Raw genomic sequence first — 71,643 nt, 5'->3', positions numbered from 1 at the left:
GAGTGAGAGAGAGAGACCGAGAGAGCAATGTCACATTTGTCAACAGACTCACTTTAAGACTCAAGCTGTTCATTGAAAAGTAAGCTTCCCACTACAGATTTTATACTCATTGATTTTTCCTAGAAAAAAAAAAACAATTTGTCAAAATTATTTTGATGGTTTCATTCTACATTTGGTGGAAGAAAATAAAATCCAATGCCAAATCAGGCCAGATGGATTTAGCAGTCTTTTTTTTTTTAAATAAAGATATTATATTAAATGGTAGTAAAATCACAGTACAAAGTGAAGTGCGTTCCCCCAGACACTCCGGTCCACGCTCTTCCTGGAAGTGAGCACCTAGCTTTTCTAAGTGCCCAGTGTTCTGCTCTCTTGCGGGTGGCGCTCAGAACGGACCTTTGATGGAAGGCTGAGGTATTCAGAGGTGAAGTGGTAACATTTTTGAAACATAATGTAAAATGGCTTTGTGAGCTACGTGTCTCCACTACGTGTTCTCTCTCCCATAAAGGGTCACAAAAAAGCAACAACAGCAAATGCTTTGGTGATTTTTGAGGGCAGAGATGCTCCGGCCATTTGGTGGTTCCTGGGTATCTTCCTGGGGTTACAGCGCAGCAAGACTACCTTCCCCTTCTTGGCATGAGTGAGCAGCAGAGACCCCAGCGAAAGCCCCAGCCCGGCCCAGGCACCCACCTCTGCTGTCCCAGCCCCTGAATCACACATGGGGAAGTGCCCTGCTCTGTGAGTCACCCATCTCTGCAAGGCTGGGAGGGACAGAAATGACACAAACCTACCAGTTGTAGGCTTCAGGAGTCTTCTGAAGAATGACCTCTGTTCAACCTTGCAGGCTTGGGGCTCATACTACAACACCAGTGGGTTCCAGCTTGTCTAGTGCATCTCCATTTTACACTGCTACTTCCTCCTCAACTCTGGTCCTGAGATCACGGAGCTGCAGTACCAGATACAAGGCACTCAGGCCTGCAAGTGGTTCTGTTCCTCCTACTGAACTGGGACACACAAGCCTAGCCACACACGTAGATGCCTATAAACTGACGTAGGCCCCCATCTACTATGTGTGAAGATAGGTGTTTGTGTGCATATACGCCTATGTACAAGTGTAATGGTGGAAAAAATAAATGTAAGGGCTGAGGGTGCATGCCTGTCATTCCAGCTAAGTGGAAAACAGAGGCTGAACACTCTCCATCTGAAGTCAGTCCAGGGCAAAGAAAGACTACAGCAGAAAGAGCTGGGGATATGTGGCTCAAGTGGTAGAATATCTTCCTAGCCAGCCATGAGGACCTGAGTTCAAACTCAAGTACCACGGGGGGGGGGGGGGGGAGGGAAAGAGAGAGAGAGAGGGAGAGAGAAGGGGAAGAGAGAGAGAGGGAGAGAAACAAAATAAATTCTTAACAATAATTGATTCTAAGCAATGAACATATGAATATTTTACGATTAGTATTCATCTAATTTTGTGTATTCTTAAACTTTACTAGATAAATAATTTAGGGAAAGAAAGAGAGACTTTTAGTTATGAGTATGCTTTGAGTTTTGCAGTTCAAAGGACTAGGAAATAATGCCTCAGCAGTATTTCTTCAGTGAAATGTATTCCCTCAGTGACTGTCAAAAGTGAGCTCTAAATTCCAGCTATCTGTTGTCCCAGGTGGTGAGCAAGGCTGAGGCAGTTCCTGTCATCCTAGTGTCTACAGCTTACTCTTTTCTCCAGGCCCCCACAATGCCTGGCAGGTTTTGTGTTTTATCCCCTTCTGGCTACTCCCAGTGTCAGATGGGAACTGACAGTTTAGATGAACCCTGCTCTCTGAAACTGCAGTTAACTGACCCTTGTTGTATGTGTGTGTGTGCTAGTACTTGAACTCAGGGCCTGGGCACTGTCCCCTAGCTTTTTTACTTAAGGCTTATGTTCTACTACTTGTGCCACAACTCTACTTCTGGCTTTTTAGTGGTTCATTGGAGATAAGAGTCTCACGGACTTTCCTTCCCAGGCTGGTTTTGAACTAAGATCCTCAGATCTCAGCCTTCTGCATAGCCAGGATTCTAGGTATGAGCCCCAGTGCCTGGCTGACCTTTTGTTTCCAGTTAAATTTGATCACATTTGGCTGATCCAGGACTAAGTTGTTGACAACTATTCTGGGTTATGGCGCAGTCATGCATAGAGAGTAAAACAGACCTGAGCAAAGAGCCCGTTGGCTTCCTCAGGCGCCTTTCAGGTGGGGCGTTGGAGGCAGTGTGTGCAGGGAGGATGTTGAGGAATGACACTCGATCCTCGAGAGGGGCATGGTCTTCACAGGTTGGGACCAGCCTCTGCTAATAGACCATGCTCTTTTTTGATGGAAGGTTTCAATGCCTTAGGTGTCAATGTTTGGGGATTGTGCCTTTTGGTTTTGGAGAAAGCCAACGTAGGAAGAAAAAAGACCTTGCTAGTTTTGTAAGTGAAAGACTAAACTTTCAGTTTGGTTAAAAAAAAAAAAAAAAAAAAGAACTCAACACGAGTGGAGGTGCCAGTCACGTTGCCTTGTTCGCTGGGCCGTCACCTCCAGGTCAGCACCGTCCCGTGCGTGATGACGTCTCTCAGCTGCTGCTGCCCGCCGGGGCGCCTCTGAATCCCCATGGGCTTCTCAGTAGGAAACTCTCAGATGATATGCATGAGGAAGTATGCATAATGATTGCATATCCACATTGATTAACATTCCTCAGCAAGAAACTTCAAATGATATGGGTGCAAAAATACGTATAGCGATTGTATGTGCACATCAATTAACATTCTTCAGCAAATTCAGATATATCTATCTATCTATCTATCTATCTATATATAATGTAAACATTGACCAGAAGAAAGTTGGACCAGTTATGCTGATATCAGACTGTGTAATTTTCATAAAAATATTTAAAAGTATGAAGCAGAAGGATTTTAAAATAAGTGAGCTAATCCCTTAATAAGATATAACAATCTATTATAAACAGAAAATGAACTGAAATATGAAGAGATGAACAAATCCACCATGATGGCCTGAAATTTCAATCCTACTCTCTCAGTACACAGACAAAAGTCAGCAAGCTATTGAACAAGAGATGGAGAATGTGTGCAATACCTTCTGTGACCCCGCCTCAGAAGCCACAGCCTGTCGCTTGGCTAGGTTCTTTGGGAACAGAGCCAGCACTGATGTGGTGTGTAGAGTAGACTCAGTAGCTTAAGAACAAGAAGATGTGAGTCACAGGTGACCATCTGAGATGCAGCCTGTTGCAGAATGACAGTCATGGTGAGACTGCCATATCTTAATCCAATGCTGTGCTGTGCCATTATTTTGTAGGTGTGATTACAGTCCATATTCAGGTGGCTTTAACAGAATAAAATTATCCTAGATAAATTGCATGGAACTTATTCAATCAGCTGATGCATCTCATGAGCTAAGTTAAAGTGTTTCTGATGAAGAAGAAATCCTGCTAAAAGCAGTACCAGCCATACCCTAAGGATTCCAGTTGTCCTTGCTGGTGATCTGACCATGATTTGAGACTTTCCTAGCCAGCACCTTACAATATGTTTCCTCCTCCCTCCTCCTCCTCCTCCTCCTCCTCCTCCTCCTCCTCCTCCTCCTCCTCCTCCTCCTCCTCCTCCTCCTCCTCCTCCTCCTCCTCCTCCTCTTTCTTTTTCTCCTTCTCTTTCTCCTTCTCCTTCTTCGGCTCCAGTCCTGCGGCTTGAACTCAGGGTCTGAACACTGTCCCAGAGCTTCTTTTGCTTAAGGCTGGCACTCTACCACTTGAGCCACAGCCATTTCTGGCATTTTCTGTGTATATGGTGCTGAGGAATTGAACCCAGGGCTTTGTGCATGCTAGGCAAGCACTCTACCACTAAGCCACATTCTCAGCCCCACAATACATTTCTTGACACATAATCTTCCACGGGGTCTAGCTCTTCACTTGAATTCCAATTTATATACTCTGAACAATTGAAACAACAAAGTCCAGCTGTATGTTATTTACAATAGACTCATTTAAAATATTGTCGCATATAAGACTACAAAATTCTCTATAGTAATTTGCTCTTTAGGACAATGAACAGATTGATTACTTTTATGGCAGTTGCTTTTTTACTTTTTACTGTTTACTTTTGATATTTGTGTTTTCTCTAGTTATCTTTTTGTTAATGAAATTGCAAAAATGTTGCTTTTTGGACAACATTTCTGTAGCTAAAATTTTTATGGGAAATGTGAATTATGAGATGGTCTCCTATTCTTCTACTGCAGTAAAAAATGTTAATGTGTGTGATCATCTAGAATCATGATCTCAGCATGGCATTGCAATCTCCATGATTCTGTCATAACCAACTTCTGATGTGGTTCATGGTTCATGGTTCTCATCTCCTCTGTGTCTATCTTTCTGGAGTCCTCACCTACATGGAACCAGTGTCGGCCTTTTGTGCTCAGTAGAACATGGCAGAAGGGACAGTGCATAGCTGCTGAGTATGGGCCTGAAACGGAATTTCTGCTTCTACCGCGGTGTCTTGGATCATGCTGTCTGGAGGAAGCTCATACCACCAAAAGCAGAAAGAGCTCGCTAGACCGGGCTGCCAGGAGTATGAGCTGCTGCCTGGGAGCAGATGCCCTGTCCCCGTCAGGCCTCCTCAGAAACTCAGGACCTCCTACCCAAAGTGCTCTGGACTTCTGACCCACACAGCCCACAAAAGGCTCAAGAGTCACTGTCATTGTTGTACATCACTGTGTTGTGTGATGATCGTTTAGCTGGCAAAAGTAAACTTGTAGATGTGTAAATGATTTGTTTGGAGACTTATTATTATTATTTTTACTGACATCAAATTGAGCTCATTTTTAGAACTCTCTTCCATTGTTGAGCCTTGTTTTAATCATGTCACAAAAGCTCTTCCCTCTGGAAAACAAAAACCCAACCAGGGCCATCACAGGATTTTAACTTCTAACTTGTTTCGTAGGGGTAGCTTAAAATGTATTAGCCATAAGTTCATTTTAAAAAATATACTCCAAAATTATTAGTATTCCAGTTAACGGTCAGACATTTTATTTCTCCATGTAGAAAGTCCTTGTGTCATAAGTGGATTTGTTACACAATTGATTTTCTTATTGTCATGGCATCTGACGTGAGTAAATGTTAAGATGGTACAACCCTAGAAACTATAGGCAAAGTACTTAAAATCTGAAATTCAAGGCTCTTTGTCATCTTATGATTGGCCTGAAATTGTTCTGTGTATTCTGAAAAGAGATTGTGATGGTTACCCACAGCCTAAATACCCTCTTCCCCGTGTGCTCTGGTCTATGCTCTGGCTTTACCTCCTATAGATCCACTTCTGGATTGGCAGACCCTTTGCTTTGTCCCACTAGGCAGATCCCCAGCCTCCAGGTGATGCTTCTAGATTGCCTGGGCTGGAGGGCTGCTCTTTCCAATCTACTCTGGGCCTAGCGATGGAAGGAAGATAGCTCTCAATAGCAAGAAATCTGTAATTCTTTGGCTTTACAGGCAAAGATGTTTAAAGGCTGAGTGGCTTCTATAAAGTCACGTTCACTGTACAGATGAATAGGAGCCAAGGGAGAGCTTTGTCCTTCCTACTTCTTTTCCCAGGAAGCACCTGGAGTTCTAAATGAGGAAGAAGAGAAGGAAGCGTGAACACTGTCTGGCATTTTCTTCACCATGGAAACATGCTGTCTGCAAACAGGAGCACAGCTGAGCGTATGACCTTAGCCTTAGCGATCTGCTTCCCAGGGAAGAGGAGGCTTGCGACCAGGTAACAGTGGCTGTCTACCTGAGTTCACACCTCCTATCTCTTGAGTTGGGTATAGTTAGTTCTCTATTGACCAGCTATGTATCCCAACTCATTATATCTTTGAATTTTCATCCAGATGATCAGGAAAATAAAATATCTTTAAAGAGTTTTAGGATTCAATGAGAGAGGAAGCCCAGTCCTTTGTTCCAGGCCAGATGGATGTTGGAATGATGAGACCGATTTGGGCCCAGACCCAGAATTCAAGCTCCACGACTGACAGAGAATAAAAGTACACATGTATCCATGTCAAGTTGTGGGACTGAACATATCCATACTCTGACCACTTGTTCTGGAGTAGGAGACAGCCCTCGGGCAGCCATCCTTTAGAGACCAGCCCTTCGAGGTGTAGGAACATCAATATTACAGAGACATCGGGATCTCATAGAAGGTGAAGGTATCATTGAATCCTAGAAATGGGCCTGGAATCACTGGAGCAAAGGAGAGAGAACAAAGCAGGGAGAAGGAAAATTGGAAGTCAAGGGGGCTGGCACGGGAGGGACTCATGCTGGTCCACAATGGAGAGGCTTGAGTGGGGCAGGAAACCCGTGATTACAATCTTCCTGTCGCAATCTTGCATGATTTGGTTGTTTATATCAGATGACGAAGAGCAAGACATGAGAGCTTGGAAAAGCTTAATGCAGAGAAGGAAGCATTTTTCAGACCTCTCTGAGTTCTCTTCTCATTTCATACTTTCAGTTTTTTGATTGAGAGAAGTTGACTTCTGGAGCCAAATCTAAGGCATTCAAAAAAGCCTACAAAGAAATATATTTCAACTTATTGAATTGTATATTTTTATTTACACGTCTGGCCTTCTAGGAAAGAATTCCTCACTTCCTGTGACTTGTTAAACACATATTTACTGAGGAGCCATGATCCTTTGGGTAAAAAATGGAGAGGAGTAAAGGCAGCCTTTCTCAGCCTATTAGGAGGGTGAAGGAAAAGGTAAGATATTGATAATCATAATAGTGCAAAGACTTTTTCTTTTTCTTTTTCTTTTTCTTTTTTTTTTTTTTTTTGGTCCTGTCGTGGGGCCTGAACTCTGGGCCTGGGCGCTGTCCCTCAGCTCTTCAGCTCAAGGCGAGCGCTCTACCACTTGAGCCACAGTGCCATTTCCGGTTTTTTTCTTTTTGTTTATATGGTGCTGAGGAATCGAACCCAGGGCCTCATGTGTGCAAGGCAAGCGCTCTACCACTGAGCCACCTTCCCAGCCCTGCAAAGGCTTTAAATAATAGTATGAGTTACGTTCTATGCAGCAGTGGTTATCAGACACCAGAACTGATGGTTCCATCCTTGAAGGCCCATCACTCATGAGTCAGGAGGCCACAGATCTTAGCATGACTCCCCAGGTGCTGCCTTCCAAAGGCAAGAAGGCCACTCCGAGGATCACTTGTGTCCTGAGCTGTCACCTCTCTGGGTAGCAGGCCCATACTCATTCCTCTCATTTGAGTCCATGGTAAGAGGAGGGTGGTCTCTATTGGGCTCACCCCGCTGCTGTCTGCAGAGCTCCGGGAGGGTGTCGGCCCTCTGCTGTGCCCCTGTGCCAGGAGCAGGGGCTCTGGGGCTCCCCGTGTTCTCTTGGCTACTGTCCTTGCTATTGACTCATGGCCGGCCTCTGTGGGAGGTCAGACCAGCTCTTCTGGTGGATTTTCCTAATGGTTTTGTCTTATTTGTTTTTGTGGTGCCGTGTATAGTCTAGAAACAAAGTAGTATCCTCTGTTTATGCAGTTAAAAGAATGTATAATAAATACGGCTCAAGTCAACTCCTTCAGAGGAAGTTGCATTGATGGAAAATGGAGAGATGCTGTGTTTTCTAAAATAGTTATGATAGAAACAAAACAAATGATTTTATAGATTAGATAAAAATGGGTTCAGGGAGTCCATGCTGTGTTCCAAGTAACCTGCTCTCTGGCTTCTGAGTCAAAATCTGGTTCTCTTTGTACCTAGAGTGTGAGCATTCCTCCGGGCATATTCTGTGTGGATACCTCAAACTAGGATCTCAGGGTGTGCGTTAGAGGGAGGCAGGCAATGAGTCTAGGGAGGACCCAGTGTAGCACAAGGACCACTGGGCAGGTGGCCCAGGAATGAAGGAGGCAGGTGCAGGGCCCAGGCCAAGGGCAGGGAGGAAGCGGGGTGTGTATCAGGACAAGCCCTGGGCCCTTCCTGAATAGGAAAATGGAGCCTAGAGCCCAGGTCTCAGGGGATAAATATGCAAATTAAGTGGAGTCAAAACAGCAGCTCCTGAGAGAGTCTAGAGATTTATGCTAATGACGGCATCCAGACTGGCAGGGAAAGGTCTTTGTCCTCATCAGGGAAAGTCATCTCCAGATAGCAATCAATTGATTCCTGGATATTATGTGTGGCAGAAATAAATAAATAAATGGGCCAGAAATGAAATGCTAATAGACTTGGTGGGAAGTAATTTGAGAGCGGATCTTTTCTGCTGCTTAGAATGCAAATAGTGTCTCTGGGAGAGATCCTGAGTATCTCTGACATGTTTTCTAATTATGAATGTTAATTACATGCATCATCATTTGCATACTGCCATGAGGCAGAAGCTAGTGAGAGTTTATTTATTTATTTATTTTTTATTTATTTATTTTTTACTGTCTCCCGTTCATTCAGGAAATGTAGGAAGTTCCACACAGGCTAAGCATTTGCCAGCAGATATCAGGACAGGTAGTTAGACTGAGAGATGGAGAGACAGACGGAGATATTTGCGTAGCAGAGCTCCATGGCTAATTTGCAACATGTTGCAGCCATTTCTGACCCTGGGAAGACTCAGGGCCCAGTGGTGGAAAGCCCAGCCTCTAACTCAGCCAGGTACCAGCTCCGGGGTCTGCAGAGCAGGACGGGTGCTGGGACGTTCCTTTCTGCCTATGATGAAGACCGGCATCTCCTGCTCATTCCAAGGCCTTCAGAGAGTGACAGTCTGATTGGTGGAGTGCAGGGACTAGCCAATGGTAGAGGCTGGGGGTGGGGGAGAGGGGTCTAGACCTATTCCTGACCAATTCCCCTCAGCCAAGAGAATTGTCTGCATGACCAGTGGGCCACTCTGCATTATGGCTGCTTTTGTTGTTGTTGTTGTGGGGTTTTTTTTGGGGGGGGGGGAGGAGTGTGAAGAACCACGTTTTGTTGTTGTTTTAAGTCTAGAGCAGTGGGTATGCTTTGAGTCTGTTACATGGTTTATTTACACATTATTAGCATGCCAGAAAATTTCACCTTGCAATTGACCTCTGGCTTTTCTTCTCCTTATTCAACTATCATCTTTATGAATTTTTTAAAATGAGAAGTGGGATAAAATACAGTGAGTCTGTATTTGTTATTCTTACATCTAAGCTTCCCATGTTATTTCCTTTGCATTACAAATATCTTAAAAATATTCCACAAATTGAGATCTTTGGAGATCTTAAAAAGCTTTTCTATGTGTCCTGTATTATAGCCATCTGAATACACCTTTCTTTGCTCTTGTCTTCTACCTCTAGATACCTTTGGTGTCTTTCCCGTGTGGTCTTGAGTGGCAAGCTGCCTGTAGGATCCGTGAGTGGATTTGTTTTGTCCTTGTCCTCTCTGCCTCCTCTGTGAGCCAAACCCGACTAACTCTCTCATCAAAGGACACGGAACAGCTCCAAAAGAAAACAACAAGGAAACTTCTAGTTCTAAAATACATACCAACTCTAATGATTAATATTTTAAAACTAGTGTTTGAGATGTGAGCCAGACAATTTTATTAACAAATTAGAGAATCAAGTATCTTCGTAGCTTAGTAAGTTATGACCTGTGCACTAATGTCTGAGGGAGACAATATGCACTGGAGGCTTGTCAAGGGTCCCAGAGTGAGCACGCTGAATTTAATTAGATGTTGTGCAATGAATTAGATGTTTCTAATTCCTTTGTCCTGCAGGTATAGGAATAGTTTTTGCATTTGTGGAATATATTTAGGCATACATAAACATTAATAACTCTATGAATCACATGTACTTTAATATTGGGTGTCACTTTGTATTCATTTCCTTCGTTACCTATCAAACTTAACAAATGACAAACTTACGATGACACACAGTTGTCCTTTAGACTAAGGGTCGGGGGTCTGGCAGGGTCTGGCACGCTGGGATTTCTACTCAGGGTCTTGCAAGGCTCCAATCAAGGTGCTGACTGGGCTGTGTTCTCATCTGAGACCCTGACTAGAGAAGAATCAGTCTCCAACCTTTCTCCCAGTTGGTGGGCTGTGGCTTCCGCCTTCTCTCTGGCTGCCAGCAGGAGGCACTCTCAGGAATTCCAAGTGGCACTCTGGGTCTCCTAGAGTATGGCTTTTTCCACAGACACATTACAACATGGTGGTCTGCCTCTTAGAGGCCAGCAGGAAAATCACTTTTCTCCAGACAGCTAAAATGGAGTCTTAAATAGTGTAATCAAATCAAGAAGTGACCTTCCTTCTCCCATACCTTTGCCACATTCTAGACAGAAGCCAGTCTCAGGTCCTGCTGGTGCCAGGAGAGGGGGCTCCTCAGGCGGGGAACATCAGAGTTGGGGGTGTCTTGGGGCTGTCTTAGAATTCTGTGTGACACTGGCCAATTTGTGATGACCATCCATTGCCTTTGAATGTCTAAAGTGGTTACGTACTTGTGCTTATGGAAAGGGGGACATTTTTATCTCGGCTTAGAGACTCAGAAATTTCAGTGCTTGCTTGCTTAAGTATTCATGTATTCTGGATGGGGCAGAATCTGCCAGATTCTCGTCACTTACTGAATAGGTAAATTTAATTTAAATTTAATTGCTGACTTACACAGAGAGGACTGATCTACTTGTCTGCCTCCAGGTAGGACACATCTATGATGCATTTCATATTCCAGAAACACACACACACACACACACATACACACACACACACACACACACACACACACACACACACACACACACACACACCCCTCCATGGATTTAGTCAGATAAAACTGACCTCTATTTGAGGTCACATTCTCGTGGAGTTTCTTCTTGATCCAACATCCAAATGCATCTCTTGGCCCTCAGTCCCTGGTTGAGATGTCCGCCTTGTTTCACAGGAGCTGTTCAGCTCCCTAGCCTGGCTATTACCTACCCAGGTTTGGTACCAGACAAGTCCAACTTTGTTTCCTGACTCTGCCAGGTGCTAACGTTTATTCTTCTTTCTTGGTCTCTCTAAATCTTAGTTTAGGAAAATGAACATAAGGATTGAAAAGAACGGGTATCCAAAGTACTCAGCCTGGAATTTTTTTTAGCTGTTTTATTTTTCAGTTTTCTAAAAGAAAATGATGTACCGAATCTAAGGTATACGCTACGCCTTACAGGAAGAGATGCCTGCAAGTTGTCAGCCCGCCCATCTGAAATGCTCCCCACGCTCTCCAGGCCGCGCTTGGATTTGCTTTGATATGTGTGGCAGTAGTTCCCATCGGGCCACAGCCTGTTTCCCAGCGCTGCTCCTGGGCCGTGGCCTTCCCACAGCAAGGCTGTCGGTGTTTACTAAGCAGCAAGAGCCAGAAGTGCAAGGCCAGCTTCCCTCGATGGGGAGCCCCCGCACACTCATCAGCAGCTGGCTGGCCTTTGTCTGTCAAGCGCATCAGATGATTTCAGTTTCTTCCAATCACGTGGCTTCCCCCTGCCCAGCAGTGGCTGAAAGCATAGGCCAAGTAATCTCCTTCATTACTATGAGTATGTGGGGGGGGGGGTGGGAAGATTGGCAGGAGAGAAGTAATGTAAATACTTAGCTAGTAGACTTTACTTTATCCATATTCCACTATGACTAACCGTATCACTCAGGGTGAAGATGTTTTACATCGGGCAGTGAGAAGCATTAGACTGTTTTAAACAGAGAAATTACATGATTGGATTTGCATTTCTGACCTCTGGCTCCAGCATGGAGAATGGATGGAGGACAGGGCAGGGACAGCCACCTTCAACTGCTGCTGTTACCACAAAGGTGCCTCAGATCAGCGTAGCCGCTGTAGGGTGGATAGAAGGAGGTAGAAAGCATTGTAGAGATGATTGAGCAGCAGGGCGGATGGAAGTCAAGAACTGATTGCACTGAGGAGGAGAGGCATCGGGGATGAAGCTCTGGGTGGTGATGGATGTGTTGGGAGGGAGGAGAGGCATCGGGGATGGAGCTCTGGGGGGCTGTGGGACAGGGAATGGTTCAGAAACAGGGAACATGATGGTGGAAATAGACTTGGGCATGAGATTAAGTCTGGAGGAAGTGGCGCTTTAGCTCAAGTGGTAGAGCGCTTGCCTTGAGCTGAAGAGCTGAGGGACAGAGCTCAGGCCCAGAGTTCAAGCCCCATGACTGACCAAAAAAAAATAAAAAAAGAGAGATTAAGTCTGGACTGGCCGTGCTGAGCTGAGATGCCAGTGACATTCAAGCAGGGATGTCTGGTAGACAGCTGGCCATGAAGGGGCAGAGACAAGAGGCTCCCAGCAGCAGTGTGGAGCCAGGATTGGGGGAGTCAGAGCGTGGTCAGACTCCATTAGGAGACTTTGAGGAGCTCTCCCCTTGAGGGCATCTAGACGCTGGTTTTAAGACAAGGAATGGAAACGGAACAATTGGTGCATGTCATGACAATGTAGTGCTTTTATAAACCGCTATTATCCACAAGGATCTTTTTCCTTCCTCAGAGAACACGTAGATGTTGGGGTGGGGAACAGAAGGAGGGAGGAATGAATCAGGAGATGAGACTTGATAGACTGAGATGTAGAGAAGGTCTTCTAGCTCAAGGATGACCAAGAAACTGGGGGCAAGGCATGGGGTGTATTTCCCCGCGAGAGTTCTGCAGCGGGAAGGCTCTGGCATATGGGGTGGGGGTGGGGCTCTAGGACATAACTAGCAATGCATTTTTGCAGTTCATTTTCTGTTTTTCAGTTTCTCAACTCCCTTACCCAGTAGACATCAAGTTGCATGCCCCTGCTCTGCCCACGGTGTTCAGAGCTAAACTGTGTGCCCTCAAATTCACATGGGAATCTCCATCCCCTCCTGTCCTTCAGACTATGCCTGTGGAGATGGGGCTGTAAAGACGGGGTTCAGTTAGTCACCAGGCGGGCCCCAATCCAGCACCACTGGTGTCCTTTGAGAATGGGAAGTTAGGACACAGATACCCACAGGAAGAAATCCGCAGAGACAGCAGGGGAAGACGCCCCGTGCAGGCAGCAGAGCCTCAGAGGTGCCCGCCCCTGGCCTGGGATCTCACACTGCCGGCTTTTTATGCGTGCGTGCGCTTTTTGCTCTAGGGCAGATAAACAGAAACAGACTGCTAGATCATAAGTGTACCCTTAACATTTTAGGAAACTGTTGAACTGTTTCCAAACGTGGCTAGCCTGCCGGATGCCAGTGGCTCATGCCTGCCATCCAAACTACGAGAGAGGCTGAGATCTGAGAATCGTGGGTCAAAGCCAGCCCCCCAGCACAGGAGACGTTTATCTCCAAGGAACCACCAAAAAGCTGAACGTAGAGGTATGGCTCAAGGGGTAAAGTGCCAGTCTTGAGCAAAAAAGGGTAAGGAACAGCACTTAAGCCCAGTAACCCCCCACACATGAAAGAAAAAAATACCTGTGCGAACTTTAACTTCTAAATACAAAAGGCGAGGTGGCATTTACTTTCCCCCAGGTCCCCTGGGCACTAGCTCTCTCTTCCTGCGTTTGCAGGCTGCCCGAGTCTGGGTGATGGGTTCACAGGTACACACACTCCTCCGTACAGACCTGCCAGGTGCACATGGCTTCTTTCCCCCGTGGAGCAAGGGTGGCCAGGTGGGGTTTGGTGCTGCATTCGAGCACGTGCCCAGAGTGATTGGTTTGGTGTCTGGTGCGTTCTGTCTGAAGAGTGTCTGGGTCACGAGCTCCTCCAAATCCAGTTGGCTCTTCCTGTGACCGTGCTGGGAACACGGAACAAAGGTGGAGGGGATACAGACAGAGTGTGTGCATTGGGAGCATGCACATTCTTCTTCTTTACTGATACATTTATTCATTGATGCTTGCTCATCCTTCTTTGTGGACTGAGGAGATTCCTGTCTGTGTGCAGCCTGTCTGATGCTGAAGGAACTCTGCTTCACTGACTCCTCTGGAGGCCCAGGGAGGAGACAACGATGAGATTTGCAGTGGGAAAGAGACTAGCCCAGGCTCTGGTCTGGGCACATGGTCAAGGAACATCGTTAAGGGGTCAAGACATAGAAAAGGACGGAGAGGGAAGTTCAGGGGCCAGGGAGGATCCTGGATAACCTGGCCTAGCAGGATTTTTGCTAAGGACAGGCCAGGGTGGCCAAGAGTCCACTGATGGATGGGGAAGCATGCAGAACCTGATCAGAGGCTCAACGTGGTCAGCCCTGCCCTGCAGGTAGCTCATCATGCAGGGGCTTTGCTAAATATGAATTTGATAATGAAACTCTCAGAAGGGTCTGGGAGAATGGTGGAAGTCTGAATCTTCCTTCTCTTCGTTTCCTTCTTCCTGCGCTCTCCCCTCCCCCTCCCTTGCTTTTTTCCTTCCTTCCTTCCTTCCTTCCTTCCCTTCCTTCCCCCTCCCTACCTCCCTCTTTCCTTCCTTCCTTCTTTCCTTCCTTCCTTTTTTCCTTCCTTCCTTTCTTCCTTCCCTCCTTCCTTCCTTCCTTCCTTGCCCCCCATCTTCTTTCTGCTTCTCCTATGTGCCAGTACTGGGATTTGAACTCAGGGCCTTCACTCTTACTTGGTTTTTTTTTTCTTTTTTCGCTTGTAGCTGGCATGCTACCACTTGGTCCACATACTACGAGTTCTGGTTTTTTACCAGTTAATTGGAGATAGGTCTCATGGAGTTGTCACCTTGCTTCTCAAAGTTCAGCCTCCTAAATAGCAAGGATTATAGGCCTGAACTACGAGCCCCCAGCAACCAAACAATCTTTCTCATTCTAAGCTTGAAAGCGGTAAGATCCAAAGCCTCAAAGAACACAACCACGTTGGTGGGAGATGCCTGCTCAGAAGGGTAGGGGATCTCTTCTGGATCCCCTAAAGCACCCGGCCAGGGTGCTGGGGAAAGTGGGTATGAAGAGCATTGGCAACCTCCCTCCACAGCTCTGGGCAGTCCACAAGGGCCCTGCTGTGGCCAGGCTTCGTGAGAAAGCCTTTTGCCTGTGGGAAGGACACAGCTTGGCCTGTAGCCCCTCCACTGGGGTCCCGTGATGCTGACTCCCAATGGCAGGGTGGTGAGCACACACAGTACGAGTGAGAGGGCCAGCTGGGCGGGCTCCTGCATTGGACCTTCTTTGGAGCTGGCTGACTCAAGCCAAAGGGAGCATGGACCAGAGCTGGCTTAACGAAGCAAGGCACAGCTTTGCTTTTATTAATGTTCTGGGGGTGGGGTGGGGTAAACTTTGGTAATCGTCCATTAATTGCGCACAATTTCTAAAAGTGTGTTATATGTTTTATATGCTGTGCGTGGTATGCATGTGTGTTACGTGCCATGTATATGATGTGTGGCATATGCACGTTTTATCTGTTGTGTACAGGATGTGTGCTATGTGTGTATATGGTGTGTGTTGTGTGTACTTTGTGTACATGGGGTATGTGTGTTGTGTATATGTGTGTGTTGTGTGTTGCATTGGTTTTGTGTATAGTGTGTATTGTGTGTTGTGTGCGTGTGTGCTGCGTTTGTTTTGTGTATGGTGTGTGTGTGTGTGTGTGTGTGTGTGTGTGTGTGTGTGTGTGTGTGTGCACATGCACGCATACTCGCATGGGCATGCGCAAGCCCCCTGGCTGTGCACTGGTGCTGTGAGGCAGTCTCTGAGCCCAGGACCTGCCGCATCCCTCCTGTAGCCGGCATCCACGTCTTGGCCTTGTGTAGGGCTGAAGGACTTTCAGAGCCAAGTGTCGAGAAAGCACAGGACAGGTAGAAGAAGACCGTGTCCTCTCCATCGGACCAGAGGCCAGGCTTGCCCTGGGATAGTCTGCGATAAAGCATTTCTCAAACAGTAGACCTGTCCACGTGAGGCACTGAGGGGCATGCGACTCTCACACGGACACAGCCCAGGGGCCTGAGACGAAGATGCCACCCGCCCTCCCCCCACATCAACCTTCCAGCAGAGAGCTACAGGTCCGAGTCGAGAGTCACTGCTTTCAGTCCAAGCAGCTCCGAAGTTTCTATAAGACAACGCTGGCGAGTGTTGGCACCCTCCTCACGCACGAGGGATGGTGGGTACCGAGTCAGCGAGAACTTGTGCACTGCCAGCTGTGCATTGGTGAGTTTCGTGTCAACCCAACACTAGTGACCTTTGGTTCCTCCATGCCAGCTTCCCCTTGCTTCTGTGAGACGTGAGTGTGGCTATTCCCAGGCCCACCCGTTTTAACCTGGTCAGGTCCTGGGGCCTTCTAGCCTCTCAATACCCTGGCCTTGCGGTCTTATGTGCTGTGGCGTCTTATGACAGAGCTGCGGAGGACAGAGGCGCAGGGGACGCAGGGTGGCAGGGGACGCAGGGTGGCAGGGGAAGGCCCAGCGCTCATTGGCTTTCCTGTCCCTTGGCAGCGGCCCCTAGGTGTCTCCCCGTGGGATGTGCACCTGTGTGGTGGCGGTGAGCCCCAGGATCACGACAGCCAAGCCCTGTGCTAAGCCAGGCTCCAGACTCTCAGAGCCAGTCACATAGGGCCTGAAATGTTAGTGAAGGCCAAAGCAGGGGTGGGGCAGTAACCTCGGCCTCCTGCTCCCGTACGGAGTCTGACCGAGGCCCTCTCCAGGTGTGGGATTTCTTGGGTCCCTGTGAGTCTGTGAGCTCCTGGCTCTCTAGCTGGACACACAGATGGCCAGTCCTGCCACACAGGGTGTGCGATGATCTAGCTGGAGGGCCCCCAAGAGCGCCCCTTGGAACCTGGAAATGGACTCAGAGTGGAATGATTCTGCGCAGTCCTGCCGTCCTCAGCCCAGATCCAGCCCTGGTTTCTGAAACTTCCTCTGGGATAAGGACTCCACAGGCAGAGGCCCAGCTGCCCAGCCTCTCCCTGGACCCTCGGGCGGTGGGTGGGGCTGGGGCTTGGGAATCAGTGTTCTAACCTGTTCCCTCTGATCATTCCTCCCTTCAGGCAGACACTGGCTGTCAGGTCTGTGTTCTCTACCTCGGCTACCCTTTGAGTTGGCCCAGGGAATGTAAAAGGCCTCATGGATGTATTTATTTAGTATAGTTTATTTTAGGGGGTCTTAGGTTTGCATTCAAGGCTTCCAACTTGCTAGGCAAGTGCTCTACCACTTGAACCATACCCCCAGCCAGTCTTTTTAAATTTTAGCTCGTTTTACAGGTAGACTCTCAGTAAATTTTGTCCAAGCTGGCCTCAAACCATGATCCCCCTATTTCTGCCTCCCCTTTAGCTCTACTTTTAAGGTTTTGTCACTGACGGCCACGTTTAGGCAAACGATGAGCTCTGGCGGCCCATCTTTACCTGTGGGAAGTTTAGACCTAGCTCATCTGTAGGACCTCTAACCTGGCTCATCCGTCGCCACAATAAAAACCAAAGCTGCCACCACCACCACTACCACCCTCCATCCTCTGCTGAGGGACCCTGTGTGGTCACACCCCCTGAGCTCTGTGCAGTCCGCGTGAGCAGTGACCCTCGGCAAAGGTCTCAGCGTCCCTCCCTCCATTCCCAACAGCAGACACCTCACCTCCCGGCGGGGGCCTGGCGATAAGTTCAAGGCTTTCCCAGCAATCACAGGTGCTCCTACTGTGCTGTAGGGATGGCGGCATGAGAAATGGGGGCCAATTCCCTCCTCCCTGTCCATGAAGCGGGTGCACTTTTCTCTTAGTTGGTCTTACAAAAGTCCCCACCAGGGTGGAGTCTGTATTTTGTGTTACCCTTTTATTTCCAGAACTCAATAGTGAGGACAGAACATGGGAGAGACTTGATAAATAGAAAAGGAAAGAAGACAAATGCAAATCTGGAGACAGAATGGATTCCTCACTTGCTAGCTATACACTAAGACTAATATCTCTGGCCTGCTAGAACAGCATGTTAACATTGCAAACAAGCTAGGTGCTGGTGGCTCATGCCTGTAATCCTAGCTACTCAGGAGGCTGGGATCTTAGGATCACCATTCAATGCCAGACTGGGCAGGAAAGCCCATGAGACTCTGATCTCCAATGAACCATCAGAAAACTAGAAGCAGCACTGTGGCTCAAAGCAGTAGAGTGGTAGCCTTGAGCAAAAGAGCTAAGGAGATCTCTAAGCGGAGGTTGGATTGGGGACTTTAGAAATGATTTCTAAGATGCTGACCTCTGAAATTAGATGACCTTGCTGGAGTCTCCAGTTCAGCACCACTCAAGGCACAGGGGGAGAGGTTCAGTTACTCTGCTCAGGCACTAGATGGCGCTGACACATCAATGCGGTCCAGCATCCATGTCCTGGGGCCTCTGACCTGGGCTTGCCTTGTCCTGGTCCCTCTGTGAGGATCTTGGCTGTTGGCAGGAAACCAGTGAGGCTCTGGAGGACGAGGAATAACATTAGGAGTCAGTTCATCCTGAGCCCCCTCCGTGGAAGCTGGCCATGGACCGCAGTCAGTGCCCTTGCTCTTTCCCTGACCCGTGGTCGAGGCTCTGGGGCACAGCCAGAAAACAAAGCCAGGAGTGACAGCAGCCCTGTGTGCAGCTGAGGACCAAGGGGCAAGTCTCTGCAGAGGCCGACAGAGGCCTCTGGAATCTGTTCCTCTCGGCTTGCGAAGCCAAGAGGAGGCCGTGCTCTGGGCCTGCTGTCCGCCCTGCAGCCATGGGGATGGCTTCCAGGATTCTTTTTATTTTAATAATTAATTTATTGTTATTGTTACAATTTCATGAGTCAGGTAATGAGCACATTTCCTTTCAGATAGTGTCTTCTGTTCCCTCCCTCTCTCCTAGTCCCTCCCTCCCATCCACCCACGAGTTGTATAGTTCACTTTCTTCAGTGTCCAGTACACTCTATTCCTGCATTTTTTACCCCTTTTCCTCAAGTTCTGTGCCCTTCCCCCATCCTCCCAAAGTGTACACTTGAATACACCACTCATAAGGTGAAGAAGACAGAATCATCAAAAACTAAAAGCACAGAAAAAGTCTCTTGTTTCCATATCTTGGAGCTCATTTCAGTATGTATATTATTTTATGTAACCATGAAGAGGTGTTTAGGCATTGAGCCTTTGTGTTTCTCTCCTCTGAGTATCCTCTTTTGGTCTCACTGTGTGTGAGTATCTAGAATCCTGCATAATTTATCATATCTGAGTATATTTTAGATCTAACTTCCACATATCAGAGAGAATATGTGCCATTTGTCTCTCTGAGCTTGGCTCACCTCACTTAACAAGATGTGTTCTACTTCCATCCATTTCCCTGTAAATGACATTATTTTATTCTTTTTAATGGCTGTGTAAAATTCCATTGTGTACAGATACCACACACTTTTTTTGCATCCCCTCATTTATTGTGGGGCATCTGGGCTGTTTCCATATCTTGGCTATTGTGAATAATGCAGCAATGACCATGGGTGTGCAGGTGTCTTCCTCATAACTCATGATGTTCAGGATAGATGCCCAGAAGCAGTATAGTTTTTTGAGGAACCTCCAGCCCAAGGTGGTTATACTTGTTTCATTCCCACCAGTAAGGCAGTAAGGTTCTTTTCCCCCCACATCCCCTTCAACAATTGTTCTTGTTGAATTCACAATGTTGGCTAATCTTACTGGTTGGGATGGAATCTCAGTGTTTTTTAAAATTTGCATCTCTTTTATGGTCAGGGTTGATGAGCATTTCCTCATGTTTCTTTGACATTCTTATCTTAGCTTCTGAGAAGTCTCTCCTTTGCTCCCTTGCCCAATTAGTGTATTGGTATATTAAGTTTGGGTGGGGTTAGTTTCTTGAGCTCTTTGTATATGTTGGATGTTAGGTCTTTGTCTGATATATTGCTGGTAAAGATCTTCTCCCAGCCTGTCAGCTGTCTTTCTAGATTAGCAACTATGTTCTACATAGGAAAGAAGGAAGGAAGGAGGAAAGGAAGGAGGAAAGTAAGTGAATTCAGAGGAGGAAGAAGTAACCTAAGAGGACAAGGAAGTAACCTAAGAGGAAAAGTAACCTCAAGACCTGCTATCCTTTGCTGGCAGACAGTCAGGTGATTGACAGGACAGGTGGGTTTCTGGAAGGTGATTTCTGATAAGCCTAAGGGTAGACCCTCAGGAAATAGAGGGAGGAAATGGAAGGGTTTTCTTAGGCAGACCTAACAGAGGCCAGGGCAGACCCGGGGATTGGTCAAGAATGAAGAACACATGGGATCAGACAAGCGTTAACCAGGAGCCATGGGACCCGCTGACACCAAGCAATGGCTGTGTGCACAAACGGACAGAACCTGGCTATGTCTGCCCCAGTGGGCCCTCGAGATGGGTCATTAGAATCACTAGCAATACTTAAACACATAATAAATAAACCCCACATCATTGGGTGCCGGTCAACTGTTAAGCTGATGAGACCAAGTCACAAACATAGCTCTGATGTCACTGTAGACAGGATTCTCACAAGTGATGAAATAGCTCATCTTGTATGTCCTAGAAAATTCACATGGAGGATGGAGGGTAGCAAGGAGAATGTATTTTTGTGGGGTGCGTGCGTGTGTGTGTGTGTGTGTGTGTGTGTGTGTGTGTGTGTGTGTGTGTGTGTGCGCGCGCATGCGCTCACACCCACTCACAATTGGTAGTTTGTTGGGGGAGGATTAGAGGTATTTGTATTTTGTTGTATTTGTTTATTTTGTTTTGTTTTGTGTTTGGAATTCTAGTGTAATTTCTCCTGTCAAATGACCTGCAGACACAAAATGGATTGCTGAAGAGAAAGAGGATATCAATGAATAGAAATATATTTTTTATATTTATTTATATAGTTATATGTATTTGTTTAGTATACCTAGGTAGATATACTAGATATACATATATATGTATATCTAGTAAATATATAGTACATATAGCATATATATATATACTATATATATATAGCATATATATACTATATATACACATATATATATATATAGCATATATCAGGTAACAGGTGATTTTGTGTCTTTTCTAATAATAATTCCTTAAACAAAAATGCATGTGACAGAAGTCCTGAATCTAGTGATTTGTTCTCCATGGTGGTCACCTTGTCATTAGGTGTAGCCACAGGCCGCCATCTTTGACTGCAGCGTAAGAGGCCACACAGACGCCCCACTGGGGTGGAGCTCTGGAAATATGGGTTTGGAGCCCATTTCCTCCTTTAATGAGTGGGGACGGAAGGGGCAGAGACACCACAGGCTTTGGCCCAGGATTCCTCCATTGTGCTTCCAAGGCCAACAGGAAGGTCACTCTGCCCCAACCTGATTTCCCCTTCACTCTAATCCCCTCGTTAAAAGAGACAAGATGTCAGACACGGACCATCACCCACAACCCAGGACATCTGAGGTCACCAGGTGACAAAAGGCCTTCAGACCTGCAACAGTGGCTTCATTGTGTGTCAGGCCTGGGGAGGACAGCACATAAAAGGAAGGATCCACTGGGATCCTGTGCACCACCGCCATCCTTGGGTTCATGTACGTGTGTAGCACGGGGAGAAGCAGCAGCAGCAGCACACTCAGGATGAAGGCTCTGCTCCTTGCTCTGCTGTTTGGCGTAGCTTGGGCTGGCCCCAAAATCCAGCAGGCTGAGGTACCATGATCAGGCCATGCTGGCATGCTCCTCGTGCATGTCCTGTGTGTGTGTGTGTGTGTGTGTGTGTGTGTGTGTGTGGTGTGTGTGTGTGTGTGTTGCTATTTTTTTGCCAGCCCTGGGGCTTGAACTCAGGGCCTGGGCACTATCCTTGAGGTTCTTTTGCATAAGGCTGGTGCTTTACCACTTAAGCCATGGCACCATCTCCAGCATTTTCCTGTGTATGTGGTATACTGAGGAATCGAACCCAGGGCTTTGTGCATGCCAGGCGAGCACTCTACCACTCCAGCCACCTTCTGAGCCTGAGTTTTGCTCTCATTTTACGGCAGGTGGATTTGTGTGTCTCTCTAATGGGGAGAATGCCTTTCCATCTTTCAGCTGTCTGTGGTGTGTGGAACATTGCCTGTTCAGTCCAAAAGCAACTGCATAAGAACTTAGGTGGAGTAGTACGTCAGCACTGCATTGAATCCCTGCCACCTCTGTATGTGCATTGCTTTTCTTTTTTTAAAATTTTTTCTTTGTCGGTCCTGAGTCTTGAACTCTGGGCCTGGGCGTCTTCCCTCAGATCTTCAATTTAAGGCTGAGCGCTCTACCACTTTGAGCCACATATATTTCCTGGTGGTTCACTGGAGATAAGAGCCTCACTGCCATTTTTAACCCATATGTATGGCACCACTTCCGATTTTCTGAGTGGTTGCTTGGAGATAAGAGTCTCATGGATGTTCCTGCCATAGGCTGGCTTTGAACCTGTGATCTTCTAGATCTCAGCCTCCTTGAGTAGCTGGGATGACAGGCGTGAGCCACTCAGCACGCGGCTGTGCAATGGTTTATCAGGTGTCTCTGAGCTATGGTGTCACCCTATGGGACTCTACCAGAGAATGAGCCCCGCCTCCTCTGCTCCACCCCATCAGGGTTGAGAGTGTGCTGGGCTCCATGGGGGAACAGCACTGGGGACAGAAGAGGGGAGAAAGGCTCTGACTGACTGACGTGTGCAATGGAACACTTGTCCTTCCAGATTGGTGGGGAGTGGCACACCTGGCTCATTGGCTCAGACAACCCAGAGAAGATCGAGGAAGGGCTCCCTGAGATTCCTTCTGCAACACCTCAAGTCTAGCGAAGATGGTCAGTCCATAACCGTCACCTTTGATATCTGGTGAGCAAATCCCCCTCCCCCCAGAGATGAAAACATAGAGCCATGGGCCTCTCAGACAGGGACCTTTGACCTTGAGGCCACCATGTACATTTTTAGAAGAGAAATTAATAATTAATGGTTTCCATGGATAAATTGGTATCATTCGGTCTCTTGAGACCCCAGTGACAGAAAGAGCATATGAACCGTCCTGTGTTCATTCCTCCACTGGTGGCTCACACCTGTCATCCTAGCTTCTCAGGAGGCTGAAATCTGAGGATGACGGTTCAAAGCCAACCTGGGGCAGGCAAGTCCATGAGACTCTTAGCTCCCATCAACCACCAGAAAAACTTGTGTGTCTCCATCTCTGTCTCCCTGTCTCTCCTTCCCTCCTTCCTTCCCACCTTCATTCCTTCCCTCCTTCCTTCCATCCTTTCATCCTTCCTTCACTCCTTTCCTCCTTCCCTCCCTTCCTCCCTCCTTCCTTTCCTCCTTCCTTCCTCCCCTCCTTCTTTCCCTCTTTCTTACTCCTTCCTTTCCTCCTTCCTTCCTCCCCTCCTTCCTTCCCTCTTTCCTACTCCTTCCTTTCCTCCTTCCTTCCTTCCCTCCTTCCCTCCATTCTTCCCCCTACAAATGAAGTCAGGGGTCATGCCTGAGATCAGAAAATCATGTTTAAAAGCCAGCCTGGGGCAGGAACCTCCCTGACATCCTTATATCCAAGGAACCACCAAAAAACACAGACACCAGGCTGTGGTACCACTGGTAGAGCATGAGCCTTGCACAAAGACTAAGAACCAGCACTCTTGTTCTGAATTCAAGCCCCAGGACCTGCACAACAACAACAACAGTTATAATATCAAACGAATTAACAGAATAAGATTGAGAAGAATGAGACCATGAGTTGTTAAGAAAGCATCTCCCGTGTTTGATGTCCTACTGCTCCTCAGGAGGATTGGAGAAAGTGACTGGAACGTATTGATTGGCAATAAGGACTCTCGGCTGCTTTGTGTTGTTCTTTTTCAGGCAACACGGAGGAGACTGCAAACCATACATTGTCACAGCTCCGAGAGATAGAATGGAGTCTACACAGGAGACTGTGAATATGCATTGCTGTGTAAGGAGGGCATGACTCCAAACACGGGGCGAGCACCCACTGGGGAGATTCTTCCAGTCTTCTAACCCATGTCTTTGAAATCTAGAACCATCCACCACTAGAGACGAGGGTGATGGGGGTAAAAAACTCACCTTTTCAGGTGGTCTCATTTAGTGCAGCCTCGTCTATGGACATCCAAATATCAACAGAGTAAAGCTTCACGTATTCACATGTGGTCGTTAGACCTGGCATGAGTGGACGTGTGGATTCATGGAAACATGTTTCCTGTGGGAGTTTTGGGGATGGGGGGAGAATTCAGGACTTGGTTTTCTGTGCTCTTTTTTGGAGCGGGATGGAATTCTCCACCAAAACCCCGGGTGTTTGCAACTGCCAGGTAGTACACGGCATATTGATTATGGGATATTGATTATGGGATATTGATGAGGAGCCAGTTTCCTTAACCCAGGAATCATCCAGAAGGAGAGGAGAATGGGGTTCATTCCACCCAGGGCAGGGGACGATGGTATGGAGATGGTGGAACTCCAGGGCACTGACCACTGTGACTTCTTCCATGGCAGACGCTGGTACTAACTATTTCCAGCCTGTAGAACTAACGGAAGACCACCTCATCTTCACAACAGGAATGTGGACGAGGAAGGAAATATACGCATGATCCTGGTGGCAGGTGAGCCAGGGGCTGGGCTGCGGATGGGGGAGAGTAGGCTAATGGCTCCCTTTCCAGTGCTCTGTGCACGCAGGAGGCCTCAGGGAACCCTCCCCCGTGGGTCTCTTCCCATACACTGGGCTCTGTGGCACACTCGTTTAGTCCACCCGATGCTACGGCTCCCTGGGCAGCGGCACATGCCACTCACACAGTGATAATCTGGCTGTCAGCTAGGAGCACACAGTGAAAATCTTTATTAAATGTGATTTATGCAGACTCTATTGTCTCCTTAGTGGTGGCGTGAGCCCATTTCCATGTTGAACTCTCCCACTACGTGCTCAAAGGGTGGAGATAAATCTAAAATTCCTCTCAGATGAATGGAAATTGAGCCTCTCAAATGTCTTGTTCTCCAACCAGAAAATAATGTGGGCTCGGGCTGAACACCTAGCACCAAGCACCTGAGTTTTATAATGGGGCGTCCATCTGACTCAGCATCACCTTATCTCATCCTCTCGTTTGAGGGAGGGTCAAGAGCACAGAAAGTGTGTGCTGAAATGCTCATAGGAAATAAAGAACTCTCCGGTGGATTCGGGTGGCTCGCGCCTGTCATCCCAGCTACTCAGGAGGCTGAGATCCGAGGATTGTGGTACAAAGCCGCCCGGGACAGGAAAGTGCATGGGATTCTGATCTCCAGTGAAATCACCAGAAAGCCAAAAATGGGGCTGTGCAGCTCACGTGGGTAGAATGCTCGCCTTGACCAGAAAGGACGATGCTCAGGGAGAGTACTCAGTTCAGCCAAGCACCGCCTCCTCCCCCAACTCAGGTCCATCATCCTTGGTCATTGGTGCAAGGCTGAAACCAAATATGCTCAAATGGTCAGCTTGCAGCTGGAGGAGGGATCGTAAGGACCCAAAAGAGGTGCGTACCCGCAAAGTGTTCACCTCCATCTACATCAGCCCCCTCCTTCATTCCATAGGGAACCCAACTTGGTCTTGGGGGGGGTGGCGGCTGGGGACAGGCCATGGACGAGGGGACAGCTCTGTGTGGCTCAGGGGACACCAGGGGACTCTATGCCATACACCCCAGGGCACACGCTTCCACACTTCCTCTCCACCCCACACAGGGAGAACATGTCAGACAACAGGGCAGCTAAAGAAGGTGGAGGAGATCGCCAACATTAAAGACTTCGAGATTACTGCCGTCATTACATCCCATGTCCAGGTGAGACCAGTGATTTTTCCTATTGCGTATATCCCCCACCCCCAAAGTGTGAAATGACATCACTATGGTCCCCACTCACTGTGACCTTTGTTGCAGCTCATTGGACTTGAGGGTTAGTGAACGGGCTTTGCACAATCCAACATCTCCATTTGATGTCTTTTTTTTCTTCCTTGCACTTTTTCAGATAAGTGTGCCCACTAAACCCATCCCTTGGGTGAGTAGATACACACAGGGCCCTCCGTCCCTTTGGGTACTCAATTCTGTCACCTTTTTCCTGGGAAGGGTGAATTCCATGGGGAAAAGAATCTCTCTTGATGGGGAAGTCATGAATATGTATCCTGACCAGGTGGCTGGTGGCTCACACCTCTCATCCCAGCTACTCAGGAGGCTGAGATCTGAGGATCAAGGTTAAAAGCTAGCCCTGGGCAGAAAACTCTGTGAGACTCTTCTTTCCAATGAACCACCAGAAAACTGGAAATGGCACCATATATGTGGCTCAAGTGGTAGAGGGCCAGCCTTGAGTTGAAGAACTGAGGGACAACACCCAGGCCCAGAGTTCAAGCCCCACAAAGGACTAGGTGTATAGATAGATAGATAGATAGATAGATAGATAGATAGATAGATAGATAGATAGATAGATAGATAGATAGATAATAGATACATAGATAGATAATAGATACATAGATAGATAATAGATACATAGATAGTTGGATGGGTATCAGACAGACAGATACAGAGACAGATGGATGGATAGATGGATAGATGGATAGATAGATAGATAGATGTAGCTATAGATACATAGATACAGATATCCAGCTGGCTAATGTGTATCTATTAATAGATATCTATATCTAAATAGATATATCTAAATATCTATAGATATCTACATCAATACATCTATATATCCTGCTGGCTTATGTGTCCACATGGTTTTCATAACTGGGAACAGAAGGACAGCACCATGTCAGGCAGGCCACATTGAACACCATGACCTCGGTGGGATCTCCATGGGAATGGACAATGTGATCCCGATGAGCTCCCTTAGCCGTAGGGCAGATCCCCATGGGTCCCTCAAGTGCCTGGGGTCTCATGTGGGGTTTCCAGGGCACAGTCCACCTCGGCCATGACCACCCCACGAGGGCATCTTCCACAGAGGTGTGGGGACAACCATGTCCTTGTCCTAGGAAGACATGACTTCTGGACACAGGCCCCGGCACAGATGGGTCCTGGGATGTCCATTGGCCCTTGGGCCATCTGGGGCCTCACATTTCTCCTTCTGTTGGACGCTTGTGCTTTCCTTGTACCATCTACACTCTGAGGACATTCCCAGGGTCTCTGATGCATCTCCCTCCTTTCTCCCCGCCCCACACACCACAGGTGGTAATGTGTTCAGGAGTGTATGCAAATCTGTGTTTAGGAATGTATGCAAATTTGCCCCCCCCCCCATGGCAGCAGCATGGTCTCTGAGAAGATGAACCATCCTGACCTTGCAGACACGTGTTTTCTCCTTTTCATCATGCTGAGCCCTGGCTTTGCTAAATGGCCTCCTTTTCTGAACTTTGCAGTACATTTACTTCCCCAAGTGATTCAATAAACAGATTGCCAAGCCTGCAATCCCGACAGTAGAGATTGACTCAATGTCCCCTGGCCCAGAATTAGCCATTCCAAGGGTATCATGGGAAAACCCTAGTCTAGAAGAGAACCATAGATGATGATGATGATGATGATGATGATGATGATTCAGAATATACTCCAGCCTCATACTTCTAATCCCAGCTACCTAGAAGGCTAAGTAAGATCTAAATATCACGGTCGGAAGTTGGCATGGTGGGTGGGGGACAGGAAAGTCTGTGAGATCCTCATCTCCAATGAATCACCCCAAAACCCAGACATTGTAGAGAGCTAGCCTTGAACACAGAGCCTGAGGAAGATATAGATAGATGATAGATAGATAGATAGATAGATAGACAGATAGATAGATAGAAAGATAGACAGACCACAAATGTGCAGAGAGTTTTGCAGTACTGGATCCTGACCTGGGCCTCAGTGCTCTACCTCTTGACCCATGAATCCCTTCTTCTGCCTTGGTGGTTTGTGAAGGTCAAGTCTTGAGGGCCTGGGCTGTGGTTACTCTACCTGTCCTTCCTGGGGAAGGTGGAGATGAGAGGCTGTCACCCTGCACCTCCCAGAGCCAGGCTGACAGGTGCCATCAGTCAACATGGAGTCAGCATGGGCTCAGCCATTAGTTCACATGGAGTCTGCCATTACTTGACATGGAGTCTGCCATTACTTGACATGGAGTCTGCCATTACTTGACATGGAATCTGCCATTACTTGATATGCATTCAGCCATTAGTTCACATGGAGTCTGCCGTCAGTTGACATGGAGTCAGTATGGATTCACTCATTAGTTGGCATGGACTTTGCCATTACTTGACATGGAGTCTGCCATCAGTTGACATAGAGTCAGCTATTAGCTGACTTGGAGTTTGCCATTAGTTCACATGGAGTCAGCATGGATTCACCCATTAGTTGACATGGATTCAGCCATTAGTTCACATGGAGTTGCTATTACTTGACATGGAGTACACCATTACTTGACATAGAGTCAGCTATCAGGAACTCAGGCACACCCATCACCTGGGGGCAGGACTTCCCTTCCCTTCCCAGGTGTGTGAGCACATTTGGTTAAAGACCCACTGGGAATTGATCAACATGGTGTCACTTTTATTATTGACCTGACTCCTGCCTATGTCCCTATTTCCACATTGAGCAGGAAATTCTTGCCACTCAAGCTAAGGACATGCCTGTCATCCCAGCTATTTGGGTAATGAACATGTGTTGCGGGGGGGATATCATGGTTCGAAGCCAGCCCAGGTAGGAAAGTCCTGGAGATGTTGATCATGGGACTGCTGGATTGATTCAGAGGAAGAACAAATCCATGGGCCAACATTGGTTCTAGGCAGAGTCCGTGGGATGATATAGGGATTATACTACTTAAGAAAGTAATCAATACTAAGGAAGCTTCAGAATTATGAAACTTCTTTCTCCCTCTGTCTGTCTGTGACTGTCTGTCTCTCTGTCTCTGTCTCTGTCTCTCTGTCTGTCTGTCTATCTCTCTGTCTGTCTGTCTGTCTCTCTCTTTCTCTCTCTTGGGTATTTTGTACTGCTCTGAGTTTGTCTCTCAATTTGTTTGAGAGAGAGAGAGAGAGAGAGAGAGAGAGAGAGATGGATAGATAGATAGTACATGGATGGATAGATGGATAGTTGGATGAATAGATGGATAGGTAGATAGATACATACATACATACATGGATGGATAGATAGATAGATGAACAGATACATAGATAGATGATGGATGGACCGATAGATGGATAGATAATGAAAAGAGCATATAATACATTACAAATAAATAGGTAATGAATGAATATATCATGCATAGTATGTGAATCAAAGTAGCTATCAGAGTACGGTAAGATCTTGAGGACTGTCTTCTATCACGTCAGGAATTGGAGAATGCAGATGTAAACATGCATGAGGGAATTCAGAAGTGTTCATCTTGGCAAAAGTTTGTTTTTTATCCCGATGATGTGAGTCCAGTTCCCCCAAACCCAAGTAACAAGTCTTTCACCAGGTGGCCGTCACCTCCGAGCCCTTTGACCTCAGGAGGCTGAGTCTGAGCAGCGAACTCCAAGGGGCAAAGTGAAGATTCTGGAAAAATCCAGGAGACTCCCCTGTCCCGTGAGCCCCAGAAAAGCCACAAGGAGAGCGGGGTGTCATCTGTTAGTATCCCCCCGCTGTCAGAAGATAATCCCTAGGAATGGAAGAAACACACCATATGAACACCTAGGAAGCCATGACCCAGGTCACCATGTTAGTGAAGAACATGTGAAGTCCACCCTTGATGAGCCGAAGCGATCATCATGGTGATTGATTCCACAACCCACCTGACCAACTGCATTGCCTCTTTGAAGGTGATTTCACGAGAATTGCCACCTGTGAAGACTGAAAGGAGGGGAAAGGGCTCAGGCTCCATTTGACTTCTGATTTCTCCAAACTGAGACAAGAGAAGTAGGCAGACAGAACAACTCCATGAACAGTGCTCCCTGTGAACCTCCCTTCCAACAGTGGGGAGAAGGTGGGGATGGACCTTCCTCCTTCACCAGGCCTCATTTTCCTCCATTGATCCTGCCTCATGTTCCCCTCAATGACTCTGGACCCTTGATCTTAGGGGAGCCAGATGGATGGATGGATGGATGGATGGATGGGTGGATGGATGGATGGATGGGTTGATGGATGGATGGATGGATGGGTGGATGAATAGATGGATAGATGGGTGGATGGGTGAATGGATGGTTACATGGATAGATGTATGGATGGGTGGATGGATGGATGATTGGGTGAATGGATGGATGGGTGGATAGATGGATGGATGGATGGGTGGATGGATGGGTGGATGGATGGTGGATGATGGATGGGTGGGTGGATGGGTATATATGTATATATGTATGTATATATGGCTGTGTATTTGCTCTAAGCTGACCACATCTCGTACGCTGCTCCAAGGTTACTTGTCTGCTGTTAGCATGCTGGTCTGAGTAAGAACTTGAACTTAGGACTGTAGAGTTGATATACAAAGGGGGTCATCGTTTCGTCCATCAGGTAATCAGTAATCTGTCATTATCTTTTTTTTTTTTTTTGTCGGTTGTGGGGTTTGAACTCTGGACCTGGGTGCTGCCCCTCAGCTCTTCAGCTCAAGGCGAGCACTCTATCACTTAAGCCACAGCGCCACTTCTGGTTTTCTAGTGGTTTATTGGAGATAAGAGTCTCCCAGACTTTCCTGGCCTGGGCTGGCTTTGAAGCATGATCCTCAGATCTCAGCCTCCTGAGTATCTAGGGTTATAGGCGTGAGCCACTGGTACCCAGCTTTCTTTATCTTTTAATATCTATTAATATATGTCTTATCTTTACGTGGTTTGACAGAGGAGTCACCATTCAATAAAGCAAATTGTAAATATGGTACATCTGGATCCACATGGAAAATACACACTTTTTTTGGTTACTTTTTTGGCCAGTCCTGGGTTTTGAATTCAGGACCTGGGATGCTGTCCCTTGAGTGTCTTTTGTTTTTTTTTGCTCCAGACTGGGTGCTCTACCCCTTAAGCCACAGTGATACTTCTGGCTTTTTTTTCTGTGTATGTAGTAGACTGAGGACTCGAACCCAGGGATTCTTTTTTTTTTTTTTTGGGGTCCGGTCGTGGGGTCTGAACTCTGGGCCTGGGCGCTGTCCCTCAGCCCTTCAGCTCAAGGCTAGCGCTCTACCACTTGAGCCACAGTGCCACTCCTGGCTTTTTTCTTTTTGCTTATGTGGTGCTGAGGAACTGAACCCAGGGCCTTAGGCATGCAAGGCAAGCGCTCTACCACTGAGCCACCTTCCCAGCCCCGAACCCAGGGATTCTTCACGTGGCCAGCACTGCTTCTAACCACTAAAGCCATTCCAGATGCCCCCCACTTATCCCCAATCAATGCTGAGACATTGATGAGAGAAAGATCAATTGTAACCGGGCGCTGTTGGCTCATGCCTGTAATCTTAGCTACTCAGGAGGCTGAGATCTGAGGATTATGGTTCAAAGCCAGCCCAGTCAGGAAAATCTGTGAAACTCTTGTCTCTAATTTAAAAAACCACCAGACAAAAACGGAAGTGGCATTGTAGCTCAAGTGGTAGAGCACTAGCTTTGAGCTGAAGAGCTGAGGGACAGCGCCCAGGCCCAGAGTTCAAGCCCCACGACCAACAACAACAAAAGAGATCACTTGTATTGACCAACCGCTTGGATAAATCCTGACTCCTGTGTGCCACCAACCAATGGGAGAGCAATTTTTTAAAATGCAATCATAAAAATAAAATCCACTGAAGACATTAAAAATAAGATGTATAATTTCTGAATTTCCTAGGAAGAAGTGAGATCCCAGACACTGGAGGTGATTTGAACTCACATCATCTCCGTCTCTACTTGTGGATGTTTCTAGAATTCAGAGTCATGGACTAGCAGATCTGTCATGAGTCCTGCCCTCCTTGCACATAACAGTGTACTCACAGCCGGCCACAAAGACCCCATCCTTGTCCTTCACGATCTTGATGGGATATTTTTGATTCTCTCCGTGTTGCCTGAAAAAAAATATCAATCACACAGAAGCAGTCGGGAAGTCCTTATTGCCAATCAATACTTTCCAAAGACTCTCTCCCCATCTGGCTGAGCGGGAGGACATCAGACACAGGAGATGCCTGTTCTTCTCCTTCTTATTCTGTCAATTCTATAATAATAATTATTATTATTACTGCATGTCTTGGGGCTTGACCTCAAGGCCTGAGCTTTGTCCCTGAGATTCTTTTTGCTCAAGGCCAGATGCTCTACCACTTGAGCCACAGTGTCCTTCCTGTTTTTGTTTTGTTTTGTTTTAGGGGTTCATTGGAAGTAAGAGACTCATAGACTTTTCCTTGATCTGGGCTGGCTTTGAATGCATGATCCTACAGATCTCAGCCTCCTGAGTAACTGGGGATGATGGGCGTGAGCCCCCAGCGCCTGGCTGTGGGTTGGATGATTATTTTGTTGGTTGAACTCTGAGCGCCGACCCTCAGCTCTTCAGCTCAAGGCTGGATGCTCTATGACTTGAGCCACAGCCCCACTTCCGGCTTTCTCTGCTTATGTGATATACCGAGAAATGGAACCCAGGCTGTCATGTGTGGGTCAGCACTCTACCCCTGAGCCACCTTCCCAGCCCCTGGTTGAATAATGTCTATCCTCATGTTAAGGCAAGGGCATTCATCTAGAGGGTTTCCATGGAAGCCATTTGTCCATCTAAGTGCACCCAATTCATTTGCACAGTTCTGTGATTTCATCTCCAGGGTCAGGGGTCAGGGCTTGAGCCGGGAAGGGGGGGGGGAGTTTTTCTTACACAATATAAAAAGTGTCAGTGAGGACTTGAACATCCTCACTGGCCACAAAGTGTCACATGAGGAGTCTCAGCCTGGACCTTGGCTAGGGAGTCGGACAGAGGACCAGGGGGTGCCATTCCCTGCTGACCTGGAGGAACGAGGGCACCGGGGCACGCTGGTCAGCTCCTTGCACATCTTGCATGTGAAGACCGTTGGTACCTGCAGAGCCAGTGGGAGAGAAATGCAGTGCAGACACCACCACCCGACACACCATGCAGTAGCCTTTAGCTTTTGCAGAGAAGAAGAAACCTTCAGGACATGACGGGGCATGTAAAGGTCAAACACACACACACACACACACACACACACACAAAAGACATGCAAGAGGAGCATGCCAGCATGATCTGATCATGATATCTCCAATAGCTGCACCTTAGGGCCAGCCCAGGCCTCGCTGAACAACAGAGTGAGGAGGAGCAGAGCCTTCATCCTATGTGTGCTGCTGCTGCTTCTCCCCGTGTTACACACGTACATGAACCCAAGGACGGCGGTGGTGCACAGGATCCCAGTGGATCCTTCCTTTTATGCGCTGTCCTCCCCAGGCCTGACACACAATGAAGCCACTGTTGCAGGTCTGAAGGCCTTTTGTCACCTGGTGACCTCAGATGTCCTGGGTTGTGGGTGATGGTCCGTGTCTGACATCTTGTCTCTTTTAATGAGGGGATTAGAGTGAAGGGGAAATCAGGTTGGGGCAGAGTGACCTTCCTGTTGGCCTTGGAAGCACAATGGAGGAATCCTGGGCCAAAGCCTGTGGTGTCTCTGCCCCTTCTGTCCCCACTCATTGAAGGAGGAAATGGGCTCCAAACCCATATTTCCAGAGCTCCACCCCAGTGGGGCGTCTGTGTGGCCTCTTATGCTGCAGTCAAAGATGGCGGCCTGTGGCTACACCTAATGACAAGGTGACCACCATGGAGAACAAATCACTAGATTCAGGACTTCTGTCACATGCATTTCTTCTGAAGAAATCATTCCTGAAGAAGACATAATATCACCTCCTGGCTGAAATATGTGCACGCTCTCTCTCTCTCTCTCTCTCTCTCTCTCTCTCTCTCTCTCTCTCTCTCTCTCTCTCTCTCACTCTCTCTCTCTGCCTAACTGCCTATCTATCTGCCTGCCTATCTATCTATCCATCTATCTATCTATCTATCTATCTATCTATCTATCTATCTATCTATCTATCTATCTATCTATCTATCTGTCTGTCTGTCTGTCTGTCTGTCTGTCTGTCTGTCTGTCTGTCTGTCTGTCTGTCTATCTAATGTATATACTACATATTTACTAGATTATAAATATATATACATATAGATGCATACCTAGTAAATCTATCTGTTTATTTGATATATATATATACACACATATATGTATATATATGTGTATATATATACATATATGTGTATATATATATATATATATATATATATATATATATATATATATAAAATATTTTTTTTTCCCTGTTCATTGAAATCCTCATTCTCTCCAGCAATCTACTGCTGGTCATTTCACGGAAGAAATGACACCAGCATTCATTCCAAATAGAAAACAAAACAAAATACATGAAAGAAAACCTTTGTTGTTGGTAGGTTTGGGGTTTTTTTTGTGGGGGGGTGGGTTTTTTGTGGGGGGTGGTTTAGAGGTGGTTGTGTTCTTTCTTTATTTTGTGTGTTTTGTTTGGGTTTCTATTTGGAATTCTGGTGTGATTTCTCCTGCGAAATGACCTGGAGATGCCGAGTAGATGGCTGGAGAGAATGAGGATGTCAATGAATATATATCTACATATATATCTATATCTACATCTATATATATAAGATAGATTTACTATATATATATATTTATAATCTAGTAAATATGTAGTATATATATTGGATAGCTAGCTAGATAGATAGATATAGGTTATTAGGCATAGCCACAGGCCGCCATCTTTAAATGCAGCGTAAGAGGCCACACAGACGCCCCACTGGGGTGGAGCTCTGGAAATATGGGTTTGGAGCCCATCTCCTCCTTCAATGAGTGGGGACGGAAGGGGCAGAGACACCACAGGCTTTGGCCCAGGATTCCTCCATTGTGCTTCCAAGGCCAACAGGAAGGTCACTCTGCCCCAACCTGATTTCCCCTTCACTCTAATCCCCTCGTTAAAAGAGACAAGATGTCAGACACGGACCATCACCCACAACCCAGGACATCTGAGGTCTCTCAGGTGACAAAAGGTCTTCAGACCTGCAACAGTGGCTTCATTGTGTGTCAGGCCTGGGGAGGACAGCGCATAAAAGGAAGGATCCACTGGGATCCTGTGCACCACCGCCGTCCTTGGGTTCTGTGTGTGTGCAACACAGGGGTAAGCAGCAGCAGCAGCAGCACACACAGGATGAAGGCTCTGCTCCTTGCTCTGCTGCTCGGCGTGGCCTGGGCTGGCCTTGAGGTCACACAGTCTGAGGTACCATGATCAGACCATGCTGGCATGCTCCTCTTGCATGGCCTCTGTGTGTGTGTGTGTGTGTGTGTGTGTGTGTGTGTGTGTGTGTGTGTGTGTGTGTGTGTGTGTGTGTGAGTTTTGCTACTTTTTTTTTGCCAGTTCTGGGGTTTGAACTGTCCTTGAGCTTTTTTTTACACAAGGCTGGTGCTCTCCCACTTGAGCCATGGTACCATCTCCAGCTTTTTCCTGTGTATATGGTATACTGAGGAATCCAACCCAGGGCTTTGTTCATGCTAACCAAGCACTCTACCACTCTTGCAACCTGCCCAGTACCTGTTTTGCTCTCTTTAATAGCAGGTGGATTCATGTGTCTCTCTAATGGGGAGAATGCTTTTCTATCCTTCAGCTCTCTGTGGTGTGTGGAGCATTGCCTGTTCAGTCCAAAAGCCATAGCAACTGCGTAAGAACTTAGGTGGGGCAGTATGTCAGCACTGCATTGAATCCCTGCCACCTCTATATGTGCATTGCTTCTCTTTATTTTTTTTTTATGTCAGTCTTGGGTCTTGAACTGAGGGCCTGGGCACTCCCTCAACTCTTCAGCTCAAGGCTGAGCATTCTACCACTTTGAGCCACATATATGGCACCACTTCTGGTTTCCTAGTGGCTCATTGGAGATAAAAGTCTCACTACCATTTTAACCCATATATATGGTACCGCTTCCAGTTTTGTGAGTGGTTCATTGGAAAGTAGAGTCTCACTACCATTTTTAATCCATATATATATGGTGCCACTTCCAGTTTTCTGGTGGTTCATTGGAGATAAGATTCTCACGGACATTCCTGCCTTAGGCTGGCTTTGAACCTGTGATCTTCTAGATCTCAGCCTCCCTGAGTAGCCAGGATGACAGGTGTTAGCCACTCAGACCCAGCTGTGCAATAGTTTATCACGTGTCTCTGAGCTATGGTGTCACCCTATGGGACTCTACCAGAGAGGCGAGGCCCCGCCTTCTCTGCTCCACCCCATCAGGGTTGAGAGTGTGCTGGGCTCCATGGGGGAACAGCACTGGGGACAGAAGAGGGGAGAAAGGCCCTGGCTGACATGTGCAATGGCATACTTGTCCTTCTAGGTCAATGGGGAATGGCACACCCTGGCCATTGCCTCAGACAACCCGGAGAAGACCCAGAAAGGAGGACCCCTGAGATTCCTGCTGCGACACCTCCAGGTTTCGGAAGATTATCAATCCATAACTGTCACCTTTTGTATCTGGTGAGCAAATATCCCCCCTCTACCCTGCAAATGAAAAGACAGAACCATGGGCTTCTCAGAGTCACAGGGCCTTTGGTCTGCAGGCTGCCATTTACATTTTCACAAGTTGGACCACAAATATCCTCACTCCCTGACACAGGTGACTTTCACCCCTGTGTCCATCACCTTGACAATAAGATTTAAAAAAGTGAAAAAGAAAAGCAAAGAACCAGCCTGGGCAGGAAACTCCATGAGACTCTTATATCCAATTAACCACTCAAAAAACAAAAACCCACCCCCAAAAGAACAGGACCTGGAGCTGTGGTTCAAGTGGTAGAGTGCCTGGCCTTGAGAAAAAAAAAAGAAGCTCAGGCCTGGGCCCTGAGTTCAAGTCCCCAGGACATGAACACAGATAATCATCATAAAAAGAATTAATAGAATAAGAATGAGAAGAATGAGATTAAAAGGCATCTCCTATGTCTGATGTCCTCAGCCAGATTAGAAAAAAAAAAAGTGACTGGAACGTGTATTGATTGGAAATAAGGACTTCCTGATTGCTTTGTGTTGCTGTTTTATTAGGAAAGATGGCGTGTGCAATTTATACACTGTCACAGCTCCCCTGGAGAACGGATTCTACGTGGGACAATGTGAGTATTCCATGTTATGCAAGGAGGGCTCAACTGCAAACACGGGCGAGCACTCAGTGAGGGGAGATTCCTCAGCTCTTCCCATCCAGGGCGTCAAAATCTAGAAACATAAAGATAGTGGTCAGGACTGAGTCATGAAACCATGACCCCTCCTGATATCAATTCTACTGTAACGATAAATTTAAAATGTTTTACATTGGAAAAAGATAATGAAGGATATATTTATAGATACTAAAATATGAAGATAACAAATAATAAAAATTAAAAGATAAAAAATATTTTAAGCATCATAAAAATGTGTTTTAAAAATAATAAAAATTCATTTTTAAAAAGATAAAAATATTTTAAAAGATAGTAAATCTATTTTTTAAAGATAGTATAAATACATTTTGGGGAAAGATAATAAAAATAAATACATTTTTAAAGCATGTTTGCATTCAATAGATAGCTACTGAAGGAAACCGAGTCTCATTTTCTAAAACCTCAGCTATAGAAGATAAAATACCAATAACAGAGCCAATCTTCACTTATTGACATGCAGTCAATTAGACCTGGAACAAGTGGAGGTTCGGATCTGTGGATACGTGTTTTATGGTGGTTTTGGGGATGGGGGAGAATTCAGGACTTGGTTGGAGTGGGGTGGAATTCTCCACCCAAACTCCAGGCATTTGCAACTGCCAGGAAGTTCATGGCATATTGATTATGGGATATTGATGATTGGATATTGAAGAGGAGCCAGGTTCCTCAACCCAGGAATCATCCAGAAGGAGTGGAGAATGGGTTCATTCCACCTGGAACAGGGGACAATGGCATGGAGATGGTGGAACTCCAGGGCACTGACCACCGTGACTTCTTCCATGGCAGACGCTGGTACTAACTATTTCCAACTTGTGGGTCAAACGGAAGACACTGTGACCTTCTTCAATGTAAATGTGGATGAGGAGGGAAATATCACACGCATGATCCTGGTGGCAGGTGAGCGAGGGGCTGGGCTGGAGATGGGGGAGAGCAGGCCAATGCTCCCTTTCCAGTGCTCTTGTGCATGGAGGAGGCCTAGGGGTGGCACAATGGGGGCAGAAACGCCTCCCCTTCAAGACACAGGCTCTGTGGCACTGGACTCTAGGCCACACCCAGGGCACGCCCTTCCTGATGTCCTCTCCACCCCACACAGGGAGAACATGTCAGAGCCCATGGCAGCCAGAGAAGGTAGAGGAGCTGGCCAAGATGTTGGGCTTCCAGATCATCACCCTGGAAGAAATCCCCTGTCCAGGTGAGGCCAGGGCTGCTGCTGCTTCTTACAGCATGCAAAAATAAATAAATAAATAAATAAATAAGAACAAAAGCATGAAATGGAATCACTAAGGTCCCTGTTCACTATGACCTTCATGTGCACTGGACTTGACAGTTAGTGATCGGGCTTTGCACAACCCAACATCTCCATTTGATCCTGTTTTTGTTTTTTTCTTCCTTGCACTTTTTCACAGATGAGTGTCCCGAGGAATACTGAGCATCCCTGGGGTGAGTGGACACACACAGGGCTCTCTGGCCTATTGGGTACTCTAATTTTGTCACATTTTTTTCCTGGGGGAGTTGGGCTCCATGGGGGGAAAAGAATCTCTCTTGATGGAGGCTGTGGGCATCTCTGTGTTGAAGTCATGAAAATGTATCCTGGCTGGGTGGCAGGTGGCTCACGCCTGTCATCCCAAATGCTCAGGATGCTGAGATCTGAGGATCGCAGGTTCAAAGCCAGCCCAGGCAAGGAACATCCCTGAGACTCTCATATCCAATGAACCACCAGAAAACCAGAAGTGGCACCATATATGTGGCTCAAATGGTAAAGCAATTGCCTGGAGCTGAAGAGCTGAGGGACAGTGCCCAGGCCCAGAGTTCAAAACCTACAACCAACTAGAGAGAGAGAGAGAGAGAGAGAGAGAGAGAGAGAGAGAGAGAGAGAGAGAGAGAGAGAGAGAGAGAGAGAGAGAGAGAAAGGGGGAGGGAGGAAGGGAGGGAGGGAGGGAGAGAAAGATAGTTGGATGGATGGATAGATAGATAAATATAGATACAGATAGATAGATATAGATATCCAGCTGGCTCATGTGTATCTACAGATAGATAACTATATCTAAATAGATATATCTAAATATCTATAGCTATCATATCCATATATCTACATCTATATATTGCTGGCTCATGTGTTCTCATAGTTCTATAACTGGGGAACAGAAGGACAGCCCTGTGTCATGCAGGCCGCACTGAACACCATGACTTTGGTAGGATCTCCATGGGGTTGGATGACGTGACTCCAATGATCTCCTTAGCCATAGGACAGATCCCCGCAGGTCCCTCCAGTGCCTGGGGCCCTGGGCACAGATGGGGTCCTGTGACATCCATTGGCCCTTGGGCCATCCAGGGGGACCTCAGGTTGTCCTTCAACCCCTTGTGTAGTTGGCATCTTCTGTCTCAGCCATGCATGTCCTCCCCAGGTGGCAACTTGCTCAGGATTTGCACATGCATCCGTCTTCCTCCCTGGATGGCAGAACTGTCTCTAGGACAAAAATCAATCAATTAATCAATCAATCAACCAATCAACCAGTACCATCGTCCAGAACTTTCCCCACATCGTTTCCTCTTTCCCTGGGAAGTCATCTTCTGGATTTCTGGCTCGGCATCCTCGTCGTCTTCTTCTTCTTCCCCTTTTCTCCTGACATTCATGCCATCCTGATCTCACTGAGCCAATCAATAAAGCAATTATTATTATTATCTCTGCCTCTGGTGTGAAGAAGCCTTTTGTTGTTGTTGTTGATTTGCCTGTCAACTCCGTGAGCTTGTTCTGACCCCTTGGGTCTTCTGGAAGGAGACAATGGGGGAAAGACTTCCTCAATCCTGGAGGGGGGGGACAGCAGACAAGAAAGTCCATGAGACGCTGATCTCCAAGGAACCACCAGGAAACCGGAAGTGGTGCCATATTGGTGGCTCCAAGTGGTTGAGCGTTGTTGGCCTTGAGCTGAAGACCTGAGGGACAGCACCCAGGCTCTGAGTTCAAGACCAATGGGGGGAGAACACAAAAAAAGTACTGCCAAGGTGGGAGAAAGGAGACATCCAGGAGGTTCGGGTGGAAGAGAGTTTCCTGAGGAGATCCAAACTTCTGGGCTGCAGCAGATATGGATGGAGGTGTACTGACTGTGAACTGATGGCGAAGAGGGACTTTGGAGGGGAGGGAGAGGAGGGGGGTGTGGCCGCTGCAGAAGCAGAGGTGAACTTGGAGTCTGGGGGAAGGAGGCAGGACCAGGGCTGATGAGGAAATGAGCTTGGAGGAGGAGGAAGTGCACTCAGAGGAGGAGGAAGTGAGCTCAGAGGAAGAGCAAATGAACTTGAAGGAGGAATTGAGCTCAGAGGAGGAGGACATGACCTCAAGGGAGAAGGAAGTGACCTCAGAGGAGGAGGAAGTGAGCTCAGAGGAGGAGGGAGTGACCTTAGAGGTGAGTGACATGACATCAGGGGAGAAGAAAGTGACCTCAGAGGAGGAGGAAGTGAGCTCAGCAGAGGATGAAGTGATCTCAGAAGAGGAGGAGGTGACTTCAGAGAAAGAGGAAGTGAGCTCAGAGGAGCAGGAAGTGACCTTAGAGGAAGAGGAAGTGACATCAGCAGAGGAGAAAGTGACAGAGGTGGAGGAGATGACCTCAGGGGAAAAGGAAGTACCTCAGAGTAAGAGGAAGTGACTTCAGAGGCAGACAATAAGACCTCAGAGGAGGAGGAAGTGAAATCAGAGGAGGAATTGATCTTAGAGGAGGAGGAAGTGACCCTACAGATGGAGGAAGTGACCTTAGAGGAGGAGGACATGACCTCAGGATTGAGAAGGAAGTGATGTCAGAGGAAGAGGAAGTGACTTCAGAGGCAGAATGAGGCCTAAGAGGAGGAGGACGTGAGTTCAGAGGAGGTGGATCCTTACCTGGTTTGGGGAGGAGTGTGATGCTAGCTTCATAAAATGAGTTTGGAATTGCTCCCTGTGTCTATTTAACAGAAGAGCTTTAGGAGTATTAGTGTTAGTTCATCTTTAAAAGTCTTATAGAATTCAGTGGTGAATCCATCTGGGCCTGGGCTTTTCCTTGTTGGAAGACTTGTGATTGCTTCCTCAATCTCATTGCGAGGTATTGGACTGTTTACCTCCTTTATACGTCTTGATTCAGCTTAGGCAGTTTGCATGTCTCTAGAAACATCCATTTCTGCTAGATTTTCCTTCTTTTTTGAGTATAGGTTTTGAAAGTAGTCCTTTATAATCATTCAGGTTTCTTGGATGTTTGTTGAAATAATTCCTGTGGCATCTCTGATTTTATTGATTTGAGTCTCCTTTCCTCTTTTTGTCATCAATCTCGCTAGTGGTCTCTCAATTATATTATTTTTTCCCAAAAAATCAGCTTTTTGATTTATTGTTTTATGTACAGTTTTTTTCAGACTCTATTTCATAAATTTCTGCCCTAATCTTTGTTATCTCTCTCCATCTAATGGTGTTGGGTTTGGTTTGTTCTTGTTGTTATAGCAGCATTAATTGTACCATGAAGTTATTTACTTAAGATGTTGTTTTCATTTTCATTGACTTGTAAGAACTTTCTAGTTTCTTGCTTAATTTCTTCTGTGACACAGTAGTGTGTTATTCAGCTTGCATGTGTTTGAGGGTTTTCTGCAATATGTTTTGTTGTTGAGAACTAGTTTGATTCCACTGTTGTCTGATAGAATGCAAGGAGTTATCTCAATTCTCTTGTATTTGCTTAGGTTCTTTGTGTGTACTACGATGTGGTCTGTTTTTGAGAATGTTCTATGGGATACTGAGAATGTGACTTGGATCATTGTTGGGTGAAATATGCTATAGATATCTGCTAAATCCATTTGGGTGATGGTGTCATTTAATTCAGGAGCTTCTTTGCTTATTTTTTATTTGGTTGACCTGTCTTTTGGTGAGAGGGGAGTATTAAAATCTTCCAATATTATTATATTGGGGTCTATCATATTCTGTAAGTCCAAAAATGTTTGTTTAACATATTTAGGTGCTCCATTGTTTGGTGCATAAATATTGACCACTGTGATTTCCTCTTCATTGGATCATTCCCTTTATTAATATATAATGATCTTCCTTGTCTCTTGGTGGATTTTAATGAAAAACCTATTTTATCAAATGCCAATATGTCTACACCTGCCTTCTTGCAGGATGCATTTGCATGAAAAATACTTTTCCATCCCTTCACTTGGAATTTGTTTTTACATTTGACTGTGAGATGAGTCTTTTGGAGACAGAAAATGGCTGGATCTTGTTTTTTGTTTTTGTTTTTATACAATCTGCTGCTCCACTTCTTTAGATTGGTTATTGGTTATTATGGAGAGATGTGTCATATTTTCTGGCATTTTCTTGATTTCCTGTATTTTGCTTCTTTCCTCTTCCTGTGCTTACTAAACTAGTCTTCTAGTGATTTTTGTCTAATGTGTTTTCTTGACTGTTTTCTTCACATTGCATGCTTCTCTTTAGTATTCTTTGTAATGTTGGTTTAGTGTTCATGAATTCCTTTAATTTTTGTTTGTCATGAAGGTTTTAGTTTCACAGTCAAATGTAAATGATAGCTTTGTTAGGTACACGATTTGGGGTTGGCAGCTGTGGATCTTCAGGACTTGAATTATACCATTCTAGAGAGATCTGTAATGATTCTGATCATTCTGTTGTAATGTATCTCCTTCTTTGATTTTGCTGTCTTTAAAATTTTTTAATTCTTTGTGTTTTAAGCCCAATATTTTCACCATGATGTGTCTAGAAGTATTTCTTCTTGGATCTTGATTACTGGAAACTCTGTATGCCTCTGTCAGATGGGTGAGATTTTCTCTCAAGATTGTGGAAGGTTTCTATTATTTTATTGAATAGGTTTTTCAATGCCTTTAGTTTTTAATTTTTCCACTTATCAATCCTGGCTACATATAAATTTGATCTTTTGGCTGACGCTGCCAATTCTTAGATTTCCCTTTGCAATGTTTTTTTTTTCCCATGCCTTTGATTTTTTTTTTGTTCTAATTCCTCTGTTTTAACCTCAACTCCTGACACTCTGTTTTCTATTTCACCTCTTCTGTTGCCTTCCACTGTGCATTCCACTGTGGTTTGCAATAGGGAAATTGAACCTTTTATGCTTCCAAGTGCTTTGCTGAGGTCAGCTCTCATGGTGTTAATTTTGTCTTTTAATGAAGTGTGTAACATTTCCATTTTTTCTCTCCATGTCTTTTTCAGTGACTTGTATATTCTTTGTCATTTCCTGTTTGCAACCCTGTGTTTGTTTTGGATATCCCCCCTTTTATTCATTGGCCAATTCTCTCATTTCTTTGCTGGTTCTTTTGTACTCCATCTCCTTCACTCTCACTAGGGACCTTCCCTGGATGGTTGTTGGCTTTTGGATTTGGTTTGTTGTCTTGATTACTCAAGAATTTTGTAATCTTTTATTGTGATTCACGCATTTGGGTTCAGGCATTGTCAGGGTCATTCAGGTTGTGGTGGTGGAGTGTGATTCATTGGATGGATGGTTGTTAGACTTTCTTCGCATTTGGCAATCTTCATCTCTGGGTGGTGCAGATAGTGTAATGTATCCGGGTCAGTTGTTAGGGTTCTGTGTGGGGATGTCCAGTTTTCTGGCCTAGGCTTAAGCCTGGTGGCGAGTTCCCACTATTGGCACAGCAGTCTAGTGTCCTGGCCCAGTTCTGTGTCTGGGATAGGCAGATTCCCACTAGTTGTGGTTCGGGGCTTGTTCTGACTGGAGTCCTGGACTGGCATCTATTTCCAGAGGGCCGGGGAGCAGTGTTCCAGCACCTGGACCTTGTTTGAGCATTGTAGGGGAGGGCACAGGTTCCCAGTATGCTTCAATGGGAGGTTACCCCCACCCAAGGCCTGGATTGGGAGAGGTGGGGCCTCAGAAGGGGTGGGCTCCCCCATGGTGATGGGGAGATTGTCCCTGCTCATATCCCAGGCTGGCACCTTCTCAGTCTTGGGCTGACATCTACATCCCACAGAGTGAGGGGCTGTGACACCTGGACTGGTGGGGTCTTATCCCCAGGATGGCTTGCTCTTGCTTGGTGGGTGGTGCATGTTTGGCTTCTGGCTAACTTGCACTGGGTAAAGTAGCCTGTGTGCAGCCCCTGGGTTGGCAAGCTCTCCTCAGGCTGACAGACACTTGGTCTGGCCTGGGGTGTGGGCTGGAGAGGCTGGGTTCAGGCCTCCAGGGTGGGCATGAGCTTCAGAAGCGACAGGATACCACCAAGTCCAGGGCAGATTGTCCCCTCAGTCTTTTAGCAGATCAAGATTTTCTGCCAGCAGCCAGGGCAGTGCAGGATGCTGGGTCCTTGTGACCAATCGATATTGGTCCCGGTGGTCTTCTGCTACAAGTTGGTGGATGATGGGGGGGTGGGGATGAGGGAAGGTTCTGGCCTCTTTGTCCTCTACAAGTGTGGTGTCTCTTCTCTGTTGGGAGGAAGGGGTTGGGGCCAAGTACTCTGGGTTACCACCAATGCTGGACTTCTGTGGGAGGGTCCCCAACAGGGTACTCACAGTTTCTGGCATTGGTTCTGGGCTGACCGGCAGTGCTGTGTTTTGTGAATCTCGATACGATACTACAGTCTTCACTGGTGATGTGTCACTTTCTGTGCTGGTCATATCCTGAGTAGCCACAGGGCTACACTCAGGGCTTCACTGCACTGCAGGTGCTGAATGGGATTTAAGTTCTTTGTTCTTGTGATTCTCTACCTGCTTATATTATTCTTGATGTCAGTCTCTTGGGGAGAAGTGTATGTTAGGATCCTGAATCTCTGTTTGATTAGAAAGAGCTAGAGTAATATATTGCTTCACCATTATATTGATCAGACCTAAGGCGTTAAACAACTATTCAGTTTACTCCTGCCAAGGACCATTTTGAACCCTTTCTATGTACCTACATATGTAATCTTGACACTACCACTATGGGCCAGCCATCATTGTCATTTTATAGATGAGGAAGCCGAGGCATAGGGAGAAAGCTTGTTAAAAGTTCTCCCCTCGTAGAGATGACAGACTTGTGATTCATACATAGGATGTCTGGTTCAGGATCATTAGTCACTATCATTTTGTGTTGCTTTGGGAATGAAGAGTATGGGTGAGTATATCTGATTTTGTTTATTTTATTTGTGGACCAGAGTGTGTTTTCATGCTCCCTGAGGGGTCCCAGGGCTGGGGGGTGGCATGGGGGATTTGGCTGGGGAGAAGCAGGCACTGCCCATCTGGCTGCCAGAGTGGCTGGTACTCTTTACTAGCAATTTCCATGAGAGTCTCTGCACTGGAAGGAGAGGGCTGGCAGACGGAAAAGCAGCAAGACCCTGTGTGGTGAGCCAGGCCTGGGGGAAGACTGATGAGTCTCTGTGGAAGGACTCTTTGTTTGCTGACACTTCGCCTCTCTTCCTATTTTTGAGGCCAGGGAGGAAGCAACTGACTTTCACTTGAGCTAACAGCCCTGCCTTTGTTCTTGGAGAAAACAGAACCACCTTACCCCTCATGCCAGCTAGTCATATCAACAACTGCTGACTCCATTCTGAGAGCTCTTTTTTTTCCTGCAAGTTTTGACACTAATCGGGGTGGTCTGAGACAACTGGGAAGGAGATGTCTAGCCCACGAACGCTGGGAAGGCAGCACCAAGGGAATTCAGATACATCTCCCTGGCACTCAGGGACCAGCTTATGGCAGTCATACCATCTGCAGGCTACTCACCCACTAATACATTCTGGGCTTAGTCCCACTCTTGACCCACAGGCTGGACCTTTTGGTAAAATTTTGTCAAACTGGTCTGATCCTTTCCAGAGAGGGTCACCCTGTGGGGCAGGTCAGACATTTTCCAGTGCCCAACCTCCCCGGTGAAATTTAACTTGTGTGTGTGTGTGTGTGTGTGTGTGTGTGTGTGTGTGTGTGTGTGTGTGTGTGTGTGTGTGTGTGTGTGTGTGTGTGTGTGTGTGTGTGATTTAAATTCCAAATACTTTCTCTTTCAAATTAATTTTTTCCAGTCATGGGACTTGAACTCAGGGCCTGGGCCTGGGCACTGTCCTTGAACTCTTTTGCTCAAGGCTAGTGCTTCACCACTTTGAGCCACAGCTCCACTTCTGGTTTTCTAGTGGTTAAAATTGGAGATAAGAGTCTTAAGGACTTTCCTGCCCTGGCTGACTTTGAAACAAGATCTTCAGATCTCAGCCTCCTGAGTAGCTAGAATTACAGGTGTGAGCCACCAGTGCCTCGCCTCAAATTAAAGTTTTGGTTGACCTTAAACAATAAACTACTGGAGAGAGGATATGATTGTGGTGTTTAGAAAGGCATGGGACTATACTCTGACTTTAGTTTCTTGCCTTCTCCTTCCTTTCTTACTCTTCTCACCCTACCTCCTCTAACTCTGCTTCTTCTAAGTCTGCTTCTATCTTTTCTCTTTGATTGTGGTGGTGATAGAGGGTTTGAACTCAAGGTCATGCCCTCCGACTTTGTGGTTTTATTTATTTTGTTTTTCAGATAGGGTTTCAAGCTTTTGCCCAGACTGCACTCTGACTGAGACGCTCCTAGCTCAGCCTTCTGAGCAGCTGAGATTACAAGTGTGAGCTACCATGCTTGGGTTGTTTTTGAGATGGGATCTTGCTAACATTTCCCAAGCTGGCCTTCCACCTAGATCTCCCTATCTCTGCCTGTTGAGTAGCTCAGATAACAAGTATGTGCCACCACATTCCCCCTCTCCCCCACTAAAAAATGTCACCTTCTAGTGAAATTCCAGGACTAAGCTTGCCAAGATGTTCTACCATTCCACTACATTTCTCTGGGATCTCCATCATGTTTCTTCTGGTCATAGAGCCTTAGTTTGTAGTTACATGATGTAGTTATGTGCAACATGCATGTCATCTGTGCTTGATCCTGCACAGTACTCTAAGCTCCATGCTTGCTTTTGACAACTAGAGTGGTCAGGGTGTACTTAGATTAAATTACTAAAAATACAACACAAACAAAGGAGATCTTCAATTTAAGAAGTAGAAAAATTACCCATGTAACTCAGGTCCCATCACATGATAGGTGGACTCATTACAGGGTGCCAGGTGAAACCAACGGTCTATGCAGTAGGCACTAAAATCCACAGGCAACATGACCCTGTCAAGATGGTCATGAGACACCTTGAGATAAGCAGTTTGTAAAGCCACCTATGAGAGCATGAAACACAGACAAATGTACACAAGAAAGAAATGGCTGGACTCCAGTGGATCGCACCTGTAATCCTAACCACTCAGAAGACTGAGCTAGAAAGATTGTGGCTCAAAGTCAGCCTGGGACCCTTAATCGTCAATTCACCATAAAAAGCTGAAGTGGAGCTGTCATTCAAGTGGTAGAGTGCTAAACTTGAGCAAAAAAGCTCAAGGACAGCACCCAGGCCCTGAGTTCAAGCCTCACTACTAACACACACACACACACACACACACACACACACACACACACACACACACACACACGAGAAAGAAAGGGAGAGAAAGAAAGAGAGGGGGGAAGGAAAAAGGAGGAAGGAAGAACGGAAGGAAGGAAGGAAGGAAGGAAGGAAGGAAGGAAGGAAGGAAGAAAGGAAGGATATGGTAGTATTAGAAATCTAGGGTATTAGAAATGATTAAAAGTGGAGGGAAGTAGCTTTGGTAGAAACTGCTGACCAGGTTTCCACCATTTCCTTTCCCCCCTGAGATGCATGCTGTGCTGGTTACACTCCCAGGGTCCTGTCAGGATGGAGTGGCCATAACTGCAGTTCCTTGATGGGAGCTGAGTGGAGTCAATGTGTAGCAAGCATGTCAGCGCCCATCCTGCTAGCATGCTTCATCCCCAGCCTCCACGTCGTAACCATCTGCCTGCTCAAGGCCATGTCCACATCAACCTCAACTTTGAAAGCTGCATGGAGAAGCGGTGAGGAGGGAGGGTTGTTAGCTATCCTGATTCTTTTTCCTGAATGGTTGCATGAGACAGAGCTCTGCATGGCCCCAGCGTGCACACAGGCCTCTGCCCACATCTCCCTGGGGCCTGGGTGGTATCTGGGGGCCCCCTTTAAAGAGAGGGTAGACTTCAGTGCTGGACTCCAGAGGAGAGGCAAGGTGTCAAGGGGAAGGAGCTGCAGAGACTCATCTTCCTGGTCTCTCCTGGATACAGTGCTGAGTCAGGGGCCTTGCTGCCCCTGGAAAGAACATGACTGCATCCCTCCATCCCATCTGCCTTTGCGGCCAGACCTTCCAGGAACGCTGCTCTGTCTCTACAGTTATGAAGATTCAGTCCTGGTCTTCTGAAAGTTCTCATCTACTATCTGAGGTCAAGCTTTCTGGGTGAACTGATCTGTGGCTCTTGTGGCTTGGAATGAAGGATGCTGTGTCTGGGATTGTTGTTCTTGGCCTGGTCCTGTGGCATTAACGAGGGAGAGGGGCAAATCTGCCCCCTTCTCTGTCTCAGTATGATGGTTGGCTGTGCTTTTCTGGTTTGAGGGAAGCTTTTTTCCCTTCCTCAGCAGCCTTCCCTCTGTGGAGGTGAGGTGCTGGGCCTGTGGCTGCAGTTGGGTTTGTCTGTGTGTCCTCTCTGTGCAGCAGGTATCTGGCTCACAGCTGGGAGCACATCCTGAGTGTTAGCGCTGGCTAAAGATACCCAATACCCAATGTACCACTGGGCAACGGTGGATCTTGTCTGACTTCTCTCTCCCTCTCTCCCTCCCTCCTTCCCTCATTCTTTCTCCCCCCTCCTCTCTGTTTTTTATTTTTTATTTTTGTAGTCCTGGGGTTTGAACTCAGGGGCTCGGTGGTGTTATCCCTGAGTTGTTTTTCTCAAGGTGAGTCCTCTACCATTTTGAACCACAGCACTACTTCTGGTTTTCTGGTACTTACTTGGAGATAAGAGTCTCATGGACTTTCCTACCTGGGCTGGTTTCAACCCTGATCCTCAGATCTCAACCTTCTGAGTAGCTAGGATTACAGGTGTGAGACACCAGCACCCAGTCTTGTTTTTGTACTTTCTTCCTTAGTCAATGTACACTGGCGTTGGTGTGGCCCAGCTCAGTAGAGCTGATGTTAAATTTTCTGGAATTTTGTGAGCAGGTAGGTATCTTCTATGGTAGCTTGAAACATGCAATGGTGGAGGTATTTACACCACAGGAATTGGCACACAAAAAAGACACACGCCAATATTTTTTTCTATCAAGAAGACCTGCTAAAAATGTATCAGTATATCACTGACCCTTGCGGCTCAGCCACTGTCAAACACGAGAGAGCCACTGTTCCTGAAGAAGTTCCCCAAGCAGAGATACTTGAGACCCCCAAACCGAGTCCAGTGGTCTCACAGGAAAGGGGGGCTAGTGCTGGCTAGACAAATGAGTCTGTCAGAAAAACCAAAGGCCGATCTTATAAAGATTTGCAAAAATGTGGTCTGTAGGCATTGGAGAACTTTCAGAGGGAAAAATCAGTTATTCTTGAGTTGTACACTTGTGGTTCCCAGGATTTCACTGTCATTGATCAGCTGCTTCTCAGACGTGTGTCCTTGGTATGAAGATGTTGATTGATTTGCCTGGGTTTCACACAGGCTCTGATGTTTGTTACCAAAGCAAAAGATCAACCAGTCTTACATGGATTTGGAGCCTAGGAAGAGTCAGTGCCCCTTGTTCCCTGACTCAGCGATAGTACCTTGGATCTTAAGAACTGGAGAGACGAGGAAGGTTGACTTGTGACTTTTCCAGTGCTGTATGTCTGGCAGAAAGGCACCCACCATCACTCTTCCAACCTTTCTTTCAATGGCAAGAATCCTCTAGCATGCTCGGCTTTGCTTTTCCATGGGGCCTAAGGAGGTGCTCAGGCAGGTCTCTTCTGAGGATGGCCCTTCCCCAGCCCACTGGAACCGTTCCTGTGAGCTGCCATCTTTGTGGTACTGCTACTCCCTTGAGTAACTTCTGCCAGGCAAGGAAAGGTCTTGTCTGTACTTCACACCCTTCTGTCTATGGAGTTTGGGCTCCCACCCCTCCCCACACCACTCCTGTCACAATACCTTCCATGCAGAGAGCTACCAACTGCCATCATTGCTTACCAGCAACTCCAAGGCAACATGGCTTCCCCGATTAGGTCGAGAATCCAAAACTCACGCAAGACTAAAATTTCTGTGCAGTGACTGGATACTGTAGTTGAAAGGACCCGAAACAAACACCCCTGTGATTGACTTGTGTCGATTCAGATTCTCTGTGACGGATCACACACAGCCGGTGTTCACAGCAGGGCAGCAGAATCTGTAACGCTGCGATTAATTATTGAGGTGATAGCATCTCTGAGAGTTGCTTAAGTGATATTTACGGTCCTTTGCCAGGCAACTATTCTGGGATTGACTCTCATTAAAAATCTATCAAACTGGAGTTGTAAGCGCGTGGTTTACACACAGCATCCCCAGACACAGCCTCTCCTGGCTTACTGTGGACATTCTTGTTGAAGATGAAGGAAATGTGAGTGGACTGCTTTAGTCACAGGCTGGCTGGACACAAGCACCATCCTGGGAATGGGCAGATAAGATGAAGCTTCTTAGAAAGTATTTAGGTTCCCCTGTTGTTTCTGCAACAAATGATGGCCAAGGGTAGTGTCTAGAAATAACACAGATCTGTTCCCTTCCAGTTCTTGGGGTCAGAAGTCTGGAGCAGGGCAGCTGGATGGTAGTTCTTCTCAAGATCCTAGGGGGCAATCTACTTCTTTGCCTTCTCCTGCTTCTAGAAGCCAGTTGTTTTTCTTGGCCTGTGACTCCTCCAGTATTCAAAGGCAACACTTCATCTTCACTTCAAAACCTCGTTCTCTCTCTCTCTTTCTCTCTCTCTCTCTCTCTCTCTCTCTCTCTCTCTCTCTGTTCATCCCTTCCTCTCCTCTCCTCTCCATTTTTTCCTTCCTCCCTTCCTTTCTCTCTCTTTCTTTCCTTCCGTTCCCTTGTGCCTCTCTCTCTCTCTCTCTCTGTCCTCTTTCTCTTCAACCCCCCCCTCATTTTCTTGGCTCTCCTCCCTATTGTGATTACATTGAGCCTACCATCCTCATAATCAAGCTAACCTCTCCATCTCAAGGTCCTTAACTTCATCCAGCTACAGACTGTCCCCTTTATTATTTGTAATAACTATGTAACATAACAGGTTCATGGGTATGGGGGTCAGGATGGAGGCAACGTAGGGGCATTCGTCAGCCCACTCCACATGGCTCCTAGTTAATGTTCCGAGGAGGATCAGGATTCCTGAGAATGGAAATCTGTGAATCTCTGTGCTGGGCACACATGGTAAGTGGGGACAGGGCAGCTATTGTAGCCCCGTGGCCTGCCTGACCCCTGGAGGGCAGTTCTCACTGTCAGACAAAGGGACACTTAGAGCTTTGGTGTGGCCAGCACTGGTGGCTGCCTGTCCCATCTTGACCCTGACCTGCAGGATGGCTGTGAGGCACCTGGGGGCTCTCATCTCAGATGTCAGACATGGCACGTGTCAGGGTCATTGAGACACTGTGGTCTGACATCGGACCCCTCCAAAGTCACGTGTAGGTGGCTATTGGTGCACTCAGGTAATTTGGGTTAGTGTGGTCACGAGGTGGCAGCCCTGGTTCCTTGGGATTTGTGTCCTGGTTAGAGAAGTCCCCAGGGCTCCCCCTCCCCGGGGTGTGCATACAGAAGAGGCCATGTTGGCTCACAGCTGGAAGTTGGCTACCTGTGGCTCAAGGGATGAACCCTCCTGGCAGGGCTACAGCTTTGCCGCCATCTTGATCTGGGACTTCTCAGCTGCAGAGCTGTGGAAAATGGAATTCTGTTGCTTAAGTCACCCGGTCTGTGGGATTTTGTTTGGGCAGCTGAGCAGACTGAGACAGTGGAGTTTGGATGACTGGGGATCTTCACGATGCTGATGGGCCTGGAAGGCCCTGCGGCTCCTTCTAGAAGCTAGAGGATCACAGTGGCGCCCTTGCTTACTTGTCCTTCCTCTCCAGCCTCTCTTTGGGCACACGTTCAGTCAATCTCCAGGAAAACAGCCAAGTCTCATCCTCATGCTCCACAGGTCTGAACACTGCTGTGATGCTGAGTGAGCCTCCTCCACCTTAGCCACAGAGTCCCAGGCTGCAACTGAAAATGGCAGCCTCTTTCCAGACTTGGACCATTTGATGATGATGGATCTGTCTTTGACCCTATTTTGGTTTATTTACTCAGGTCTTTTTCTCAAAAAAAGAAAGAAAAAAAAACCTCCACAAAACAACAAAACTGGGAGCAGCCTGCTTGTTTCTCAGTGGTGACATTCTTGTTTCCTGTGCCTGCTTTAGTCTGCTCAAGCTTCGTATGTCAGGTGACTTATACACAATGACACATGAAAGGAATAAAACTCAAGACAGCCATCCACTCGCAGCCGGTGCCTTCAACAATCCAAGGCCACTGTGTCAGGCCTTCAGTGAGCCCTCGGCTGGGTGCTTTCTCCTTGCTTCAGCCTGTTTCTCATCTGCCCTGGGGCATCCGTTCTCAGTTTAAGCCCCCCTCAAGCTCCTTCGTTAATTGTATTTCACCCACTGGGTAAAGTTTAAGCTCCTTTCCTCAGTGGCATTAAAAGCTCCCCATGCCCATGTTGGCTTCCTTCTGCCATTGTGCCTCATTTTCCAGTGTCTCCTTGACCCACTTGTGTGTCTGGTGCTCACCCTTGTCTTGTGTCCCTGTATTCCAGTCAACACCTTTCCCCTTGTTGGACAAACTTACCCTCCCTCACCCTTGAAGGGACCGTGGAATGTGCTTGCTTTGGCTCATTCCCACCCAGGTCCCAGCCAAAGGCATCAGTGTCATCATAAAATCAAAAGCTCCGGTGACTTCCAGATCTAGTGAATAAACCCTGTCTCATCAAAGATGCATGGAAAAATCTTATGTGATTGTTTCATGCTAACTGACGCCCTGTCTGTGGCCTCTGGGCAGCCATTTCTACTTCTGATTTGGTTTCTACTTCCCATTTGGTTTCCAGCAAGTAAGTGAATTACTGGAAGGCCTGGAAGGATGGCTTGCTGCCGGGGCACAGACACCTGGAGGTGACCTTGTTCTGAGGAGGAACTGTTATTTGAGGCTGGCAATACTGATTCTCACATCTGTGTTTACAAAAGCAAATTTCAGAATTGTTTCACCCCTCAAGGATGCCTTGAGTCTGCTGGGTTATAAAGTGGGTAAGCTCTTTCATTTCAGAAGTCTAGCTTTAGGCTGTAAGACAATGTGAGCTGTGTCCAAAGAGACCGATGAGAACAGAAGGATAGAAACCAGTGTCTGTGGATGTCTGAGCCAACAAGCCCCCAGGGTTTCCTTCTCCATTAGATACAGGGGGGTCACTGTTCTAGACCGTCAGACTATGAGGGGGCCTGAACAAATATTTCAATTTCTTTTTAAATCAGATGATAAAAAAAGGAGCTTGGTATCCCAGATATTTTTTTTCTGACATCAGAAATAAATGAAAACATTGTTAAGGGTCGTAATGAGTTTGGCAGGATTCCCATAGCACAATGCTACACACAGGGGTGGCTCAATGTTAGAAGTGTTAAGTTCTCACGGTTCCGGAGATTGGAAGTCCACCATCAAGGTGCTGTGGGGTGGGTGTCCTGTGGGCTCTCGATCTTGGACTGCTTCTTGCTACCTTTTCCTCTGGCCAGCCCTGTGTGCAATTGGATTACCAGGGAATGAAGCCACGCAGGGCCTAGGTTGGGGTTCATCCAAATGAACCTCACATTCTGAGGTTCTAGGGCTTAGGAATTCAGCAAAGATATTTTGAGGGACAGAATCTAAGCCTACAAAAATCTACTGTGACAGAGGGGACCCGTGAAGACACAAAGGGCCACAAAATCGTAGTGTGGTCTTGATGCCGGTAGAGGACTCTGACTATCTGTATGGAACACAGTGAGTGGGGAATGGTCTCCGAGTCTGGAGAGTCTGGAGAGACTCCGAAGGGTTTATTACTCAAGCAGAGCTTTGGCTAGGGCCCCAGAGCACTCTCAATACTCGTTATCTATCTCCCTCTCTCCTGTTAGCTGCTCTGTTGGCTGAGGCTCTGGGAAGCATGGAACCAACAAAACATGTCACAGCAATACTTATTTAACTTTCTTCTTAAAAGGCCTCATTATTTGCCAGGCTGTCTAAGGTGGGGGGGGGATTTGTATACCCAGTATTCATGGAGTAAACACAATTCTTTTCTACTGAAGAGCAAAAAGCTGTGCTCACCCCTGTGATGAACTCACAGAAGGAGACCGTGGATGGATTTCCTGTGTCCTTGTTGCTGACAAGAGGCAGCTGGAAGGGGCTGGGTGACTAAGGTGAAGCAGCAGCCCAGAACTTGACTCACTCCAGACAGGGAAGACCACATCCTGTCTCCAATTTCTGCTTCCCGGGAACAGGAGATTGTGTGTTCAGAGAGCTTTGAGAACATTAATCACATCCACACACATCCAGGGGGGCTTTCTAACACTAAGGAGTATATGTTGCACAAGGTCAACCAAGGTCACCTAGAAAGTCAGTGTCAGAGGAAGAGTTGGATCCTGCTGCCTCCGGGGAACAGTGAATTTGTGGGTCAGCTTAGCAGCTTAGCCTGACCACAGATGGGTCACCACTCTTGGCCATTACCAAGGACAAGGTGAGATGACTTTCCTCTCTAGGCTTCTAAGGGCTGTGCAGACTCTCTCATAGACCCCCTGGAGGTGGGAGGAGAGATTGCTTGGGAAATATTGTTGTTGTTTACAAGGCTACTTTCCCCTTGTCTAGCACACGTTTTGGTTTTGTGTTGTGTAGGGACTTGTGCTGCATGAAGTGGGTTGAAGATGAGCTAGTGACAATGCTCCACCATGAGAACCCAATTTTGGACCACAGCCCAGCAGAAATGGAGGGCTGGCAGGGTGCAGGTACTTCATGCCTGCAATCCTAGCTACTCAGGAGGCTGAGATCTGAGGGCCATGGTTCCAATCTAGCCCCAGCAGACCAATCTGAGAGACTCTGTCCTCCAACCAATGGCAAAAAGCCAGAAGTAGAGGTGTGGCTCAAGTGGTAGTATAATAAGTTTTGAGTGCAAAAGCTAAGCAAGAGCATGAGGTCTTGAGTTCAAATCCCAGTACTCCACCCCCCACCACCACACACACTACTATCAGTGGCTGTGAGGAGAATGAGCAATTCTTCTGTTATCCAGCCTGACCTTGGAGAATGACTTGTAAAGCATTCAAAAATTTCCCCCCAAGATCAGCACTGTGGGAACAAGAAGTGCAACCGACACACCCACGGACTGGGGTGACAATGACCCCAGAAAGTGAGCTGTGTAGGAAGAACCAAAAGCCTCATCAATAGTTAAGAGGGGGCTCTGCAGCCCCACAGCGAGGCGTCTCACAGGCATCTAACGGAGAACCGTAAATCTTAACGGGCGCCTTCAGATGATGGACTCAGATAATGCGATCAAAGGCACCGGAAGTCCTAAGTCTTGATACGGCTTTCCAAACACGTCAGGCTAGAAGTGAGTCTTCCTCTACACAATGACTTGCTGTCCTTTCAGGCAAGAAAATGTTTAATTATTGAGTGACCAGCCTGAGGGGAGAGCCTGCCCTCCTCACCACGCCTGGATGACTCGCGTGTGAGCAAACCCTGGCTTAGACAAATAAGGCTGGTAATTCTCTCTAAAAGTGGAAGTCAACTCTGCTGCCAGATCAGTCTTTAAAGAAGCAACAGTCGGATTTGTTCAGTACTGTATTCTGGGTCTGAGACCACGTGCCAGGATGCTGTACCCTTATCTGCTGACTTAGTTTCCCCAAAGCACTGAGAGATTTGGGGGAAGGGACAGAAAAAAGCCCTACTTCACTGAGAACGCAGAGCACCTTTGCCCTTGGTGTGTTAGTGAGCAGAAAGGAAGGAGCCATGGTTGACGGGGAACACAGGTGAACATGATCTTGGGCCAAGACCTCAAGAGAAATCAAGCCAAGAACAACGCCACAGGTTCTTATTTTATCTGTGGTCATGGCTAGGAGGCCTCAGAGTGAGGAGAATGGGGTCAGAGATTAATTGATGAGTCCACCTACTGAATCAAGATGGCTGCCATGAGCAGGAAGGATAGATGGGGGGAAATGTGACCTGGAGACCAGCACCCACACACTCAAGGACAAACACTGCATTAACAGAATGCTTGATTTAAAGCAGAAGTGCTCATTTTTTCCCTTAAGCCTTATATTTTCTTAAAAGCTGCAATGTTTAGTAAGAATAAATAAAAGTAACCGCTCTTCCCTCTGACCTTTCCTGTATGCCTTGCTGATTAACATACTCTGGGATTTAGCAAGAAAGCCTAAAAAAAACAAAACAAAACAAAACAAAGAACTTATTCTGGGAAAATAACTCCTTTGGGAACAAAAGTGTTTGTGAAGAAAAATATTCATCTTCAGGATGCACACTTGTCTTAAAGGGAGTGTGTGGCAGAGTCTAGTCTTTGTCTCAAAGAAATGTCCATGCTGGGTGCTAATGGCACACACCTGTAATCCTAGCTACTCGGGAGACTGAGATCTGAGGGTCATGGTTCAAAGCCAGCCTGGGCAGGGAAGTCCGTGAGACTCTTATCTCCAATTAAATCACAGACAAAGCCAGAAGTGGCACTGTGGCTCTAGTGGTAGAGTGCCAGCCTTGACAAAAGGAGCTCAGAGTTCAAGTCTTAGGACTGGAAAAATAAAAATAAAAAAGAACAAAAAAGCCCAGGTATTAATGATCCAAGCTTGAAGTCTCTTTACCCCATTTAATAAAACATTGCAACAGGAAGAATGACAAAATATGCCACGTATCAGATTACAGGGAGCCCTTATCCTAAGGTGAATTTGACCGACCCTCAACCCACCCTTTCACCATAAATACCTGTGACGTTGCACCTGCTTTTAGATGTGCCCACACCTGTGTCTGGGTTGTATATTCCCCATTTTCCCTTTGCTTTGCCTTCCTAATAAACTCTCTCAGTCTTTGCCTCCATGTGCCATCGAGTTCTCTTTGTGATAGCATCAAGAATTTCTAGGTTCTCAAGGGCCCAGCAGAGCCTGTTTCCTTTTGGAGACTGCCTCCTGTGGCGTCCTGGTACATACCTGTCACCAATCTGGTCCACTCCAGGTACATGGGAGTGGGGACCACAGGCTCCGGGTGGAAGCTGGATCTAGGCCACATGGCAGAGGTAGCAAGTGTCAGGATCCTCAGCTTCAGCTTTTCAAGGGCCCAGCCATTTGGATCAGGCTGATTTCAAATCCATGCAGCTCTGGCTATCCCATCCACCACTGCCTGCTCCTTTCTCTGCTTTCCTCCACTGTAACATTCTCAGGGCTTGTGCTGGGGGTGAATATTTATCTTAATCTTCACAGCAACAAGCACAGCTAAGAGCAGGCATTAGTGCCCTCTTGTCTCTATTCTGCAGCGAAAGATTTCTCAGTTTCCTCTGGGAAAAAATGATTTAAAAGACATAGCTTTGCATATTGAATTTCCCTTTGTTCCTTTCTAGGGCCTAATTTAGGTTTTCGGTGCAGATTGGTGTCTGCATAAAAATGAGTGCCCAGGGTGATATACAAACCAACCAACGAAATTCCCACCCTTGAGCTTACAGTATGCCGTGAGTGCTAAGCAGGGACATCAAGGAGATGCAGATTTCAGCCAGATTGTGCACTGGGGTGTCAGGCTCTGCCCAGGGCAGGCAGGCTGCGGTTGTAGCGATGCTTTTTGCACTGTGTGGCTGCTGGTGCCTGGGGTGATGTGTGCAGCTTCCTCCACTGGTGGTGCCCAGCCTCCCCCTGTGGAGAATCATCAATAACTGGTTCTTCGACTTATTTACTGTTGGGCTCAGCTATGCTGCCATAATAGCTACAAAACATGGCGGCGTAAAGGAACAACACAGTGTTGTTGTCGGCCTCGAGTCCCTGCTGCTGTCCTTTGTGGATGTCTGGGTCTGGATCTCCATACCCACACATTGCTGTGATTGACAAGGAGGGGAGAGAACATTCCCAAATCTTCCTGCTGCTAACTTTTCCCTTAATGGTAACCATACAATGTGGCTACCTGGAAATTTTGGACTGAGTTTCTTTTTCACCATGGTGGTTTAATTCTTTTCCTGAGTCATCTGCTGTGTAGGCAATGTTGAGACTTGAGAAAGAGTGTACAATATATGTTGTTCAGAAGCGGTGGAGCATGTTTTGATGTGTCCTATGATGTCTTTCTAGGTCTCAGTCTGAAACAGTTCAAAGAACTGCTTAGAATATTTTAAATCAAGTTTCCAGTTTAAAATAGGACAGTACCTCGTCTAACTTCTCACTAATGCAGCCATGAAAAACCAAAGGCCAAATCTCATAACATGAAGTGACTTAACAGACATCTTAATGCCATAATCCGGGAGACTGACATCAATCACAACACAAAACAGAGCCAGGCAGAGGCTAACACACAGACAGGCACCGTATGGGAGGTTCAACTGTTGGCATTTCTAGGTATGGCCTCAACAATATTGGAAGGACCTTTCTTTTTCTTCTCTTTCCCCTTTCTCCTTTGAAACCGCTGTATCTTCTAAGGCAGGTATCTGGAGCCTGGGGCTGAGACTCTTCCTTACCACCTTTCTTTGTTACTCAGAAGAACTCAGAAGAACAGTGAAGATGGATGCCTGGGGAGGAGGTGCTGGGCATTCTGGGAGTTGTAGTCCTTAGATGGCATCAGAAGACTAATGACTGCTAATTGCAACACAGTGAGCACTGAATACTTGATATAAACTGTGAAGGGAAGTTCTACTGAATCCACTTTGCACACACTCCTCTTGATGGACTCTATCGGTTTTCCTTGGGAGTTGTCTCTTTCCAATTCCAAACATTACGTATGCATCTTTTTTTTTCATTCTGGAACCCAAGAAGTGCTCAGGAGAAAATATATCCATGCACATTGAAAGGTGCTTCAAGCAGTATGCCAAAAATACCAAACCCCACACTCTGTGTTTTATCATCTTAATTATCTTACATACCTTATACTCTATCTTACAAATTTTAATGTGAAGTGTAATCATCTATATAACTAAGGTAAAACCTATCAGAATGGTTGCATTATTTTAAGAGATTCATCTTGTTGTTGATGATGTAACAATCTTGTTTCCTTATTGTGAAGAATTCACAAGGGATCAGAGTTGAAAGAGGAACATTAAAGAGAACAGATACCTGAATCTTGGCCCCTGAGACACAGCCATTCTCAATTTAAGAACACAAGACCCAACAAAAGATTCTAAATAATCAAAGGCATATTTAAGAAAAAGGGACTTCCAAATCACATCCCTTGAATTATAGCCAGAGTGGGCATTTTGATTAGAGTTCCCTACAGGGTGTGATTTGAGGTCCCTTCCCTAAAATATAATTCTTCTCAGCTGTCAGAGGTATATGAAAATCTTTCCCTCACCCTTCTGATATTTCTGCCCAGGTCCACTACTCTACTGACCTTGGACAAATCACCCAGCTCCCTAGCCCTCCGATTCGTCAGCTTCGGAAGCTGGGGGCTCCTTTCCTCTCCACACTCTGTGGGTGATTTTCTTTGGTAGAATGGGAAGTCTCTGACAAGGCGCTTTGAATGCCATGGAGGGAAAGAGGAGAGCTCACAAATACAGGATGGAATGAACATCTGGGGAGCTGGCAGACAGGATGGAGGAAAAGCTCAGATATCAGGGCATAGAGAAAAGGGGAGAGAGAAAGAATAATTTGAGAAAATCTCATTTCTCTTAATCCATAGCTGACCTAAGTTTTATTATCTGTGACTTTGATTTCCAATACATTAAAAGTAATTAGGTGAGCAATTAAAAAGTCTGAAATTAAAAGAGGAAAAAAATGACATACTTTAGTGATGGGTCTTTATATCAGGGCTTCCTGCATTTCCAGTCTTGATTGTTTTCAGATGAGTAATTAATCAGCAAGAGGAGTAAGATTTGATTATCATCTAATCCAAGGGTCTGGGACCAAAGAAACAAGGGGGAGGAGGAGGAGGAGGGGAAAGAGGAGGAGGAGGAGGAGGAGGAGGAGGAGGAGGAGGAGGAGGAGGAGGAGGAGGAGGAGGAGGAGGAGGAGGAAGAGGAGTTCATGCCAGAGGTGAATGCAAAGCTTCACTGAACAGAAGATATAAGTCAGGGCACGGAATAGGTCTGAGTTGATATAGCCCAACTTCCCTGGAATTTTAGTTATGCAAAGTTACATGTGCATTGGGGATTCCAGGGTTTGCTCAATTATTGTAAGTAATAGGTGATATCAACAAAGCCCTCCCTCAAGTAAGGAGCTGTTACTCTTAATCAGCGTGGGTTTAGTTATTTATTGTTCTCTGTTCCCCTGACACATAATCAGGCAAGGGCCTGTTCTGTTTTGCTCCTTGCTGTGCTCCCAGGTCTGGAAGGGCCCTGGTTCCACACACATTTATGGAATTACTTGAAAAAGATGGGAAGAGATGACTCATGAAGCCATCAGCACAGAAAATTCCCTCCAATCCCTGTCTCACATCCCCAGGAGAAGGGAGGGGCCTCCTAGGGCCTAGGATGAGCGCTGCAAACTGCTTGCATGGAAGGGGCTCTGAGCCGAAGCTGTTCCACTGAGCAAACTCAGAGGCATGCTCTAGCTACTCCCACGCTGGGCGGCACAAAACAACACTTCACAAAGCCCAAGAGCTGAGGTTTGGACAGAGATGATCGCGTGTGAGGTACTAGCTGGGGCTTCCACTGTGAAGATGTGAAAGGAGGCAGGACTGGAATCTTCTGGAATCTTCACTATTCAGGATGGGGCCTGAGGTGCAATGGCTTAGTTGGGCTTCGTTGGGGTCACCTGTGTACACCCTTGCATTGGGATTGCGAGCATCATGGTGGGTTCCGAGGGGGAAGATGCTAAGAGCAAATGTCCAGGGAAGAACAGGTGAAGGCTGCCTCATCTTTCTGATCGAGCCTCAGAAGTTGCATGGTATCGTGCTACATCTCCAAGGGCTGTACCTATACCTCTTCATGAGCAGGGCGTCAAAACCTTGTGGTTTTGTCATCTGCGGGTAAATAATGAGCATCGGTTATCTCTGAAATTGGCTGTAAATACATCAGAGTCTTCTTTCTTCTCAACAACGATATATTGAGTGTCTGCTATGTGCCGGTGCTATTCTTAGGCACAAAGAACCATAGTATGGGAAGGAATGGATGAAAGCATGTGTCTTTAAAAGGCTGGGGTGTAGCTCAGTCCAGAGCTTGTCTAGAAAGCCTTTCAATGGGCAATAAACACATTCTGAAGTGAAATATGGTGCAGGGTTATAACACCATGGGGAGAAATAGATTATGGAAGTGGTCATGGAATGTAAGATGTATAGCAGACTTCAATGAAGAGAAGACCATTAACCAAAGACTTGAAATACGTAAAGAAGTGGTGGATTCATGCTTTCCCTTGGGGGTGTGGGGGTCGGGTCCCCTCTCTTGGATCCACTTGTGTTCTCTGTTCCTTTGTCCAACCTAAGAAGGGGAAAGAGTCTGTGCTAGTTTCCTAGTTAAGTCCTTTAAGGAACTGGGGTTTCTACATCATATTTTTAGGGACCACTCATCTTGGAATCCAAATCACTACATTAAAAACTCCATTTTCTAGAGAGATCACTGAGCGAGACACTGAGGCTACTTGAGGGCACAGCCCAAGGACGTCAGCCTCTCACGACACGTGACTGTGGCCATCTTAGACCCTCCAACTTGGCCCAGCTGCCTGCCAAGTGTTCTTGACTTTCCTCAGTCAATGCTGTTTGGAAAGGACTCCTGCTGAGTCCTGCCTGGAATCCTAGCCCGCAGATATAATGAGAGTTGTGTAAAACCACTGAGTCTGGGTTAGAAGCCCTGTGGGACAAAGCCTTCCCCATCAGTCCATGTCTTCTGCTCAGCACAGGGAGGTTGGTCCCGTCCCTCCGTGGCTCAATCACTCAGTGTGTGGTCAGGTGCAGGACTCCTTCTCCTATACCTCCCGCCCCCTCTGCTGTGACCCCTCTACTCCCTTTAGAGCCATAGTCCTTTGTTAGCCCAGGACTTGTCATTAGCAATATCATTAACACTACACCTCCTCAGCCTCCTAACATTTGGGAGAATGTTTTAAATGAAGGTGATTCAGGAAACAGAGTGGCTGAAAGTAGGCAGGTTGGTCCAATGCCTCTGCTGATTAAAAGAGATAGTGGCGCCACTCACTGCCCATGTGCAGACCGCTTGTTTGTGTTCGCTCAGGTCATCAGTGGACGGTTGTGAGAGGTGCAGGCAAGAGAGGAGAGATTGAAGGGAGGAAGGGGAGGATAGGGAAGGACACGATTGATCACCAAGTCACTAGCTGCCAGCAGACCAGGAAAGAGGTGGAGCTGACTGTTGGCTTTAAGTGGTTTTAGGTCCCTGGTGACCCAAAGGGGTCAGTTGTGTAGGTGTAGCTGTGTAGGGGTGAGGTGGGCTGAGAAGGTGCCAGAGTGTTCCTCCTCTGTCCTCAGGAGCGTGAATTCCTGATTCCAGATCACATGTTGCTAAGTGACTGAAGGAATTCTGACTCCTAGTCCTGGGCTCTCCCTCTTTCCAACCGTGATGGAGATGGAGTTACCGCCCTTCCCCCAGCCCCGAAGTGCTGAGCAGGTGCTCGGGGCCCAGGAATGACTTTTCCACGAATAGGGTGTGTCTGTAGGGAGATCGCTGGCTCCGGCTGCTGTCTGTTTGTAGACATGCTGGAGACAGCGGAATGAACCTTACCTGGGTTCTGGGCTTGTGAGACTCTCTGTGGCCAGGAAAGCATCTGTACTCTGTCCAGACTCCTTCTGGGCTAAGTAACCAGCTTCCTTCTGTCTCCGTCTCCCATAAGCCAGCTGCCAACACCTATCCCAACAGATGGAACTCAACCCAGAGGCAGGAGTGACCCGACCCTTGATGAAGCATCTAAGAGTGCAAACCAACTGGTAGCTGTGCAGCCTCTCTGGAGGTGTTTTATCTTGTGCACACATAGATCATTCTGTCATTAAAATGTCAGTGTGGTCCTTGTGGTGTAACCACAAGCATTAGGTAACTTGTGTTGGTAGGAGCTGGCTCTCTTCAGACCCCTCAAACCACTCTACCTTCATGTGTCCACTATGCAGAGTGACCTAAAGCTGGGCTTTGGTGGCTTGCACCTGTCATCCTCACTACTCAGGAGGCTGAGAGCTGAAGATCACAGTTCGAAATCAGCCCAGGCAGAAAAGTCCATGAGACTCTAATTTCCAATTGACCAGCAAAAAATCCGGAAGTGGGGGTGTGGCTCAAATAGTAGAACAGAGGGAGCACCAGACATCTAGATCCCAGAGTTCAAAAAGGAAGGGAGATCGCGTGGTGTGTAGTGTCGTGGGTGCATTGTGTCCTTGTGTTCTCTCTGTGTGCTGTGTGTTGTGTGCTGTGTTGGTGTGTGTTCTGTGTGTGCTGTAGGTGTGTGTATGGGTGTGTCATGGGGCAGGCACACTTGTATATCTGCTTGCATTGAGAAGAAGAAATAGATTTTTTTAAATCAGTTATGGGGCCTGAACTCTGGGCGTTGTCCCTCAGCTTTTCAAGGCTAGCGCTCTACCACTTAAGCCACAGCACCACTTCTAGCTTTTTTTACTTATGTGGTGCTGAAGAATCGAACCCAGGGCCTCCTGCATGCAAGGCAAGCACTCTACCACCGAGCCACCTTCCCAGCCTAAGGAGAAGCAGATTTTACAAAGCAGGCAGGGGTTGGGCAGACGGGCCATGGAGAAAGATGGTACCTTTACATCCAGCTGGGAGGTCCTGGAGCACACAGAGAAGCAGCTCCGGGTAAGCAGTTGAACTCCAGAACTCCAGCCACCTCTGCCCAGGTGAGAGCCAGCACAGCTACGCTCCAGGTGCCGAGAAATAACCAAATTGAGTTTTGGCAGAGGGAAATAGAAGCGCAGGAAAGGGATGTATTGAGCCTGGCAGCTCTGCCCCTTTGCTGAGGAGGATCACAGGAAAACATGATTGCACGCCACAGCCCAGATCTTCTCTGATGCACCCCGTGTCCCAGCTGTGACTCCCCGGAAACCTCCCGCACTGCACGGGCCTGGTGCTTCAACGTATCCTCAAGGAATGGTGTGCATTTGCATCTGATCATCTCCAAACAGTCCTCCCTTTGCCTTGGCATCTTAAGCTCTCTGTCTCTCAGCCGACAACGACACGCATGGAAGACAGGCCTGACTTGACACCACATTCATCAGTTCTGTGGCCATATTGTATGAATCCCAAGGTTCTGACTAAAACCGGGTCTCAATAGAGACAGGAATATGCATACATATCTTCTGCCTAAGTAATTCCAGCGAACGTGATTGATGGTTAAAGCACAGGATCACAGTGATCACCTAACTCGGATCACCCACTTGTCCAAGATCCTCAGGAGAAAAGGAGAATGGACCGAAGAGACCAGGACAGGGCCACGCAGAGCCTGGAATGGCACACAGGACTCTGCTCCCTCCCAGAAACGACTCAGCTGACCTTGGAGGAGGAGTCATGCATTTCCCTTTGGAAGTCATTGCAACAGGTAAAAGAGCCAAGGATCCACGGAGATTTCCTGGGGCTCTGACTGCTTGAGATCCACCAGGCTCGACTCTGAATCCTGGCTTTGCCACTTAGAAGTGACTAAGCAGTGGCTCTGGCGCGTCCCATGGCCTTTCTGAGTCAGCCTGCTCCTCTCCAGCTGAGCTCAGAGGCTCTGTCAGGACCCTGCACGGCCACGGCCCCCAGGCCGCGCAGAGGTCAGGGTTCCTCAGGGTTCAGAGCCAGTGCGGCAAGCTCGGCTGTCAGGACAGTCTGGAGGTAGGGGGAGGAAGTCTCTGTGGAGATGAATGCCAGCTCTTTTCCGTCCCTCAGACTCAGTCATGTTGCTCCTTGACTGTCCCTGCTGCCCCTTAGCAAGGCCCTGGGTCGGCAGAGAAGATAGATCCACCTGTGAGGCTGCGGGCCCCTGCTTGGCAACTGGGCACTGATGGGGAGACATCAGTGACTCAGAGACCTGGCCCCAGTTGAGCTGCTGAGACTGTGTCCCTTCTCCTAGCCTTTCCCTCACCCCCACCTCTCTCTTGTCCTGTTGGTCCCCAACACCAGCCCTTCCAGTTCTGGGGCGCCACTGCTGATGTCATCTCTGGAGGCTGAGACCCCCCCTTCCTCTGTCCCACACCATCCCCAAACCTCCAGCTCTGCCCCTTGCTTCTGTGCTTGCCAGGAATAACCGGAGCTTTCTCCTTCAGCCCCAGTGGCTTCTGGGAAAGCTCCTTTTGTCCCTCTAGAGGCAGTGTCACCTTCCTCAAGGAGGTTTCCAGGGTCTGTGGGACACTGTCAGCCTTTCCCCAGCATGCTCTGCAGGTGTCTTGTCTCCCAGCTGGGATGGATGTGTAGAGTACTTTTTGTGTGTATAGAGTACTGTCCACATGCAGAGGTCTTCGTGTGTGTACAGAGTACTTCCCATGTGTGCACACTTCCCATGTATCCCCAGGTGGTTAATGAGCCTTCTACCAAGCTGTTCCCAACTGGAAGAGAACTGGGAACCCAGGGCGATCGGTGCCGGTGTCACACATCTGTGAGTCACCATTTACCTGCCACGGCACGCCAGGCAGTATGGAAGCTGCAGTGGCCTGAGCCTCCCACAGCCCTGTCATGGAGTCACAGCCCACAGCCCTGCTCGAGGAGTCGCAGCCGCTCTTTCCTCTCCGGCATCTGTACAGCCACACGTAAAATCACAGCGGTGTAAGAATGCAGTCAGCCACGCAGGACTTTCCCGCTGCCTCTCAGGAGCTCAAGGGCCTGGGCTTGGTATCTGGAGAAATCCCACCGCCTAAGGTAGCCAAAGAAAGAACTGAGAATTGGTTAGCACTGTTCAAATGCAAGTCAGAATTGAGGGTGTGTGTGTGGAGGGGGGAGGGGTTGTGTTTGTGTGTATACATTTAGTTGGACCTAGAAGCCCAGTGGGGTTGGTGGGTACTGTGGCTCCAATGTGTCCTATAAGGTTTACCTGCTGGGAATTTGACTCCAAGGGGCCAGTGCTGGGGTAATCAGGCAATGGAGTAGTTAGGGAGGGGTACTTGGCCTTCATGCACAAATTAATGCTGTTTGCACAGAAGTTTTCTGAAATGTTACCATGATAAAAGGAGGTGTTTAGTCACTTTGCATTCTCTCTCTCCCTTCCTCCCCCACCCTCTTTTCTGTCTCTCTCTCCAGCCTCTGTCTCCCTCAGGCAGGAAGAAGACCTTCACCACCTGTGGGCCTCTCAGCCTTGGAGTCCCACCGTCCAGAACTGTAAGAAGTGAATTTGTGCTTTACACACCGCCCCGTGTCTGGGTAGGTACTGTATTATTTGGGCCATGTCCCCAGGCTTCCTGACTTTTATTACTTTTCAGACAATGCCTTATTTTATCATCCAGCATAGACTTCCATCCTCCTATTTATGCTTCTTGCCTCACTGGGATGACAGATGTGCTCTCCTACATCCGGCTTTCCATTGGTGGAAGTGGAAGTCTTAGGAATTTCTTCACCTCCCGCGTAGTTAGGGTTACACGTGTATGACTCTGCCCTGGCTGGCAAATCCATTATTTTTTAGTGTATCACACTGCATGTCTGTGTGTATCCCGTGAAATCAGATGAACAATGACTTTTTTAAGTATAGCTGTACCCTAAATACTACAGGGACATATTTATACTGTGATTCATATTTTACATAAAATATGCTTTAATTGGGCTTGTCTGTATTCTGTCTGCTGGGGGGAGAGGGGTTCGTGGGTGTGTCTGAGTTTGGGGGTGTGCTGAGTTCAGGGATCCTTCATGCAAGGGAAGAGGTCTTCCCGCCCAGTGTGGAAGCTAGGGCCCAGCCTAGGGTGGAGGTGAAATAATTGCAGAAGTGTAAAAGAAGCTACTGATGGAGCCCCATGACAGAAAGGCAGTATCTACAGGCATATACTAAGAAACGTCCACCTGTGGGGGATGCAGGCCTTTGTTAGGACTGGACTGAAGAGGTGGAGCAAAGCGAAGGCCATTGGAGTTTAAGAAATGGAAGCGTTGGGCTCAGAGGGGGATTTATCAGGACACTCGGTGGTGGATGTCAATTTATTGCTGATTCGTAACATGTCTAAGAGGGAGCTCATCAGTTTTTCCACCAATTCTTCCAAGTCGTCGTTAAATGATGAAATCAATTCCAAAAGAGATTTCCTGATTCACATCAGTAATTCACTTCGATTATAAGAAAGCCAGGGAGTGACAGAGTTAAAGGGACCAACCCCAGCCCTTTTGATTGTGCATTTTCCTCTTCTGCAGCATACATCATCAAAGAGGAGACGCACCTGGGACAGTGGCACATATTCACCTTTCCCTCGACTGTTATCTCTTCTGGCTCTTAGAAATAGCTTTGGTGCATCTTGAGCAAGGACCAAGGGGTCCCTCCCCACCCCCCATGCCCCAGGCTGCCTCCACAGCACGGGCAGAGCCCTGCAGGTCTGTTGGGGCGCTGCGACAGTCATTGATCATCCAGGCAGATCAATAATTGGCTTCTCAGTGCTACAGTCTGACTCAGCGGCAACTGAGAGACAGGCTGAGTGCGTGGAGGTCTTGAAGCTCTCCCGAGACCAGCCTCTATGACTCAGAGGTGGTGTTCCGTCCAGAACAGTGAACAATCTCACTCGCTCACCTCTCTTGGTCACATGGAGAGTAATTTGTGTATTTTTCCTAGCCAGGAAGTTTCTGAAAAAGTATTTCTGAGCATCCATGGACTGAATGAGAAAAAAAAATCCTGTTTAAATGCTCCTACTCTGTGCTTGGTCACAACAGACCACATCAAATACTGTAATTGCCCAAATACATGCAAGTCCCACAGCTTGCTATTGGCAAACTAAAGAGACTTGAAGTGGGGCTCCTAGAGTGCTCCTAGAGTAATTCCTTTCCTCAGGGGGTCCATTGGCCTGTGAGGATGGTTGCTTCACTTAGTCCGGAGGTATTTTCAGACTTGTTGCTTAGGTGGGCAGTGATGTGGGTTTGCACACGTCTCTGGGAACGTCTGGTCTGGTTTGGGCTCTTGAAGGAAAGAATTGAGCGTTGAAGAAACTGGAAAAGAGAAAACTTGGGTGTGTGAACTCTGAGTGTGAACTGCAGGTATGGAGAATGAAAATCAAGATGGCTGGAAGGTTCTGGTAGCGTGGAAAGAGCCTTGTTTCACACAGAGACAGGTTGGGGTGACAGGAATGAGTATTTTGGTTAGATATGGAGAAGAACGTTGCAGTGGTTTAGGCGTGTTCTCTGGGGTGCATGTGTTGGAAGGGTGAATCTGTGTTGTGAAGAGGTTGTGAGACCTTTAAGAGGTAGACACTGTAATCCCAGATACTCAGGAGACTGAGATCTAAGGATCATGGCTCAAAGCTTGCTCAGGCAGAAAGACAAGACTATCTCTAATTAACAATCAAAAGAAAAAGAAAAAGAAGAAAGAAACTAAGATAGGAGATTTGGCTCTAGCAATAGAGCACTAGCCTAGCTAATCAGGAGGCCCTGAATTCAAATCCCAGTACTACCAAAATGAAACACAAGAAGTAGTGTGGTTTATCAGGCAAGGAATATCTCTTGTTCCTGCTGAGATTAGATCATTTTTGTTACCTGTTGTTATGCAACAGGAAAACTCAAATCTTCCTCGATCACTAACTTATTGGCTCATGATCATGTGACATCCGTAGGGGGAGTGGGCCGGGATCAAAGGATTTGTTTTCAAGGTGGCCACATGGATGGATGGCCAGGTGTTATTGACTGTTATCCAAAACTTCAGCTGGGGCTGTTAGATGGAGGCCTCGGTTTACTCCATGTGGCCTCTATGTGAAGCTCAGTGGTCACAGAGAAGGTGGGTTTCTTGTTTATCTCCTCAGAGAAGCCATGAGACTGGGGGCTTAGGTATTCGACGGTCATGCCTCATTTCTGCAATGTTCTGTGGGGTGAAGCAGGTTAGTGGGCCTGAGGAAATTCAAAGGAGAAAGTCATAGGAGGATGTGAATACATCCAGGCACAGTTAATCGATGTCCACCAAAATTATGTGCTAGGATAACGCTCAATCAGCTTCACACTCAGACTACAATGCTAAATTGGGCCATCATTGATTCGTCTTCAAACTCTATAATTCTCTGCTTCAATTTCTACTTGACCTCTCTGCCTAACACAGCAACAGGCATACCATGATCGTGAAAACGGTGCTCATCGATGGATTGCTCTCCCACATTTTACATCACCAGCAGCAGAATCAGTCAATCATGCCCCAGGAACACAGTTCTCTGCAAGACTTGAGGCTGCCTGGAGCCCATGCTTGATTATCGACCGTGCTGTCAATAGATGACAGGTCCTGATAAATCATCTCATAAATACCATCTCCAGACAGAAGGACAAGTTACAAAGATGTTAAGAATGGGGAGGAATTATCTGCTGTTAAATTTACATGTCTATTCATTTTGCTGTCTGCATTGCTTTTTTTCGGTAGAAAGGTAAAGTTTAGGTTTAATATAAATGTAACACACACTTTCTCTAGCAGATGTATACGGAAGAGAAGCATGCCAAAAAGAAAAACAGCCAATAAATAAAGCCTACATCAAAGCAATGTTTTAACATTACTCATTCTACAAACATTTACTGAGCATCTATACCGCCTCGAGACACATTGGTAGGCTACTAAGAATATGTCCCTACAGATGAACTACTCACTTAATATGTATGAGACACTATACAAAGGGATGTGTAATAAGTTTTCTAGGGTTTCTGTAACAAACTATCAGAACAACAGAAACGTACCCTCTCACGGCTGTGGGGGCTGGCAGTGCAGGCTCGAGGTACCAGCCAGCAGAGCTCTGCCCTCCCACAGGCTCCAAAGAAGATCCCTTGCTTTCCTCTTCCTACCTTTGGTTTCCAGAAACTCTTGATACTCCTTGGCTCAGTCCTAAGTACTAGTGACTCATTGCTCTATGACTCTAATCTGGGTCCTCATCCCAGGGCCTTCCTGCCTCTGTGTCTCTTATGTCCACCTCTTCCAGGGTTAGAAGGCCCTGGGTTCAGGCCTTCCCTGCTCCAGCATGAGCCCAGCTTCATGGGATGGCATCTGCAGAGGTCTGATTCCAAAGAAGGCTGCACTCAAAGACCCCCCCCCCATGGAGCCGTACATTTGGAGAATGCTATTCACCCCCAGACAGCATTTCATGAGTCATTATTTTGCTCCTCACAGTGGCTGTGTTGAGAGCAATGTGTGTGCTGATCGTTCAGAGGCTGGTTAGACATTGAAGAAGTGATGGGAGGGGCAGATGTTCAAAACCAGGCACTCCAGCCACTGTTTGAGAGGTCATTAATCCAGCTGTGGCACCTGATTATGCTGGGGTAGAAAGGGTTACCGGTGGCCTGGTTGTGGAGGGGTTGCTATGGCAACAGAAGAAGAGCTTTCACTGATGAGCATCCCTTTCTGGATGAATTTTGCATTCCCTGGATGAGGCCAAGCACGGGTGTAAAAATAGCTTTGGTGAAGCCTGTCTTCCCTTCATCTCTTCCACTCTCCTGTACAAGGTCCGCTGGCTGTGCCACGTCAGCCTCTATATTTGGAACTGACAAGGGCCGCTGAGAGTGTCTTTTGGAAAATAACAGACTTAATAGGCCTTTGACAGTCGGACAGACAGTGGAGACGTTCGTTCCCTGCTATCCCTTTATTTGAACACTGAAATTTTCTTAAGGAGGTGACATGGACATATTTGTTTCCAATAATTGGATCTGAGTTGAAAGAAGTCCCGTAGCATGTATTTCCTGAGAAAATAAAATCTAGACCTTCAAAGTTAAATGGAAGTTGGAAGACATCTGGTTTCAGGTCTGTGAAAGATGTCTTTGCCCCCACTGCTCTCCCCAAGTGGAAGGGGCATGTTGGAATGGCAAGAAGGAATGGGCTGCTCAGAGATGGGCCTCTGTTGGTCCTCGGCTCCTTCTGAGGCTCCAGGACACAGAGTAGATGGGTGGAGACACATAGCCTGCCCAGATGGCATCTCTAGTCCTGTAGCAACTCATCTCAGAAACGTGGCTCTGACCTTCCTCTCTGGTTTCATTCCATTTTCAGAAGAAGAAATTCCCTTTTGCTAGAGCATGGACCTTGTTTGTTTAAATAGTGAGCCAAGTCCATGCATTTAACATGCCTTCCCATGTCTCTACTTTCAAATCAAGAAAGTTATTCAAAGCTGGACACTAGTGCTCACGCCTGTAAGTCTAGGTACTCAGAAGGCTGAGATCTGAGAATTGTGGTTTGAAGCCAGCCTGAGGGGAAATAAAGTCCAAGAGTCTCTTATTTCCAATTAAGCAGCAAATAGATAGAAGTGGATGTGTGGCTCAGGTAGGGGAAGATCAACTCTGAGTGAAACAGGCAAGCCAGTGACGCTCTGAGTTCAAGCCCCAGTATTGGCATGAAAGAAAGAAGGAAAGGAAGAGAGAGAGAAACAAGGAAAGAAAGAGGAAGAAGAAAGAAAGGTGAAAAAAAGAAGGAAGGTAGGAAGAAATGAATTCAAAAGAGCCAGAAATCAGGGGTGGTATATACTTCAACATTCACCAGGATTTCTGTGAAGTTTCAGGCAAGGGGAATGAGACTGGGGATGTAGCTGCTAAGTGCCCAGTGACCTGCTTGTCCCTTCCCTTGTAGCAGGCAGCAGCAGGCCTGCAACTCCCTTGTGGCCCATGTTGCAGCGAGGAGGGCAGACAAGGGGACATCGCCAGG

General features: G+C 47.1%; 1 protein-coding gene across 1 annotated transcript; it reads left to right on the top strand.

Moving 5' to 3' along the window:
• The first annotated feature begins 34,862 nt into the window (after nt 1-34,862).
• LOC138825853 (female-specific lacrimal gland protein-like) lies at nt 34,863-39,621 on the top strand. Its single transcript, XM_070020526.1, has 7 exons — nt 34,863-34,990; nt 36,096-36,235; nt 36,794-36,861; nt 37,726-37,836; nt 38,033-38,131; nt 38,346-38,379; nt 39,345-39,621. The coding sequence occupies exons 1-6, from the start codon at nt 34,922-34,924 to the stop codon at nt 38,366-38,368; spliced, it is 510 nt and encodes a 169-aa protein (XP_069876627.1). The 5' UTR covers nt 34,863-34,921; the 3' UTR covers nt 38,369-38,379; nt 39,345-39,621.
• The last annotated feature ends 32,022 nt before the right edge of the window (nt 39,622-71,643 follow it).

This window comes from Dipodomys merriami, unplaced genomic scaffold (assembly GCF_024711535.1).
Source record: "Dipodomys merriami isolate MVZ:Mamm:240054 unplaced genomic scaffold, mDipMer1.0.p SCAF_1, whole genome shotgun sequence".
NCBI classification, from domain to species: Eukaryota; Metazoa; Chordata; class Mammalia; order Rodentia; family Heteromyidae; genus Dipodomys; species Dipodomys merriami.
The sequence above is the reverse complement of the archived record's forward strand: the minus strand, read 5'-3'. Positions and strand labels throughout refer to the sequence as shown.

Bases quoted from the DNA above. Each gene is read 5' to 3' on its own strand.
- LOC138825853 (XM_070020526.1), top strand. From the start codon at position 34,922: ATGAAGGCTCTGCTCCTTGCTCTGCTGCTCGGCGTGGCCTGGGCTGGC. The intron at 37,837-38,032 runs GTGAGCGAGGGG...CACCCCACACAG, and splicing joins ACGCATGATCCTGGTGGCAG to GGAGAACATGTCAGAGCCCA. The intron at 38,132-38,345 runs GTGAGGCCAGGG...ACTTTTTCACAG, and splicing joins GGAAGAAATCCCCTGTCCAG to ATGAGTGTCCCGAGGAATAC.